The sequence below is a fragment of the Microtus oregoni genome, unplaced genomic scaffold (genome assembly GCF_018167655.1).
Source record: "Microtus oregoni isolate MIOR12 unplaced genomic scaffold, Mior012 000038F_ref0000394, whole genome shotgun sequence".
Lineage (NCBI taxonomy): Eukaryota > Metazoa > Chordata > Mammalia > Rodentia > Cricetidae > Microtus > Microtus oregoni.
In genome coordinates, this window is record NW_024543097.1 from 4715011 (window position 1) to 4787099 (window position 72089).

The following is a 72089-nucleotide window of genomic DNA, read 5'->3' on the forward strand; positions in this document are numbered from 1 at the left end:
CATACTCGGAAACAAAGGAAACCTCCACAGATACAAAAAAATATCAGTGTCCACCTGTGTCTTATCAGATCATCACGGATTAAAATTAGAAGGCAACAACCACGCTGCCCCCAAAAAACCGACAAACTCATGGAAACTGAACAGTCAACTACTGAACCACACCTGGGTCAAGGAAGAAATCAAGAAAGAAATTAAAGTCTTCCTTGAATTTAATGAAAATAAAGGGACAACATACTCAAACCTATGGGACACAATGAAAGCAGTGCTAAGAGGAAAGTTCATAGCACTAAGTGCCCACTTAAAGAAAACGGAGAATGCATACATTGGGGAATTAACAACACACCTGAAAGCTCTAGAAAAAAAAGAAGGAGACGCGCCCAGGAGAAGTAGAAGACTGGAAATAATAAAACTGAGGGCTGAAATCAACAAAATAGAAACACAGAAAACAGTCCAAAGAATCAATGAAACAAAAAGCTGGTTCTTGGAGAAAATCAACAAGATCGACAAACCCCTATCCAAACTAATTAAACGACAGAGAGAGAACACGCAAATAAATAAGATCAGAAATGAAAAGGGGGACATAACCACAGACACAGAGGAAATTCAGAGAATCATTAGATCTTACTACAAAAGCCTGTATGCCACAAAACTGGAAAATACAAAAGAAATGGACATTTTTTAAAATAAGTACCACATACCAAAGCTAAACCAAGACCAGGTGAATGATCTAAATAGACCGGTTTCTCGCGAAGAATTAGAAATGGTTATCAAAAATCTCCCTTCGAAAAAAAGCCCAGGACCAGATGGTTTCAATGCAGAATTCTACCAGAACTTCCAAGAAGAACTAATACCTATACTCCTTAATGTATTTCACAATATAGAATCAGAAGAGTCATTGCCAAATTCCTTTTATGAAGCTACAGTTACCCTGATACCAAAACCACAAAAAGACCCAACCAAGAAAGAGAATTACAGACCGATCTCACTCATGAACATCGACGCAAAAAATTTCAATAAAATACTGGCAAACCGAATCCAAGAACACATAAGAAAAATTATCCATTATGATCAAGTAGGCTTCATCCCAGAGATGCAGGGCTGGTTCAACATACGCAAATCTATCAATGTAATCCACCATATAAATAAACTGAAAGAAAAAAACCATATGATCATTTCACTAGATGCTGAAAAAGCATTCGACAAAATTCAACACCCCTTTATGATAAAGGTCTTGGAGAGAATAGGGATACAAGGGTCCTACCTAAATATAATAAAAGCTATTTACAGCAAGCCAACAGCTAACATTAAATTAAACGGAGAAAAACTCAAAGCCATCCCACTTAAATCAGGAACACGACAAGGATGTCCACTCTCTCCATACCTCTTCAATATAGTGCTTGAAATTCTAGCAATAGCAATAAGACAACATAAGGAGATCAAGGGGATTTGTATTGGAAAGGAAGAAGTTAAGCTTTCGTTATTTGCAGATGATATGATAGTGTACATAAGCGACCCCAAAAATTCTACCAAAGAACTCCTACAGCTGATAAACAGCTTTAGTAATGTGGCAGGATACAAGATCAACTCCAAAAAATCAGTTGCCTTCCTATACACGAAGGATAAGGAAGCAGAGAGGGAAATCAGAGAAGCATCACCTTTCACGATAGCCACAAATAGCATAAAATACCTTGGGGTAACCCTGACCAAGGAAGTGAAAGATCTACTTGACAAGAACTATAAGTCTTTGAAGAAAGAAATTGAAGAAGACACCAGAAAATGGAAAGACCTCCCTTGCTCTTGGATTGGGAGGATCAACATAGTAAAAATGGCAATTCTACCAAAAGCAATCTATAGATTCAATGCAATCCCCATCAAAATCCCATCAAAATTCTTCACAGATCTGGAGAAGACAATAATCAACTTTATATGGAAAAACAAAAAACCCAGGATAGCCAAAACAATCTTATACAATAAAGGATTGTCTGGAGGCATTACCATCCCTGACTTCAAACTCTATTACAGAGCTACAGTATTGAAAACAGCTTGGTATTGGCATAAAAACAGAGAAGTCGACCAATGGAATCGAATAGAAGACCCTGACATTAACCCACAAACCTATGAACACCTGATCTTCGATAAAGGAGCTAAAAGTATACAATGGAAAAAAGAGAGCATCTTCAACAAATGGTGCTGGCAAAACTGGATGTCAATCTGTAGAAGAATGAAAATAGATCCATATCTATCACCATGCACAAAACTCAAATCCAAATGGATTAAAGACCTCAATATCAGTCCGAACACACTGAACCTGATAGAAGAGAAAGTGGGAAGTACTCTACAGCACATGGGCACAGGAGACCACTTCCTATGTATAACCCCAGCAGCACAGACACTAAGGGCATCATTGAATAAATGGGACTCCCTGAGGCTGAGAAGCTTCTGTAAAGCAAAGGACACTGTCACTAAGACAAAAAGACAACCCACTGACTGGGAGAAGATCTTCACCAACCCTGCTACTGACAAAGGTTTGATCTCCAAAATATATAAAGAACTCAAGAAACTAGACCGTAAAAGGCTAATCAACCCAATTATAAAGTGGGGCACTGATCTGAACAGAGAATTCTCAACAGAAGAACTTCAAATGGCCAAAAGACACTTAAGGTCATGCTCAACTTCCTTAGCGATCAGGGAAATGCAAATCAAGACAACTTTAAGATACCACCTTACACCTGTCAGAATGGCGAAAATAAAAAACACCAATGATAGCCTTTGCTGGAGAGGTTGTGGAGAAAGGGGTACACTCACCCATTGCTGGTGGGAATGCAAACTTGTGCAACCACTCTGGAAAGCAGTGTTTCGGTTTCTCAGGAAATTCGGGATCAACCTACCCCTGGATCCAGCAATACCACTCTTGGGAATAACCCAAGAGAGGCCCTATCATACAACAAAAGTATATGCTCAACTATGTTCATGGCAGCATTGTTTGTAATAGCCAGAACCTGGAAACAACCTAGATGCCCTTCAACGGAAGAATGGATGAAGAAAGTATGGAATATATACATATTAGAGTATTACTCAGCAGTAAAAAACAAGGACTTCTTGAATTTTGCATACAAATGGATGGAAATAGAAAACACTATCCTGAGTGAGGTAAGCCAGACCCAAAAAGAGGAACATGGGATGTACTCACTCATATTTGGTTTCTAGCCATAAATAAAGGACATTGAGCTTATAATTCATGCTCCTAGAGAAGCTAAATAAGAAGGTGAATCCAAAGACAAACACATAGGCATCCTCAGGAATATTAACCTGCATCAGGCGATGAAAGGAGACAGAGACAGAGACCCACACGGGAGCACCGGACAGAAATCTCAAGGTCCAAATCAGGAGCAGAAGGAGACGGAGCACGAGCAAGGAACTCAGGACCACGAGGGGTGCACCCACACACTAAGACAATGGGGATGTTCTATTGGGATCTCACCATGGCCAGCTGGCCTAGGCCTGAAAAAACATGGGATAAATCCGGACTAGCTGAACATAGCGGACAATGAGGAATACTGAGAATTCAAGAACAATTGCAGTGGGTTTTTGATCCTACTGCACGTACTGGCTTTGTGGGAGCCTAGGCAGTTTGGATGCTCACCTTATGAGACCTGGATAGAGGTGGGCAGTCCTTGGGCTTCCCACAGGTCAGGGAACCCTGATTGCTCTTCGAGCAGATGAGGGAGGGGGAATTGATCGGGGGAGGGGGAGGGAAATGGGAAGCGGTTGTGGGGACGAGGCAGAAATCCTTAATAAATAAATAAATTTAAAAAAAAAACAAAACAAAACAAAAAAAAAATCTCAAACTCAAACTATAATTATTCACAGCTTAATTGAATTTGCAGAATTTCTGATCTGGTATTTACATGTAACCATCAGACTTGAATATCTTGGATCCGCTATTAAAATTTAAATTCAGCACAAAGATTTTTTTTAGTTGTTTAAATAGATTGACAAAAGACTATTGACAAAGGCAAATTGCTTTAGGATTTATGAACATGGCAATCCAACTGAAATCTAAAATGTGACACATAAATATCTCCTTGGGAAACGCACATAAGATCATACTGTTTTTAACATGAACAAGAAATATTAACTTCTAGCTTGTTATGCTTTACTTAAATCTATGACAGGCAACTAAAAAATATAAAATTGGGCACATTGGTATATTATTAGTATTTTGATAAATAAATCATCTCTGAAGACCAGAAGCAAAACTAAGCCAGTAGAGGTCAGGCAATGGTGACACACACCTTTAATCCCAGGATTTTGAAGACAGAGTTAGATGTTGCCCAGCATTGGTAGAGGTAACAGTTTTCTGGTGGTGTGGCTACTTTGCTCTTTTTGGTTTCATGTTGAACCCAATATCTGACTTTGGGTGTTTATATTCCTGCTACAACCAACATCATCTTAACAGCACACTGGGTAAAAGTACTGTGGTATAGGTATAGAACAAATGACTCTGTGACAAGCATCCGAAATGAACTATGACATTGAAATGCATAGGTCTGTTCAATAAACACATACACCATCCTTATATAAGCACACACAAACATCATTATAGCATACACACACACACACACACACACACACACACTTTATCACTTTCTGTATATGAAGAGAAAGAAATTAATAGTTCTCCTACTCATAAAAGTGATTGTATGTATCAAACTCACATAGAGAATTTCAAAAATGTTGGGATATATTAATTAATAAAATACCATTTTTCCCAAATCATAAAGTGAGATATTAGGAGCTATTCAAAAGCTAAATTATAAGTTCAGGGTTATATATCTTGCTACAAAAACAAGCGGGACACCTAACTTCTGTCTGGTAATTATTTTCCCTATTTCAAACAAATGGATGATTTAAAACACTAAATGATGTGGTATTCCCCTCTGTATACTGTGAATATGTTTTATTGCTATTGATTAATAAATCAGCTGCTTTTAGCAGATGGCTTAATGGAGTAATGTCAGGCAAAAAAATCTGAATGGAGACACAGAGAGAGAATAGGCAGAGTCAAGGAGATGCCAGGTAGCTGCCTAATGAAAAAGACACCTTGCTGGAACACACCAAAATCTTGCAGGTAAACCATGAGCCTCATGGTAAAATATAAAATAATATAAATGGGTTAATTTAAGAAGTAAGCATTAGTTAATAAGAAGCCTGAGTTAATGGACTGATCAGTGTGTTAATTAATACATTATCTGTGTAATTATTTCAGGTATGGGTGGCCAGAAATGAACAAGTAACCTCTGTCTACAAAATGGTGCTAACATGGGCAGCTACATCCACAATAAACCTGAGAGAGCTTCAAAAGTAATTCTAGACACAGGAAAAAATAGAGTTTAGTGTTGCTTCTTGGTAGCTGCAATTTCTTTGTCCAGATGGTTTCTGTATGCTGGTGGTGAGCAGGAGTGCTGCACTTCCTTTAAGAGAGGTCTTCCTGACTCAACAGTGGCAAGGAAGACTGCATGGCTTCTTCAGGAGCCAGCTTCCTTGTTTGCCAGCACTAACAGCTTTGGAAGGTCTGGCTACAGAGCATTTAAATGGGGTCTGGTCAGCTGGGAACAAACAAGCAGCCTCTGTCTACAACTAACAGGAATTGACTCCTAGATATTAAACATTGGAAAATTGTTCTGTGTTTCTATTTTCTGTGGCTGCTTTCATGCCCCTGTGTGAAGATCCAATGGACTCTTTCCAACAGTAGTAGAAAGCTCCCAGTGCATTTGAGGTTGTCCACATCTTTAAACTTGAACTTAACATTTATACTTCAGTTGATATTATCCGCATGTCTGAAATAGTAAATAGACTAGGTGAATATACTGGTGTGTTTCTTAAAGTCTTAGCAGTAGGGATACAAACTCTTTATGACCACCTTTACCGTTTTGTTCATTACACCTTTATTAAAGGTTATGGATATGTTTTTCTATGTGTTATGACACTGTATAAAAGAGACAGACAAGAAGAAAGGAAGGAAGAAAGAAAGGAAGGAAGGAAGGAAGGAAGGGAGAGAGGGAGGGAGGGAGGGGTAGGGAGGGAGGAAAGAAGGAAGAACGAAATTGAGAGAGAAAGAAAGAGAGAGGGGGGAGTTTTTTTTATTATTCCAGATTGAACAGACAAGGGTTTGGAGTCGTTTCAAATCATGTTTTAAAAAATATTTAGTGCCTCATGCTGCTTTAAACCACTGCCTCAGAAAAATGAAAACACACATAGGTTTCCAAGACACCCAAAGGCCTAAAGCTCAGAAGTCTTGATCTAAAGGAAGTTCATGGAAATAAAACAGGGAAACCTATTCCTTAGCATATAGTCATTCTAGGATATGAGGAAAGGTCGTGTCAGTATCCTTCTCCAGCCCTGGATAAGGAACACCTATTCCCTAGCAAGTGGTCATTCTTCTCAGAGATGAGGGAGGTTTCTCTGTCAACATCTTGGCCCTGGCTAAGAATTCTGTTTTCTCAGATGAAACATGTTTCCACATTCCATTCCAATATACTAAGTTAGTGAGCTCAAACCCCACAACTTTTATCCTTCTGTCTCCCAAAAGTAGATTCTAGCCTTAGGGCTAAGCTCCTTATATTCTCTAGTAGAGGTCATTCTTCCTCTTTGGCTCTGCTCTTATTTATTTAATGAATCTGCTTGACTAAGTCTTGTTTTAGAAAAGAAATCCTGAAGTACTAGTGTCCCAAACCTGCTTTCCTTCAGTCCCTAGAACATTTCAGATGTTTTCATTACCACTAGGAAAAAGTAAAATATGTTTAAACATTTGTGATTGTGTCTCCTTTGAAGCTAAGTAAAAATGAGCGAGTTGTTAGTGGCCATGTATACTGACTGCTCTGCTCCAATGTCTGCATATCATACTGGAACTCCTCATTCTGAGACAACCCAATATTTGCATTCTTCCCCATAGAGATGGCCACACAGAAGTGTTTCCAGTTTCCAGGGGAAGCCACTCTGTATTGTGACCAGATGAAACCATTCCTTACTTTTCTAGAAAGTCTATGAGCAGGCAGAATAAAGGCGACAGCTCACACAGGGTACTGCCAGATGCTCTTGTTTATTCCAGAGTGTACAGGGATCTTTGTTGGCTGAAGTTCAATGGCTTTTTAAAAGATTTTTCCAAAGGTCTCAACTGTTTTGATTAAAATATGCTCGTGTATACAGCCCAATAAGGAAAAACATACTTTGCCCACTAGACCTTGCTTTATTTTTCTTAGTTTATATTCTACCCTTGAAAGATAGAAGATTCTTTAAAGCTGAAATACGCATCATATAGAAATGCAGAACTACTGACTACATGCTTTCTTTAGAAAAGTTGAAAATTGCTGCTGCATGCTTTCCTTCTTTTAATATTCTTCATTTTTCTAACTGGAATGACAATTTGATAGAAGTGTAAGGTACACATAAACACACACACACTCATTTAAACAATATTCATGGCCCTATACATACACATATACATACCTACAAATATCTATAGACTCACACATGTACATAATTGCCAAGATTCCTCATTTTATTACAAACTAAAACTACACTAAGAGTAGAAGACTGGGAATCACACCCATTATAGTTTCCATTCAATTGATTGTTGTATTTGCTTAAGTGTAAAGGATTTGAGTTCTAACATCTGATACTCCATAATATTAACTTGAAATATTACTTAACCTCTCTACATCTCAAGTTAGTCATACTTAAAAGCCTTTGTAATAACAATTCCTATTGAACCAAATCCCATGGAGGGCTAAAGAGATTTTTATGAAACATATTTGGAAATTCCCTTGGCACTTAGATGCCCATTAAACATTAGTTCCAAGATGCTCATCATCATCTTAGCAATCAGTGAATCTCCATTTTTTACATTTAAAAATGTGTTATTTCTTCTTTGGCAACATTACTTTCATGTAAACTGTTCAAAAATATTCTGAGTAGTAAAGATGATAGGAACGTTGAGGTAATTTTATTTAACCTAGGCCCTTATGAATAAAGCACAGAAGAAAATATTTTGTTGGAGAGTGATGGGGGAGTGTCATATATCAATCTGTTGATTTCATTGGTTAAGCAATAAAGAAACTGCTAGGTCCATTTGATAGGACCACCCTTAGGTGGATGGAGTAAACAGAATGGAAGGCTGGGAGAGAGAAGCTGAGTCAGAGAGTCACCATGATTCTCCCACTCCAGGCAGATGCAGATTAAGATCATTCCTGGTAAGCCAGCTCGTGGGCTACAGCAGATTATTAGAAATGGGCTAGTCCAGGTGCGAGAGCTAGCCTAGAAGACATGGACACACATACCAAATAAATTTCTATTTAGCTAGCCTAAATAGAAATGGGCCAAGCGGAAACTGTATTAAAAGAATACAGTTTCCATGTAATTATGTCAGGTAAAGCTAGCCATGGGGGTGGCCGGGTGCCGGGGACGCAGTCCCGCCACTCCTATTTCAACAGGAGAGATTTCCAAAGAAATTGAAACCACTTTTTTCTTACTGTGTGTGTGTCTGTGCATGAGCATGTGTGTGTGTGTGTGTTTATTGTGTAAGCATATGTGTGTGTGTGTGAGTGAGTGTTACGTTTACCCACTCATATAAACAACAACATTATTGGTGACTTTCTGAATATATATATATATATATATATATATGTACAATATATCATTATAGCACTATGCATTCAAAAATAGAAAATTATTTTAAAAGAAATACTAAAATCAATTAATAAAAATGATAAGGCTTTTTGTCAAAGCCTATCAATTTTATTGTAAAAACTTTTTTTCAGATGACTATTCTTTCAGTTTTGCAGAAGTTAGCTTCATACATCGTTAGATATAAAATTACACTGCCAGACAAACTGTATTTATAAATTCTTAAGGTTTGAGATTTAAACACTAGGTGACATGTTCAGAAAAGATCAATATCATTTGTAAAGTTAGTTTAAAATTTGGGTTCTAATAGTTATATTAGTGATATCTGGATTTTTCGTAAATTGGGTATCATGTGAAAGTGAGTCAGACTTTTCTGAATATTTGTGAGAATCCAGAATGTTCAAAATGGATAAAATATGACAGCTAAAATTGCACATGGCTTTCAAATTAAAGTTGAAGAGTGTGTGAAGTCAACTTTGGCTCTTTATGCACAAATAACTTTGACTAGGAGAGCAATAGCATTCCTTGGAAGAATGACCTTAAAAGAAGAGGAGAAACAGATGCCTACAGATCTCAGTTGCTAGAGCAGTAGCTGTGGACGCTCCCACAACTGTAGACAGCACCCATGTTTGTCTTTGCCCTTGCCATATAGCAGTTCCTCCTGCATCACTTGCCTTCTCCCTTTTTTTTTCTCTATTGTTAAAAATGTTAAGGCTTTATTCCCTTCAACTCTGGCCAGCTGGGAAGCAAAATGAGGTGTTTTTTTTTTTCCAGCCTCACTTATTCTTGATTTTTCCAAAATGCCTTTTCATTGCATTACAAATTGACTTCATATGACCTTGTATATAATTAAGAGGATACCGTTTGTGGAGATTGCACCATTAGAGGAATTTAAAAATTCATATTCTTCCTGTTCTTCTTCATTTTACAACTGGCGATTTAAAGTTAAGAATAAAGAGAGACTTAACTTTTGGGGGGTCTGAATATTCACCAGTACCCACCCACCCATCCACCCCCCCCCACACACAGACATGTACAGAAATATATATTACATACACATATATATTGGTTGTTTTATATATACAGTGGGAACACTTCGAAAAATATCAACATCATTTATCGGGGTAGCTTTCTGATTATAAATCACAGTTAGCCATAAAAAGTATATTCATATTCTGAATAACAGTTTATGGCATCTGTACTCTATCCAATATAAAGGTGTAAAGTAAAGGATTTATACATTATTTGAGGAAATGAAGATCACCCTCACCTAAGGAAGTAATATGTAATACTGCACTTATACGTATGATTTTGCTTCTCTTGAAAGCATCAAAATGAGCCTAGCATCAGTAGGTTGATGGACCTTATTGAAAAGCTCCAGAGAGGCACCCATGACTGTTTGGCCATCACAACAAGTCTCCCAGGATCACTTGCAGAGCAGACAGGGAATTCTTGCTATAGTAATAGAACTGTCCATTTTCTGTACAAAATTATGAAAGTATTAATCCCACAAAGGAAATTTTTAACAAAGAGCTAATACTTTGAAACTGGAAAGCTGTTCATTATTTACTAAAATAAGGAATTGAAATTATACCAACAACAACAAAATCTTTGTTTTCTAAGAATATTTGAGACCCATGTATTAAAAAGTTTTTGAGTGATACAGCTTTCTCTGAACTTGAGTCTGATCATTTATCTTATAGGGCCATAATTTCAGATGTACAGCCTTTCCCTCTCATATGCTGTCTTGGTCGAGTTCTCAGTAGTTTTCTTTGAAAATAATAGCTAATTTTTAAAAATAACAGGCTGGAGCTTAACAATTCTATTGTTTGGGGAGTCAGGAAGATAGTGACATTGCTTTATAGAAAAGAACACATAACAAGAAAATATCCTGGATGACACACACAAAGCACTTATGCCAACTTCAGTTGCCTATGGTTCAAAAATGAATCCTTTCCTTCATAATTGAGTACATGATTGTCAAGGTATTTATTTGATAGATGGAGGGGGATACTTAAAATATTCTGCAAAAGACACTGAAAGCCTTGAATATCCCAATCTTTTCTAAATGGGCTGTCTGAAATGCTTCCATGTTTTCCATGAAAAACATCGTGAATGGATATTTTGTAGAAAATCAAAATAGCCCATTGAAGATGTGGATGGAAGTAGATATACACGTTCCTAGTTTTTCCAGTCACCATAAAATATCTTAACCATTGTGTATGAGGGTAAGTTAAATAACTCATATTTAGATGCCTAAGTCCTTGAGTAATTACATGATTTGGAAATGGAAATGGAACTCATGTGAAAGTGAGAATCTTGTCTATATGTTCCCATATTCTTACAGGGTGGTAGCATAGCCCATCATTGTAAATATGAACATCTAACGCCTCAGTTGATTGAGACAATGTTATGTCAGATGCTAGTGCACATCCAGCAGTATGTCTGGAAATCTTTCTTGCATATGAAAAGCTGCTATGATATTTTAAAATTAAAGCATATTTTCTACATTTCTCTTAATAAAGGAAAAATATGACTTTAAATCAAGGTTCATAATTCTGTCATTTTGTTTCTCCCAGATAATGTCCATTAGATATCAGCTTAGATTTGATTTATCTCAAATCAAAGAAAACTGAGTCAGAACTTTCTGTATCCAATTTTCCATGTATTTAAAATTAATTTAAAAAGTTAAGTTCAATGTGGGTTTAAAATAATATGTAGAAATTGGTACATATGCATAAGTACTCTTAGAACACATCATGAAAGAAAATGATGCTATATATTGTTGACACTGCCAACAATGGTTCTGGATAATAATTAAAAAAATAAACTGATAACTATATGCTTTTCCTTTGGTTCACCTTCTTACTTAGCTTCTTTGGGATCACCAAGTGTAGACTCCGTGACCCTTGTTTATGGCTAGAAACCAATTATGAGTGAGTACATCCCATGTTCATCTTTTTGGCTCTGGGATACCTCACTCAGGATAGTGTTTTCTATTTCCATCCATTTGCATGCAAAATTCGAGAAGTCATTGTTTTTTACCGCAGCATAGTACTCTAATGTGTATATATTCCACACTTTCTTCATCCATTCTTCCATTGAAGGGCATCTAGGTTGTTTCCAGGTTCTGGCTATTACAAATAATACTGCTATGAACATAGTTGAACAAATGCTCTTGTCATGTGATAGGGCATCTCTTGGGTATATTCCCAGGAGTGGTATTGCTGGGTGCAGGGGTAAGTTGATCCCGAATTTCCTGAGAAACCGAAACACCGATTTCCAAAGTGGTTGCACAAGATTGCATTCCCACCAGCCTCTCCAGCAAAGGCTATCGTGACAAGGGTCACGGAGTCTACACTTGGTGATCCCAAAGAAGCTAAGTAAGAAGGTGAACCAAAGGAAAAGCCTATAGTTATCAGTTTGTTTTTTTAATTATTATCCAGAACCATTGTTGGCAGTGTCAACAATATATAGCATCATCCCTTCCTCCACAGCCTCTCCAGCAAAGGCTATCATTGGAGTTTTTTATTTTAGCCATTCTGACAGGTGTAAGATGATATCTCAAAGTTGTTTTGATTTGCATTTCCCTGATTGCTAAGGAGGTTGAGCATGACCTTAAGTGTCTTTTGGCCATTTGAACTTCCTCTGCTGAGAATTCTCTGTTCAGTTCAGTGCCCCATTTTTTAATTGGGTTAATTAGCATTTTAAAGTCTAGTTTCCTGAGTTCTCTATATATTTTGGAGATCAGACCTTTGTCTGTTGCAAAGGAAAAGCATATAGTTGTCCTCTTGGCTATGGGAAGTAGACAAAATTGCCGGGGAGAAAATTGAGATCTTGGGGGTGGGGTGGGATGGGGGTAAGGGGAGATGGGGAAAGAGGGGGGAGAGAGGGAGAATGGGGGGGAGCTTGGGAAAGGGGGAGGATTGGGATGAAGGAAGGTTGGATGGGGGAGCACGGAAGCACGGTTCTTAGTTAAGGGAGCCACCTTAGGGTTGGCAAGAGACTTGAACCTAGAGTGGCTCCCAGATACCCAAGCCAAGGTCCCCAGTTAGTTCCTTGGGCAGCTGAGGATGGGGAACCTGAAATGACCCTATCCTAGAGCAATACTGACAAATATCTTGCATATCATCATAGAACCTTCATCTGGTGATGGATGGAGACAGAGACAGAGACCCACACTGGAGCACTGGACTGAGCTCCCAAGGTCCGGATGAGGAGCAGAAGGAGGGAGAACATGAGCAAAGAAGTTGGGACCACGAGGGGACCACCCACCCACTGAGACAGTGGAGCTGATCTATTGGGAGCTCACCAAGGCCAGCTGGACTGTGACTGAAAAAGCATGGGATAAAACTGGACTCTCTGAGCATGGCCAACAATGAGGGCTGATGAGAACCCAAGGACAATGGCACGGGGTTTTGAACCTACGTAATGTGCTGGCTTTGTGGGAGCCTAGCCAGTTTGGATGTTCACCTTCCTAGAAATGCACGGAGGGGGGAGGACCTAGGACTTACCACAGGGCAGGGAAATCTGACTGCTCTTTGGGCTGGAGAGGGAGGGGGAGAGGAGTGGGGGGAGGGGGAGAAGGGTGGGAGGAGGGGGAGGGAAATGGGAGGCTGGGAGGAGGAGGAAATTTGTTTTTTTTTTTTCTCTTTTCTCAATTAAAAAAAAAAGGAGTTAAAGCCAAAAAAATAAATAAATAAATAAACTGATAAACTTTATTATTTTATGTCCACTGGAGATGCAGAAAACAAATAATCCAATCATTTTTAAGTGTGTTTTTATTTTTATTCTATTTATTTAAAATGTGCAGGTAAAGTTTAACAAAAACATGTTTTTGGAGTTTTTATCTTAAAATATTTAGATTGTTTTGATTAAATGAATAGCTCCACGCTCATGCCCATGATGGTGGCCCTGGTAGAACTTAACAGGCCATACAGCAACAACAAAAAATGATAGGGAAGGGGAATTTTTTAACAAGAAAGGGTGGAGGTGGGTGGATAGTAGGATAGCAACTATGATTAGCATATTACACTTGTATATGAAATTGATATATAAAATAAATTATTTAAAAAATAAAAATTCTATTCAAATGCTAAGGAAAACAGACTCCATTGCCTCACCAAATTGATAAACTCACAGAAAACAATGGCTTTGGACAGTGCCTACTTATGATAGGATATTAAATATTATCCCTCAAGCCTGCTGTTCATTATGTTACTAAGTTCAATTCTCTATGTTGTCTTTATTCTCTTATTCCATATTGTGACAAAATAGGGTTACTCTTTGCCAGGTTCTAATGCAATGCAAACAGGGGAAAGGGTACCTGCTGGGCACGTTGCAGTGGGGATAGGTATGCCAACTAAACAGGCAACCCATCCACAACTTCCAGGTATCCTTGCAAGCTTAGGAATCCAAGATGGTGGATGAAACTTGGGAAGAAACAACTAGCTCTGTAAAAGCTGTAGAAGGGTAGCAAGGTCATCCCAGGAAAGCAAAGGAGAGGTTACAGCATCTAAACCATAGCCTCCCTTTGAATCAGTTCCCATAAACTGTCATTCATGAACAAATGATAAAATATGGTTCTGAAGTCTGGATACAGGCACTTTTGTAGGCTAAGCATGTTTTCTACTATTGAGCTATGCCATATCCACTCATGATATTCTTAAACAGCGTTCTGGCAGTATCTAGTAAATAAAATGAAAGAAGAAGACAACAAAAGCAGAACTGAGGAATTTTCAAGTCAGGACAGAATGTTGTCTAGGAAGGAAATGTGAAATGAATTGGATAGGACAAGTACCAGTAGATATTGATTAAAATGGTCATTAATTTTTTAAAGAGTGTATTGTAATCTTGACTAATGGCTAGACTGTTGACTGGAAAAGAATAAAACGTATCAAAGCAGACAAGCTACTATCGTTTCACAGAAACAGAAAAGACCAGAAAAGGGCAAACCAGAAAGAGAAAAGCCTATAACAGTTTTCCATCTCACACATGACAAATCCGACAGAATGAACAGACATGCCTCAGATTAGGGATCTAGAGTCTTTCCTTCATGCCAGCAGGAAACTACTTCATTCACAATAGCTTGTGAATAAATTAATGTAAAAAACAGCTTGGTATGTATATGTATACATAATCTTGATATTGAACCCCAAGTTCTAAATCTACAATGATAGACAAAAATCCCAATCTTCAGTCCTCAACTTTGGCCAAACTTTCAAAGTTCAGAACCTTTGAAACCTAACAATTTCTAATGTTTTTCTTTCTCATATAACTTTAGAAAAAAAATTAATTTTATTGTAGTAATTGTACATATTTGTGAGTAAGTTCTTGACATTTTGGCATATGTATACAATGTGAAATGATCAAATCTGTATAGTTAACAACTTAATTATTAATCCTCTCTTGACAGCTAGACTCTTTCAAAGGTATTTCACAGGTCATTATCATTATTTACTAACTACTTGGGTTTTACTCACAATTGTGGTAATAAATATAGTGGCTTCTGTATAAGTAGGGCTGTTTCTTTTTTTCAGGTAAACGGATATTTGCAATTAAAGTGGTGAAGTGAGGAATTTGTGTAGTCAGGGAGTGCAGTTGGCTTATAGGCCCCATACTTGTTATTTTGAATCACTATAACTAAAATATTTGACAAGAGCAACTAAGTTTTCCTCTGGATCATGGTTTCAAGACTTCAATTCGTTATGGCAGGAAAGAAATGGCAGCATGATTGACTTGGTCCTTCATGGAAGGAGCTTGCATCTGTGAACTTCTCACATCACATGAAGGAAGAGACAGAAGCCTCAGGCTGGAAACCGGGATAGTTATGATTTTCAAATTCTCTCTCCTACTGACTTCCTTCACCAGCAAGGCTTAATTAACCCTTAAAGGCTCCATACATTTCCAAGTAGCTAGCTTTAAAAAAATCACAAAAAGCTTGAGAGAGATATGAGTATTTATATGAAGAAGAGTCTTCAAGAACAATTGTTTCTTCTAAAGCACGTCTTCCCCATTCCTCTGTTCAACATTTACCTAATGCCAAGAATACTGTATGGGGTGCTCCACCAAAAACTGAAAACACAAATAGACCAGAGGAATCATGACCACCAAATAATTAGTGTTCTAGTAGAAAAGAAACACAATATGCATTGTAGCTGTGATCAAGGAACTTTATGAGAGTGGTATAAAGGGTTTGATGGAAAGAAAAGATAAAAGTTAATTTGTATTTTGATAGTCATAGTAAGGCATCAAAGACTGAAACCTCCCTGAGAAAGTAGCCTTTTTCTTAGAAGAACTTTCTTAGAAGTAACCTTGATAAACAAATAAATTCAACAAAAGAAAATAACCCTACAGAATTTATTTTAGGCTAATAAACACACACACACACACACACACAAGTGTGCATATATGTGCTCATCTGCATATGTGTAGCTGGGGGTACTGTGTGTATGTGTGCAATATCCAGGTCTGGAGAGCAAAATACTGCAGATGAGAGAAACTAGAAGGGACTCTCAGGACAGAATTTACCTGTTAAATCCCATAATAAAGTTCTCATCTTAAATGCTAGGGTAGAAATCAAAGGATTTTGTTTTTAGGAAGAGCTTTATTTTTTCCTTTTATTTATTCTTCTCTCATACAACACAGCCTCCTCTCCCTCCACTCCTCCCAACCCATTTCAACCTTGTTTCCCTCCATTCCTCCCTCGTTCCCTGCCTACTGTCTCCCTGAGGACCACTCCTCCTCTGTTTCCCTTCAGAAAAGAGTGGGCCTCCCAGTCATATCAACAAAACACTGCATAACAAAATGCAGTAAGACTAGGCACAAATCCTTATATCAAGGCTAAGAAGGCAACCCAGTGTGAGGAAAAGGGTCCAAAGAGCAGGCAAAAGAGTCAGAGACATCCCCACTTCCACTGTTATGAGTACCATAAAAACCTCACGTTAAACGACTACAGCATGTATGAAAAAGACCTGGTACAGACTTATGCAGGCTGTGTGATTGCCTCCTGTCTCTGTGAGCCCCTATCGCCTGGTGTCCTAAACCCCTCTGAATAATCCTTCCTCCTTCCCTTCTGTGGAGTTCCCAAAGCTCCACCTAATATTTGGCTGTGTATGTCTGCCTCTCGGATGACAATATGACTAGGCATTGTTTCTATGAGAATAGCAGAATATCATTAGGAATTATTTCTTTTCTTTTCTTGGAATTCAGGTTTGGTTTTATCTTAAGCCTCTGAGTTATCCAGCTTCAACATCTGGCTTCGGTCTCAAGTTAAATCAGTCACTGGGAGGTCACTCCCATAATCTCCGAGCCACCACAGGCCCACCACATCTTGCATCCAGGACAGGTGTGGATATCTTGGCTGGGTTAGTATCCCAATTCCACTTCTGGAAGCCTAGCCTGGTTACAGAGGATGGCCAGTTCAGGCTCTGTATCCAAAAGCGGGAGCCTTAAAAGTTGACTTGCATCTCTGTGTAGAGTGATGGAAGTTTGGTTGAAGATTGTGAGGTGGGCCCTAGGCATTGTCTGGGTGATATAGTTAGTCATATATTCTGGGGTAAGGGTCTTTATTAAAGCAATAGGAGAGCTGATAAGATGGTTCAATTGATGTGTTTGCTCTGCAACCATAAGAACCTATGTTCAGAATCCCAATACCCACATCAAAAGCTGGGTGAGATGGTTCAAAGCTGAGAAATGTGGAAGAGAGGATACCTGGGGCTTACTGGAAAATTGTCATAGCAAATCAATGGGCATCAGGTTCAGTGAGAGATCTTGCTTTAGAAAAGAAGGTGGAGGGATGGAAAGATGCCTCACAGTTAAGAAGTGGGACTGCTTTTGCTGAGGACCAGAGTTAGTTTCCAACTCCTATATCGGGTGACTCACAATTGACTGCAACTCCAGTTGCAGGGAAATGCTACATATCTGGCCTCTGCAGGCATCTGCACATACCCTACCTCCCTAGTGAATATAAATAAATAACACACACACACACACACACACACACAGAGAGAGAGAGAGAGAGAGAGAGAGAGAGAGAAAGACAGAACACATGCACATATGCACACATGACATAAAAACAGATATAATACATACATAACACTCCCACACAAAAACAAAAAGAAAGAACCAGGTGCTGCCTACAAATCATGACATTTTCAATGACTGTGCTCTAGGATTGTCAACAAGTGACCTGCTTAATAAAAAAATACAAATGAGTCTCTAGCTCTTCTCTTATACGTTATATATTTTCTGAGACTAATATTTGTAGTTCTTGATAACAGAATTCTTTTTTCCCCCAGTGAACTTTATTCAGTTCCCACTTTAATTCATTCAGGAATGTAACAAAGCACCCTACACTGTGTAACTTATAAATTAAACAAATTGGCTCCTCACACCCCCAGTGCATAGCTGGTCATGACTATGACATTTGACCTCTAGTGGTGGAGTTAGTCATGACTATGACATTTGACCCCTAGTGGCATAGCTGGTCATGACTATGACATTTGACCTCCAGTGGCAGAGCTGGTCATGACTATGACATTTGACCTCTAGTGGTGGAGCTAGTCATGACTATGACATTTGACCTCCAGTGGCATAGCTGGTCATGACTATGACATTTGACCTCCAGTGGCAGAGCTAGTGTTATCACTACCACATTTGTAGATTTTGTATCTAGTGGGGATTGAGCTCGGCTTCTGGAATGACCTATTAAGCTCTGTCCTGATGCTGCAAAAGATGCAGAGGATGAAGTAATGGAACTGATTTAAATTCCATTCCTGAGGATGGTGCTTTCATAGATTTTCATAGACAGCTCCAAGAAACTCTATCCTCATCTCAGGATAGAGTTTCAACCTCTGACCTTTAGACAGCTTTATATATTCCAATCCTGGTAGTCCCACCCAGGAGATCCAAGACTATCTCAATTGTAGACCTTTCCTTATGTCTGTGAAGTCTTCTTACCATTTAAAGTTACAAACTGGTACTCTATACTACTGAGGTGTGGAAATCTTTGGAGGTTCATTATTTTTACTACTGCATTTAACACCTATGAATTATTAGCAGTCTCCACCTCAACTTTGACATTATTCAGTAGCTGGGTGGTGTCAGCCTTTAATCCCAGCACTTGGGAGGCAGAGTCATGCAGATCTCTGTGTGCTCTAGACCAGCCTCGTATACTGAGCCAGTTCCAGGACAGGCGGTGCTACACAGAGAAACTCTGTCTTCAAGACAAAAGAAAGAAAGAAAGAAAGAAAGAGAAAAGAAAAGAAAAGAAAAAGAAGAAGAAAAAGAGGAAGAGAGAGAGAGAGAGACAGAATTTGATTCAGTGCTCTTGTCTACATAGACAAGAAGGACAGCCAGGCGGTGGTGGCACACACCTTTAATCCCAGCACTCGGGAGGCAGAAGCAGGCAGATATCTGTGAGTTCGAGGTCAGCCTGGTCTACAAGAGCTAGTTCCAGGACAGGAACCAAAAAGCTTCTGAGAAACCCTGTCGAGTTGCTGAGGAATCTCATCTGGATGGGTGAGTGTGTGCTATCCAGGGGCAGATTGTTCTGGAAGAGAGCACAAACCCCCCTTCCCCAGCTCCTTCTGCAGGGCTGTCTTTCTTTTGCACGACCCAACCCCCCCCCGGCGGCACCCCTCCTCAACCCTGCCCTGCTGTATGCTCGGACCAGTGCTCAAGAACAGTTTTAAGCTCCTACACTAAGGCTACCCACCCAGAGTGGTGAGTGCCTGCCTACTGGGCAGGCCTCAGGGTCCCCTGTAAGGGAGCCCGAGCACCTTCAGCTAGTGCATGCGAAAGGCTTCCTGTGCTCTTCTGGATAACCGCCCTCCCCCCCCTTGCTCCGTTCATCCTTTTGTCCCCGGATCATTGGGCTACTGGGCGACCCTGTTTAGTTGCTGAGAAATCCCATCTGGACGGGTGAGTGTGTGCTATCCAGGGGCGGATTGTCCCGGAAGAGAGCACAACCCCCCTCCCCCAGCTCCTTCCGCAGGGCTGTCTTTATTACACACGACCCCCCCCCCCCCAAGTCTTCGTTTTCTGCAAGATCCTTTGCTCAGGAACAGTTATATGCTCCTACACTAAGGCTACCCACCCAGAGCGGTGAGACCCTACCTAAGGGGCAGGCCTCAAGGACCCCTGGTAAGGGGGCACATGCACCTTCAGCCTGTGTGGCAGGGTGTCCTGTGTTCTACTCGTCCCCACCATGCCCCCCAAGCTCCCCCTTTTGTCCTCGGGTCATTGGACTACCAGGCGTCCATGTTTTGGTGTTGAGGAGTTCACCTGAACGGGGACGCTTCCTGCTTCTACACTGAAAAGATACACCCAGAGAGTCAATCACAGCAAAGACTGGACCAAGACACCAGGCCTCTCCTGGTTCCATTTGAAGGAAGAGATGGGAAGGTGCCAATGCAAGAATTCCTCCAACAACCTGAAAGGCAACATGACACCACCAGAATCCAGGGATCCCGAAATAAGAAGAATTGTACACCCTACTCCAGAAGAATTAGAAGAAATCAACTCAAAAGTGAACTATATGAAAATAATAGAGGACCTTAAAAAGGAGGTGAAAAACTGCCATAAACAATTAGAGATTACAAACAAAAAGGTAGAGGAAATGAATAAATCGCTCAAAGACACGCTAGAAAACCATGAGAAACAAGAAAAAGCAATCAAACAGGTTAGGGAAGCCGTTCAAGACTTGAAGAATGAAATGGAAGCAATGAAGAAAACACAAACCGAAGGAAGGATGGAGATGGAAAATCTGGGTAAACGAACAGGAACTACAGAGACAAGTACTAACCACAGATTACAAGAGATAGAAGAAAGAATGTCAGACACTGAAGATACCATAGAGAAAATAAACACACCGATCAATAAAAAAAGCAAAACCAACAAATTCTCATCACAAAACATTCAGGAAATCTGGGACACAATAAAAAGACCAAACCAAAGAATAATTGGGACAGAAGAAGGAGAAGAAGTACAGCTCAATGGTCCAGAAAATATATTTAATAATATTATAGAAGAAAACTTTCCCAGCCTAAAGAAAGATATTCCTTTGAAGGTTCAAGAAGCATACAGAACACCAAATAGACTGGACCAAAAAAAAAAAAAAAAAAAAAAAAAAAAAACCACATCTCCTCGCCATATAATAATCAAAACACAAAACATACAGAATAAAGAAAGAATATTAAGAGCTGCAAAGGAAAAGTGTCAAGTTACTTACAAAGGTAAACCTATCAGACTTACACCTGACTTCTCTATGGAAACCATGAAAGCCAGAAGATCCTGGGTAGATGTACTTCAGAAACTAAGAGACCATGGATGCAAGCCCAGACTACTATACCCAGCCAAGCTTTTGTTCACTATAAATGGAGAAAACAAAATCTTCCAGGATAAAAGCAAATTTAAACAATACGTAGCCACAAATCCAGCCTTACAGAAAGTAATAGAAGGAAAATCACAAACCAAGGAGTCCAACAATGACCACAATAACTCAAACATCTAGAGACCCTTCACCAGCACAACTCAAAGAAGGGAAACACACAAACTCTACTACTAAAAAAGTGACCGGAGTTAACAACCACTGGTTATTAATATCACTTAATGTCAATGGATTCAACTCACATATAAAAAGGCACAGGCTAAGAGATTGGATAAGAAAACAGGATCCAACATTCTGCTGTTTACAAGAAACACACCTCAACCAAAAAGACAGGCACCTACTCAGAGTAAAGGGCTGGGAAAAGGCTTATCAAGCAAATGGACCCAAGAAACAAGCAGGTGCGGCCATACTAATTTCTAACAAACTGGACTTCAAACTTAAATCAATCAGAAAAGATAGAGAGGTACATTTTATACTCATAACAGGAACAATTCATCAGGATGAAGTCTCAATCCTGAATATCTATGCCCCTAATATAAAAGCACCCACGTACGTAAAAGGAACATTACTAAAACTCAAGGCTGCCATCAAACGGCACACACTAATAGTAAGAGACTTCAACACTCCTCTCTCACTAATGGACAGGTCAATCAGACAGAAACCTAACAGAGAAATAAGAGTATTAATGGAGATAATGAATCAAATGGACTTAAAAACATCTATAGAACATTCCACCCAAATAGGAAAGAATATACCTTCTTCTCTGCAGCTCATGGAACCTTCTCAAAAATTGATCACATATTCGGTAACAAAGCAAACTTCCACAGTTACAAAGAAATATTCGTAACCTCCTGCATCTTATCAGACCACCATGGATTAAAGTTAGAATTCAACAACAATGCAACCCCCTGAAAGCCTACAAACTCATGGAAACTGAACAGTCAACTTCTGAACCACACCTGGATCAAGGAAGAAATAAAGAAAGAAATCAAAGTCTTCCTTGAAGTCAATGAAAATAAAGAAACAACCTATTCAAACTTATGGGACACTATGAAAGCAGTCCTGAGAGGAAAGTTCATAGAACTATGTGCCCACTTAAAGAAAACAGAGAAAGCACACATTGGAGACTTAACAGTCCACCTGAAAGCTCTAGAAAAAAAAGAAGCAGACTCACCTAGGAGGAGTAGAAAACTGGAAATAATCAAACTGAGGACTGAAATCAACAAAATAGAAACACAGAAAACAATCCAAAGAATCAATGAAACAAAAAGCTGGTTCCTAGAGAAAATCAACAAAATTGATAAACCCCTATTCAAACTAATCAAACGGCAGAGAGAGAATATGCAAATTAATAAGATCAGAAATGAAAAGGGGGACATAACCACAGACACAGAGGAAATTCAAAGAATCATTAGATCTTACTACAAAAGCCTGTATGCCACAAAACTGGAAAATGTAAAAGAAATGGACACGTTTTTAGATAAATACCATATAACAAAGTTAAACCAGGACCAGGTGAACAATCTAAATAGACCTGTTTGTCGTGAAGAATTAGAAGCTGTCATCAAAAACCTCCCTACCAAAAAAAGCCCAGGACCAGATGGTTTCAATTCGGAATTCTATCAGAACTTCCAAGAAGAGCTTATACCTATACTCCTCAATGTGTTTCACAATATAGAAACAGAAGAGTCATCGCCAAATTCCTTTTAAGAAGCTACAGTCACTCTTATACCAATACCACACAAAGACTCAACCAAGAAAGAGAATTACAGGCCAATGTCACTCATGAACATCGACGCAAAAATACTCAACCAAATGCTGGCAAACCGTATCCAAGAACACATTAGAAAAATTATCCATTATGATCAAGTAGGCTTCATCCCAGAGATGCAGGGCTGGTTCAACATACGAAAATCTATCAATGTAATCCAGCATATAAATAAACTGAAAGAAAAAAACCATATGATCATTTCATTAGATGCTGAAAAAGCTTTTGACAAAATTCAACATTCCTTTATGATAAAAGTCTTGGAGAGATTAGGGATACAAGGGTCATACCTAACTATAATAAAAGCTATATACAGCAAACCGACAGCTAACATCAAACAAAACGGAGAGAAACTCAAAGCCATCCCACTAAAATCAGGAACACGGCAAGGCTGTCCACTCTCTCCATACCTCTTCAATATAGTGCTTGAAGTTTTAGCAATAGCAATAAGACAACATAAGGGCATCAAGGGGATTCGAATTGGGAAGGAAGAGGTTAAACTTTCATTATTTGCAGATGATATGATAGTGTACATAAGCGACCCCAAAAACTCCACCAAAGAACTCCTACAGCTGATAAACACCTTTAGTATTGGCGCAGGATACAAGATCAACTCCAAAAAATCAGTCGCCCTCTTATACACAAAGGATATGGAAGCAGAGAGGGAAATCAGAGAAGCATCACTTTTCACGATAGCCACAAATAGCATAAAATATCTTGGGGTAACTCTAACCAAGGAAGTGAAAGATCTATTTGACAAGAACTTTAAGGAATTGAAGAAAGAAATTGAAGAGGATACCAGAAAGTGGAAAGATCTCCCTTGCTCTTGGATTGGGAGGATCAACATAGTAAAAATGGCAATTCTACCAAAGGCAATTTATAGATTCAATGCAATCCCCATCAAGGTCCCATCAAAATTCTTCACAGATCTTGAGAGGACAATAATCAACTTTATATGGAAAAACAAAAAACCCAGGATAGCCAAAACAGTCTTATATAATAAAGGAACTTCTGGAGGCATTACCATCCCTGGCTTCAAACACTATTACAGAGCTACAGTATTGAAAACAGCTTGGTATTGGTATAAAAACAGAGAAGTCGACCAATGGAATCATATAGAAGACCCAGATTCTAACCCACAAACCTATGAACACCTCATTTTTGATAAAGGAGCTAAAAGTATACAATGGAAGAAAGAATGCATCTTCAACAAATGGTGCTGGCACAACTGGATGTCAACCTGTAAAAGAATGAAAATTAACCCGTATCTATCACCATGCACAAAACTCAAGTCCAAATGGATCAAAGACCTCAATATCAGTCTGAGCACACTGAACCTGATAGAAGAGAAATTGGGAGGTACCCTACAACAGATGGGCACAGGAGATTGCTTCCTATGTATAACCCCAGAAGCACAGACATTAAGGGCAACATTGAATAAATGGGACCTAATTAAACTGAGAAGCTTCTGTAAATCAAAGGACACTGTCACTAAGACAAAAAGGCAACCTACTGACTGGGAGAAGAGCTTCACCAACCCTGCCACAGACAAAGGTCTGATCACCAAATATATAAAGAACTCAAGAAATTAGACTTTAAAATACTAATTAACCCAATTAAAAAATGGGGCACTGATTTGAACAGAGAATTCTCAACAGAAGAAGTTCAAATGGCCAAAGACACTTAAGGTCATGCTCAACCTCCTTAGCGATCAGGGAAATGCAAATCAAAACAACTTTGAGATATCATCTTACACCTGTCAGATTGGCTAAAATCAAAAACACCAATGATAGCCTCTGCTGGAGAGGTTGTGGAGGAAGGGGTTTCCTCATCCATTGCTGGTGGGAATGCAAACTTGTGCAACCACTTTGGAAAGCAGTGTTTCGGTTTCTCAGGAAATTCGGGATCAACCTACCCCTGGACCCAGCAATACCACTCTTGGGAATATACCCAAGTGATGCCCAATCATATGACAAGGGCATTTGTTCAACTATGTTCATAGCAGTATTATTTGTAATAGCCAGAACCTGGAAACAACCTAGATGTCCTTCAATGAAAGAATGGATGAAGAAAGTGTGGAATATATACACATTAGTGTACTACTCAGCGGTAAAAAACAATGACTTCTCAAATTTTTCATGCAAATGGATGGAAATAGAAAATACTATCTTGAGTGAGGTAACCCAGACCCAAAAAGATGAACATAGGATGTACTCACTCATAATTGGTTTCTTGCCATAAATAAAGGTCAGTGAGTCTATAATTTGATATCCTAAAGAAGCTAAATAAGAAGGTGAACCCAAGGAAAAACATATAGCTATCCTCCTGGGTATGGGAAGTATACAAGATTGCCAGGCAAAAAATCGGGATCTTAAGGGTGGATTGGGAGGGGGGTAAGGGGAGATGGGGAGGGAAAAGTGAGAAGGGTAGGATGGGGAGAACTTGGGGCAACGGGATGATTGGGATAAAGGAAGGTTGGATAGGGGAGCAGGGAAGCACATATCTTAATTAAGGGAGCCATCTTAGGGTTGGGAAGAGACTTGGACCTAGAGGGGCTTCCAGGTGCCCAAGGTGAGGTCCACAGTTAGTTCATGGGGCAGCTGAAGATAGGGAACCTGAAATGTTCCTATCCCATAGCCATACTGATGAATATTTTGCATATCACCATAGAACCTTCATCTGGCGATGGATGGAGATAGAGACAGAGACCCACACTGGAGCACTGGACTGAGCTCCCAAAGTCCCAATGAGGAACAGAAGGAGAGAAGATGATCAAGGAAGTCAGGACCAAGAGGGGTGCAACCACCCACTGAGACAGTGGGGCTGATCTATTGTGAGCTCACCAAGGCCAGCTGGAATGTGATTGAAAAGCAGGGGATAAAATCGGACTCTCTGAATATGGCGAACAATGAGGGCTGATGAGAAGCCATTGACAATGGTACTGGGTTTTGATCCCACTACATGTTCTGGCTTTGTGGGAGCCTAGCCAGTTTGGATGTTCACCTTCCTAGACCAGGACGGAGCGGGGAGGACTTTGGACTTTCCACAGGGCAGGGAACCCTGACTGCTCTTCAGACTTGAGAGGGAGGGGCAGAGGAGTGGGGGGAGGGGGAGAGGAGTGGAGGGACAGGGAGAGGAGTGGGTGGAGGGGGGGGAGTGGGAGGCTGGGAGGAGGCGGAAATTTTTTTTTTTATCAATAAAAAAAAACACTCAAAAAAAAAAAAAAGAATCCTTGTCTCGAAAAATAAAAAAAAAAAAGAAGGAGAACCTACTGGTATTACTTCTACCTTTCCTTAGTCATAGGATTTTCTCCCTCATTGCTTTAGCACAGAAAAAAAAAAGGGAAAAACTGTTTTGGCATATAGCCTCCTTTAAAGATACCTAAAAATTAAGTTACTATGCCAGAATATGTTTTACGTGAAAAGATCTCTAATAGATAAGCAAAACACTGAAGTTAAGACACTTCAGTCATTGAGTATGATTTGACTATTTAGTAAGTAATAATAAACCATAATAATTTTTTCTTATTTAAAAACAGTTTTTAAAAGCAAATAATGGCATCAGCAGCTAATCCTTTCATGAATACTTGGGCGTATCTATGATCTCTGGCTTTTCTGCACCTCCTACATAGTGTAACAGAATGACTGAAAAATAAAGGTTTTCCAATTGTGAAAAACCCAGAATGAGCAGAAACACGGTGCTTAGTTCACCCACACTCAATTCTAAACTTTCAGGACCTTTCTCTGCCTTTTTTTATTTAGTCCTTTTTGGGAGAAAAGGTTCTTAATTATGCTATCTGATTCTGCTCCTTTTACTCCTGACACATAATCAGAAAAGATTATTTGGACTATCTTAACCATGAAAGCAAAACAACACTATCCGCAATCCCCTAAGATCTTCTCATTCCTACTGAAGAAAAATATCAGATTTGGGTCTTAGCCTTTGGAAGTCATTTCTCTCCCTAAGCTCATGTTTATCTGAAAATAAATCTATTTTGGCCATGTTGGCTGTGATAAATATGGAACAGGCTGTAGGTGATGTCGCCTGGCCAGTGCTCAGTGCGACTTAGGCTGGCCTCTGAATCTTCTCCTTTGCTGGATCAGGAACTCAAATCTTTAGGGCTTTCTTAGGGAGGGTGTAATTTTGTATATTTCTCCCCTTATAGAATGATTTTTTTTCCTCCTTCTTTCATCTTCTAGAGAGAGATGAAGCTAGGTTTGTCATTTCTGTACCCTTGGATATAAACTTTGGACTGATACCCTGTTCTTCCTCTCTCACCTGGGCTTCTCTTCTCTACATCTGCACAAACAGACTTCAAAGGACAGGCAACCAATTTTCCTACTGCTGCTGCCAGTGTTGGAATACAATGAATACTAAAACTAAGAGATTGTATCTGCTTAAGGGTTTGAAAGGGTTTGTTTTCCCTAGCAAATCATAGGTGGTGATAACTGCTTTCTTTTCCACACAAATTTTGACACATGTAGGAATATAAATGTGCAGATACACTTAATAAAATTTTGTAAATGATAATGCAGGATTGGAAAGAATTTATGTACTGCATGGGCAAGTCTGTGAATGAAATAACCCTCGAGTTGACCAAAATCAAAACCCAGCAACTCGTTGCTTTAAATTTGGAATTAGACATCAGTCATTTCAACCTGATAACTTTGACTTTAACCATTCTTTACAAGGAATAACTATCCCTGCGACTCTAAGTTGATTATGGAAACTTTTTCTTCTTCTACAGTTATGGCATGAAAATAAAATTATAAACATTTCTGTGATCTAGCACGTCTTCTCATATCTGATAACCATAGGAATTCCTTCCACCCTTCCCTATGACTGCATCCTTTTCATTATTTCTGTCTTAGAGTTTGAACAAAAGGTATTGCACAAATGTGTATGTACATGTACACACACTTAACTCTAAGCTATTGTTAGACTAAATTATTAACTACGTGAACTTAGTTGACTACTAAGATAAAGAACATGTAATAGCGCTTATCAGAAAGAAATGTAGGTCTCTGTTAGTGGTTGTTTTAAATTAAGGCAATGCATAGCTAGTTTGGTAGCTAAAACTTGCGGGGAGTTAAATTCTTTCTTGTTCTGTTACATTAAACATGTAAGTTCCATTTTGGTGTTCAAATGTCTTCTCTAGTGGACAGAAGAGAACAGGGGAATGCACAGAAATTACCCTACAAACAAGTGACTAGGAAGTTGTTTATATTGCTTCCTTTTTACTCCCAACTGACCACATCTACCTGCGAAAGAGAGTGGAAATACTGGTCTGCAACATGAGTCCTGTTAAAATTAGACTTTCTGTTAATAAAGGAGATCAAGAAAAATGAACATTGTTATTCAGTCGTAGACCCTACATACACACTATCATTGCCTAAACATGCTTTCAAGTTATTGTATGTGGAGACCCAGGGATAGGAGAATAACTACAGTGTTTCTATCATTGCCTAGGGTAGCTTTCAAAAACACTCCCTTCTTTCTTACTTTTCTCCCTCCCTTCTCCTTCGCTCCCTTCATCTCACTTCTTATATTTAACTTATATTTTAGTAACTTCTATATATTGATTACTGTGCTACACACTGGAAATCAATGTTGACAAAGTTGTTTTATCTCATGGGGATGAAAGCAAAAAATCTGCATAATTTGGCCCCATTTTGTCAATATTCTACAATAAGGCAGGACAAAGAGTGTGTAGGATATTCATAAAACATCACTAACAGGTCACATTTGAATTTGATTGAGATAGAGAAGGAGTTGCTGATTGGACCTGGAACTGTTTGGTTTTTACTCTTCTGTGATCTAGCTCTATCGGTAAACATTAACAGCCAGATCAGTGAAAGCTGGAATTGAAGACCTCAATCCTATTCACTGGATTCACAGTCAGCCTCTTTCTAAGCACAAATTACAACTTTATTTACTCAAAAAGGCAAGTATCAAGTGACTTGCTATGATAAAGATACATGAGCAGAATAGAGAAGCATCACCTGTAGTGGACCCACGGAGCACTTGCTCTGTCTTTGCAGCCTTGATAGTTAACACAAACTTTGCTGAGCTCTCAAATGCAGGTCAGCTACCCTGCAGAGCTGCCCATACCTAAAGCATATCTCCAGAGAAATAAATTCTTACGGCTTTAAGGCACAGAGATTTGTGGGCAAAAGCATTCCACTTCCTGTCACTCATACATCAGAAAAACAATTTTTCCAGCTGCCCACTTTTCTCCCATTCTCTGTCTTTATGTTTTTGCTCTTTTCTTTAACAACGGGGCAATGTTACTAAAACAGGATTAGAAATAGAACACAAGAATGATCTAAATGGTCCTCAGTGAGACTCTTAATTATGTTTAAGTATCAAAATTATATTACACAGAAGGTACATTTATTATTGTTTGTACATCTCAGAGGGTTCATTTTAAATTGGTAGAGCTGTAGTGATTCTTCTAAAATATCAGAAAGATTTTGTCTATCCAATAAAAATGGAGTACAATGTAAGCACTCAAAATGCAATATTGCTTCAAAACTGAGAGATCAAAAGAGATGCAGACTTGATAAGATAGGCATTCCATATTTATATAGTTTGACAATTATATATTGTTATGTCATTACATAATAAAATCTGTTAAAGGAGCTAATGTTGTTGGTATTATCACCCTGAAAGAGTTTCTATTTACCTACATAGACCTTAAGGAATCAACAAAGTGAATTTGTATAATCTTTAGCCTGGCAGGAAGGACAGCAGTGGGAGCATATGGTTTTGGAAGTGAATCCAAGAAACTGACTCTGTCTGGTAATGACACTGAGGAACCTGCTGGGATGTCTGAATTTCTTGTCTCTAGTGAATAAGGCCTGGGATCTGACATCAGAGGTCAAGAGGATAGAGAAACAGAAGGGAAGAAAAATGCTAAAGAAGACCCGAGAAGTCCATTGCTGAGTCTGACAATGTCATGGGGTTGCTTGGTGGTACTTAATAATCCAAGGTTCCTTAAGAGAAAGAACAATGTTGTCTCACAGTTTCTTATAGTACTGAAAATGCAATACTTATATATGTTTTACATTTAAAAAGTATATTTTCTTGTATGTTAATATCATATATATTTTTTTCCATTCAAAAATTTCCACTTCCTCCCTTCCTCCCATTCCCTTTCCACTCCCCCACTCACCCTCCTCCCTTCCCCTCCAGTCTTAAGAGATGGCAGGATATCCTGCCCTGTGGGAAGTCCAAGGCCCTCCCCACTCCATCCAGGCCTAGGAAGGTGTGCATCCAAATAGACTAATGTCCTAAAAGCCAGTACATGCAGTAGAAACAAGTCCTGGTGTCATTATCAATGGCTTCTCAGTCAGCCCCCATTGTCAGCCACATTCAGAGAGTCCTGTTTGATCATATGCTCTTTCACACCGAGTCCAACTGGATTTGTTGAACTCCCATTAGATCAGGCACACTGTCTCAGTGGGTGGACCAACCCCTTGTGGTCCTGGCTTTCTGGCTCATCTTCTCCCTCCTTTTGCTCTTCAACTGAATCTTGAGAACTCAGTGTGATGGTTTCTCAGGAAACTGGGAGTCAACCTACCTGAAGTTCCAGCAATACCACTCTTGAAAATATAACCAAGAGATGTCTAATCATGCTATAAAAAGCATTTGTTCAACTATGTTCATAGCAGCACTATTTGTAATAGCCAGAACCTGGAAACAACCAAGATGCCCCTCAATGGAAGAATGGATAAAGAAAGTGTGGAATATATATACATTAGAGTACTACTCAGCGGTAAAAAACAATGACATCTTGAATTTTGCATGCAAATGGATGGAAATAGAAAACACTATCCTGAGTGAGATAACCCAGACCCAAAAAGATGAATATGGTATGTACTCACTCATTAGTGGACTCTAGCCATAAACAAAAAACATTGAGCCTATAGTTCACAAGCCTAGGGAAACCAAATAATAAGGTGAACCCAAAGAAAAACATATATAGATCCTCCTGGAAATTGGAAGCAGACAAGATCACCAGGCAAAAGTTGGAGGCACAGGAGTAGGGATGGGGGTGGGGTTGTGGGAAGGGGAGAGGGGGAGAGAAAAGGGAGAATGGAAGGATTGGGGAGAGCTTTGGGGAGTGGGAGGGTTGAGATGGAGGAAAGGCAGATATAGGAGCAGGGGAGAAGATATCCTCATTAAGGGAACCATTTTAGGGTTGGCAAGAGACTTGGCTCTAGAAGGGTTCCCAGGTGTCCAATGAGATGTCCCCTGCTAGGTCCTTGGGCAGCAGAAGAGAGGGTGCCTTAATTGGCCTTGTCCCAAAGTCACACTGATGAATATCTCGAATATCACCATAGAACCTTCGTCTGGTGATGGATGGAAATAGAGACAGAGACCCACATCAGAGCAATGGACCAAGCTCCCAAGGTATGTTAGTATCTTTACCCAACCAATCACAATGGAAACTAATAAAAAAAAAAAAAGTCTGACTTCAACTATCAGCAAACTCTTTTAGAACTGTATAGGTAAAGAGATATTCCTGCTTCTATTTTATTTTGTGTCTGAGTGCTTTGCCTGTATGTATGTCTGTGAATCACATGCATGTCTGATGCTTGGGAAGTTACAAGAGGGCTCCATATAGCCAGAACTGGAGTTGCAGGCAGTTGCGAACTGTCACGTGAGTTCTGGGAACTGAACTCGGGTCCTCTGGAAAAGTAGTCAGTGCTCTTAAGCACAGTCATTGCTTCAGTCCTTAACCTTTCCTTAATATAAAGCATATTTACAAATATTATACCTTTATTATGATTTTGTGCCGGTTGGTTACAAGGATATTTGCCTCCGAAAAACTAATATATATGTATATATATATATATATATATATATATATATATATACATTTATATGCATACATGTGTATGACTATCACTGTTATTAATCATACTATTTTAAATATTTTAACGAACAGTACAACATAATGAACTATAAAATATAGTAATGAAGGAACATAATATATGCCAAATTCAAGCTAGCTCTTGGTGGAGGAGTGAAGTTGATAATGATGAGGTTGATACTGGAAAAAAGAACATCTTAGTTTAAGTTTTATAAAATTTTATTCCTTAAGCTAGACCGAGGTTGGGTACATGGATTTGCAATAATATCCTTTATACCATTTACGTACTTAAAATCATTTACAGTCATTTTAAAAACTCCAATAACTTATCTCTTATTCTCTTTCCATTTTTTTCAAATCTAAAGGAATTTATTTTGAAAATATTGAGATAGAGAATCATTTTTTAGATAATTTGCGGCCATCTTTCCATTTTGCTTTTGTGATTGTATCTATTTGTTTCTTAATGCTTTCAGTTGCTTCTGGATTCATCAAATAAATTTCAGTACAAGTACATTAATATGATTTTATTGCTAACTCTGAAGAAAATTATTTTATTTTCTTATAGTAAAACAGAGATCCTCTAGGGTGAATTTGATAACATAGATAAGACTGTGTACTTAGTTTATGTGGATGTTTTGGATGTTTTGGAGGAAATTAGTGATTGCAGATTTGAGGGCACAAATGTCTAAATAGCTGCAGTAACTTTCTTTGCCATTATAGATAAAGACTGATATGACCAGTTCAGAGAACGTGGTGTCCATTTCCATTTCACTGTTATCATCACGGAATCTCCCTCATCAGCTGAGAAGACATATAATAGGCTATGTTTTTTGATGGCAGAGATTACCCCTGTTGAATTTGTCCTGTGGGCTGAGATAAGTGGGTCATGCTTTGAATATTTATGAAAACTGTGTGCAGATATGGGAAACTTAAGGGTATTTTCTTGTATCAAATTGTGATTTATAATATCTTGTTGTCAATATGGAGAAATGACCTGTTATCTCGATCTGACACTGTTTGTTTCTCAGTGCAACTCCAACTTGCTCTGCTTATCCATTTTTCACCCTCACTGTGCACACCTCTCCAGTTTGAAAGGAGGGAGGGCATGTCTGAGAGTCACAGGTCATGTCAGATGTCGGGCCATCTTCTTGACTCATCTGGGAGCAAAGCATGCACATTAGCATCGTGACCTTTGAAAAGCCAAACAGAGAAGGTGATATGAGGGTCACTTCTTAAGCCCAGATAATGAACTGATTATCCCCCCAAAGCCTGGTGGTCTGAATAACAATGAAGAGAGGAAAGTTCACAGTAAATCCTGAGGGGAAAAATAAATCCCTGAAGTGGCATTTTTAATAAACCAATTGTATATTACAATCAGTATTTTAATTTTGTTACTGGGCTACCCAATGCCAAGAGATCAAATTGTTCCCATAAAGAGTACCAGTGTATTTAAACTTAAATTATCTCACTGTTCTTGAACTGTTGTCCCATCTCTCTTCTCTCTCTTTCCCTTCTCTCTCTCTCTCTCTCTCTCTCTCTCTCTCTTTCTCTTTCTCTCTCTCAGAGGCTATTAAGATATGACAAAGATTTTCCAGATTACTTATAGGATAAAACTTTGCACATATATTCAGTTAAGCTCCATTTATTCTCTAGGGTTAACTGGCATGTAAATATAAAAATATAAGGATATTGTTATTATTATTTTCCACCCACGTAATTTCAGTGCAAGCCTCTGGTATCGTTTTAGATTGCTTTTATCTTAACTGGTTACAATGGCAATGAAATGTCGTTTGTAAAATCTCATCACATTAATACTCTGTCTCAGAACAAATTCAAAATAAGGAGAAATGGGCTACCCTGGGAGTTTTAGGTTCTGCTGGCACACTCAAATTTTAAGCTCATCTGTGCCTCCATGGCTGTTGAAGGGTTGAAGTTAATCTGAACTAGAGACACTGGCCTATGACAGAACAGCTTTTTACATGTTTACCTGCGTGAAAGAGATGTTCCGTGACTGACGAAATAATTGGTGCATATTGACAACATAACTGACTATTTTCTATATATTTTCTTAGCAAGTATATGCTAATTTTTCCAGTGACTCTTTCAAGTATTGATCAGTTTGGTAAATTACATGATCAGCGAGTGATTCACGTAATTGATATTGGTGTTGCAAATCCTATTCTTTGAATATAACTTACTATGACACTTGTGATTTCCTGGTATTATATTTGTTTTATAGTAAAATAAAGAGGATAATAAAATGACAGTAGTTTTACCATGGTGATAAAATGGACTAGTTCTCCTTGTAAAGCTATACTAGTCTATAATGTGTATTTTATCTTAATCTTTTCAGATGTTCGTGGAATTCTCTCACTGTACCTTGGTTATGTTTCCAACTGCTATGTTAAAATGACCTAAAGAGAGCAACGTAGGGGTCAAAGCATTTATTTTAGCTTACAGATTGATGCTGTTATCCATTATGTCAGGGAACTATGAGGTGATGGGTCGCATTTCATGCACGCACAGGAAGCAGTACATGGCAAATGTTTATGCTTAATCAGCTTGCATCTTTTTATTCTATCTGGGATTCCAGCCTTGAGAATGATGTCACCCACAGTGGAGTAAAGTGTCTTCTCACTCCGATTTGAACAACCAAGGTAATCCCTCCCGGACATGCCCAAAGGCTTGTCTCTTTGGAGCTGACAATATAATTATCACATTGTGTTCTTCCTGTTGTGCATTCCAATTTGGATTCTTTCTGGTGATGTCATTTTTGAACAGATAGTGTCCATCCACATATAAGTTAATAACCTTTTCAAATATTTTTCTACTTTGTATAATGCATTGAAATTCAAGAAATGTAGGTTAAAAATTACAGTTTGCCTTCAATTATTATTTTCTGTTATCCAAACCAGATATTTTTCTCACATGATATATCTTTTTTTTTTTTTTTTTGGTTTCCCCTCTCTCTACTCCTACCGTTCCTCCCCACCCTCCCATTTGGATTCACTTCCTTGCTATCTCTCCTTAGAAAACAAACAGGCTTCTAAGGGATATTATAATACAAAACAAAAAACTAATACATCAGAATAATACAAAAATAAACACACACACACACACAAGAAAATAAACAGTAGGAAAAAAAAGAGCCCAAGGAAAGATGTAAAAAACAGATATAGATGTAGAGGCCCACTCTTTCACACATTCAGGAATTCCATAAAAACTCCAAACTGGAAGCAATAATGTATACACAAAGGATCTGTAGGATAAAGAGAGAAGTAAAAAAGATTAAGGAACCTCCAAAGATGCTGTTGTGTTTGTTTTCTGTTGGCAGTCTATTACTGGACATGCAACCTGCCCTTAAGAGTAGTTTGTTTCCCCAGTGAGATTACCAGGTAGAAAACTAAATTTTCATTTGTAAGTAATAAGCCTTGCAAGTTTTAATAAAGATCTTAACCTGTACCAAATGACTTTATTACCAGTATACTATACTGGTCCCTAAAAGGAGTCAAAGCATCTCCTTCCATTCTCTTTCATGCAAATTGAATCAATACTCACTTAATAAATTGGGTAGAAAATTGCTTTTCCTCCCCTACTCCTTTCCTCAGGACCCAACGAGTCACCTAGTACTCTCTCTTCAGTGAAGATACATTTTCTGATGCTGCTCTCATCTCTGCATTACAATAACCAGTACATTAATTTTCTCCCTGACTACATTCTAATCAGGTAGTCCTTTTAATATATCCTGAACTCTGTGCTCAGAATTGATTTTTCTGTGTATTTCAAATCACCATTTTCTGAGTAAATCCAACTGGTTATTTTTGCTGGATCCTTGCTCCATAAGAACAATTTTAAGATCCACAGCATGTTGTGACCATTCCATCCGTGCTTGTCAGACTCCCTTCCTGTGAATTTTCCCTTCATTGTGCCATTATCTGCAGTGTCCCTGTCATAAAGAGTACCTTCCCCATTTTTCCTCTGGTAAAGAATACCTTCTCACAAATTTTCTTCCAGACTGATTCCAAGGAAAAATTAACTGTTCTTTTATGAATGTCCCTATTTTCTCTGGGAGATTGTTTATGCAGCAATAATGGTCATCATTCCAAATTTCCAATTAAACAGTTTTAACAATATTCCACTAACAGTGGCCACGTCAGAAGAGCAGCAGGTGGCAACTGAAGTTCATCAAGTCGGCCCAACAGAAGGCAGTTCTCTGATAGGTGGATCTCATTTAGCCTAGGCCACGGGACTCCAGACTCCAGAATGTCTTTTGTTTCTGCTGTGCCTTTACATGCTTGTTACTACAATATTCCTCTGAGTAGATATGGGGAGATCTCCACTGCCTGTAACGTAGTGTGTTTATCTCTTGGAACTATCCTGTTCTATTGGGCCTTTTAATCTAAGGATTGTCAAAAAGACTACCCCTCCCTAAGTTGTACTGTCTAAATTGATAATAATAATGATAGCCTATACTGAGTTTTAATGAATTAAAACAAATAAAAGGATACATTTCACAGCCAGGACTTGTTAGTTTCACCCAAGGAGCTGTATAGGTTGTAGTTCAACTTATGATTAACAATTGAGTTCCAGTATTCCAGCTAGTTTAAATTCTTTTACCTTAATGTTGGGAAATGTAGTCACAGGTTTGGAGTATATCAAACAAAGATTTGAAATAACAAAATTCAACTAAGATGATTTGTGAAGTAGCTTTGAGGTAAAAAAAAAATCCATAAGACAATCTAAAGTTTTAAAATGGCACATGTTGAATGTTGTGCTTGTTAAAGTCAGGGAACAAGGACAAAGCAGCCTAATTATCATAGGCCGAAGTATCTTTCTTGCTAGAGTTGATTGATGACCAAAGGTGATGACTAGTTCTGAAAGACCAGAATAAATCCAGATGCCCTAGCAGGAAGAGTAGAGCCAAAAATCTAGGTTGGCTGGTTCAGTGACTTTGTTCCAGGAACTGGCTGACCACAAAGTTAGATTATAATTCTTCAAGAACAATATTAAGAAATGGGGAGTTACCCCCTTGTGATTATCACTGGTATTTTTGAAATCTTCCAACGATGCACTCCCTACCCTCTTTGGGTTTTGGGTTGTGGTTTCTTCTCTTAAATATCGCTTCTCCCAGCTACTCGGGGCTGAATTCCTCTACCCCTGGGTAGGATATAAGTCTTAGCCCCAGCATGCTGGTTCCTGTCAATAAACCTCGTGTGACTACAGCAAGGATGGTCTCTCGTGAGTACTTGCGGGGTCATGTTATCCCGAGACTTGAGTGAGAGTCTCCCAACTCCAGGAGTCTTTGAGTTCCTTATACCTATTTCTGTTATCAATCTCCTGATATAAAAATACCTATTAATGAATGGATAGGTACTCTCAAGTACATATTTAATATTTATTTTATTTATTATATATACAATATTCTGTCTGTGTGTATGCCTGCAGGCCAGAAGAGGGCACCAGACCCCATTACAGATGGCTGTGAGCCACCATGTGGTTGCTGGGAATTGAACTCGGGACCTTTCTATTTAAAGTAGAACTGACCGACTAATTCTTTTTCATTTAGGAAAGGTCAGGCTTCTGATATCTTTAGGATTCCTTATAAGATTATCTTTCAAGATAAGTAATAAATTAGTTGGTCCTTTTTTTTGTAACTGCAAAATGCAATGTTCCAGCAAAAGATTTGACAAGAATACCTATCTTGCCCATACAGTTAATCAATAGCAAGTTGCTTGGGTATGAATGTAAGCGAGTTCATTGGATATTTTTTTTTTTACCTGTAGTACATAAAATGTTTAATCAAGTAAGAGTAAGGAAAACATGCTATTTTTTACTGCTCGTTTTGTGTTCATTGTAATCATTCACTTGAAAAACAGAACATAACCACATAGTAATTCTTATAACACCTGAAAAAAATCCGGGGGTATATAAGCTGTAGAGGAAAAGTATACAGTAGAAAAAACACAGAAAGAACAGAGAGAGAATGGAGAATAAAGAAGGAAGTCTTCAAGAGAACATGTATCTTTTTCCTACACCCCTCAGACTGAAAAGTCTTAGCTTACACAGATTCTGTGGATTCCTTTCCAGGCCCTATGCTGCTAGAGACTGGTCGTCCAAACACAGCATTCCACAAATTGCAATCATGTATTTCACTATCTCTTAATTAAATCATTCATTGTTCTTCTATTATAATTCATTTTTGGATTTGTGGGTTATGTAGAAATTTGGATATATATTACTTACTTGCTAAATGTTTCAAATTCCAGTTTTAGAAATAACTTCTAGCTTAGTTTCCTGACCAGAAAGTGTACTCTGAATTATTTTAGCCTTTAGCAACATCAAGTATATTTTCTTTAAATTCTGTGTTAAGTTGCGGAGAACGTTCATGTCTGTCAAGTTAAAGGTAACATTGAAGGCATTCCATTAGCTCAGTTTAATTGGTTGTGTTTCTTATGTCTTCTGATCCTACTGCTCGTGTCATAGCTATGGGAAGATATTTACTAAAGTAACATGCTATGTTCATTTATTTGCCAAACTATCTCATTTATTGCTATATAGTTTATATGTTTAAATTATATATTAAATGGAAAAGTTAGAAATGTTTTTTATCTGAAAATGCACTTGTTGCTACATTAGTACAGAGAAACCAGAAATCTTTTGATTTTTCTTTACAATCTGTATTTTTTCTATTATTTTACATTGGAAATTTTGGGTTTATTTTTATTAATGCATAGAAGTTGCATGTAGTTCCATCTCTGTCCTCAACGTAGCCTGACAACCTGTGTATTTTAATCTGAATATTTATACTGCTTATAATTATTATAACTATGGCTATATAATGTTTATATGTACAGTCTGGATTATTTTTCTGTACTTTTGAGCCTTCTTTTGGATTACTGTAGTTTAATTGTCTTCTTGATTAATTTGTTGGGTTTATGCCTTCTGTCCTAGTCACCATTTCGTTGCTGTGGAGAGATACCATGACTAATGCAACTCTTATGAAAGAAAACATTTAAATGGGGACATGCTTACAGTTTCAGAGGTTTTATCTGTAATCATCATGGCGGAGAGCATGGTGTCACACAAGGCACTGGAGTAGAAGCTGAGTGCTACATTCTTATCCACAGGCCAAGAGGATGGAAAGAATTCCAAAAGAATGGAAGCCCTGAGCTGGGCATGCACTTTTTTGTTTGTTTGTTTGTTTTTATTTATTTATTTATTAAAGATTTCTGCCTCCTCCCCGCCACTGCCTCCCATTTCCCTCCCCCTCCCCCGATCAAGTCCCCCTCCCTCATCAAAAGGAGACAGAGACAGAGACCCACATTGGAGCACCAGACAGAAATCTCAAGGTCCAAATCAGGAGCAGAAGGAGAGGGAGCACAAGCAAGGAACTCAGGACCGTGAGGGGTACACCCACACACTGAGACAAGGGGGATGTTCTCTCGGGAACTCACCAAGGCCAGCTGGCCTGAGTCTGAAAAAGCATGGGATAAAACCGGACTTGCTGAACATAGCAGACAATGAAAAATACTGAGAACTCAAGAACAATGGCAGTGGGTTTTTGATCCTACTGCACGTACTGGCTTTGGGGGAGCCTAGGCAGTTTGGATGCTCACCTTACAAGACCTGGATGGAAGTGGGTGGTCCTTGGACTTCCCACAGGTCAGAGAACCCTGATTGCTCTTCGCGCTGATGAGGGAGGGGGACTTGATCGAATTGTTTGTAATAGCCAGAACCTGGAAACAACCTAGATGCCCTTCAATGGAAGAATGGATGAAGAAAGTATGGGCATGCACTTTTGAAAGCATCAATGCCACTCCCAGTGACTCACTTCCTTCAACAGGTCCCAACCCTTCTAATCTTATCAAAGAGTTCTATCTTTGGTGACCAAGCATTAAAATATGTGAGACTATAAGAACATTCATATTAAAATCACCACAGTTAGTGAGTATCTGGATCTCTATTTGCTATTACCTCAGTTTGGCAGGTTTGGAAGCATCTGGTTTATACTTGAAGGTTAGTTGGGGATCCTATAGTGCTGACTGAGGTATCAGAAGTGACTGTAGCTCAGTTAGGGCAGGTTCAGCTTCTAAATACAGAAACAAATGAGCAAGAAGGCTTTAACTGAAGTTCTTCAGAAGTCCAGGTTAGAGTTCCCAAAAGAAATAAAAGTTAGTTATTAACAGGGTACTTAGATCTTCAGCATAGGTCTTCAGCTGACTGCTAAAGTCCCATTGGGTAGGGGCAAGTGAAGGCTTCCTTAGAATGTGCCGTATGGTCTCTACATTCAGGTTCTCAGAAGATGAAGCCTTAGGATATAGGGAATGGGGCTTTGGTAGAGATGTGAGGTTTCAAAGGATAGGAATCTAGGGAGTTAAACGAATGAGGCAAGTGAAATCTGTGGCATGTACACAAGGCTCAATATGCCAGTCCTTAAAAGGCAAAGGCTTGAGTCATGAGGTAGGGTAGTGTTACTTGTGGAATATGTACATGGTTTGACTCAGTATGAATGTCCTTGGCAGCAGGTTATCATTGTGGAGGAATCTTATACAAATGTTAAGTATTATTTCTAACTTTTATAGAAAGGAATGCCTTAAAAGGTTTGTATTTATTCAATTCTTGATTCTGTATAGGAAGTCCTCATTTCCCTGGTCTCCAATTGTACTTTATAACCCATCATTACTCATGCGAGCAATGCTCTCAAAGGAACCTGTACAAAACACTCATCACTGTTGCCTTCAGGTTGCCTTTCTTGAGTTTGTCCCATATTATTAAAGCATCAGTTGTATGCTTAAGAGAATATTCGGGACATCTGATGTAATATTTCTAAGTACCATTATAATTAAAGATTTTATAGGACATCTGTTTTATTAAGTGTTATAAGAATGTATGTTACAACAATGCATTCTTTGAAATAATTTATTCCTGGCATTTAATATTTACATTTTTATTTTCTGTTTTCAGAACTATCTCTTTTAGTTTATTACAACAAATTTCCTAAGGGCAGAACTGATAAAATTCATCAGTTTATTCAGAATGTAGCAGGTTTCTTATTCATACACAGAAAAAATGTAATAAATGATTTTTGGGTGAATTTCTCCTCTCTTTAAATGCATCTCATGCTAATGTATTAAATTATAATATTAAAAATAAGAGTCACCATCATTGTGAAGATCCATCAATATTTTTATATTACTAAAAATTTTAAGATAACCAGCATATACTTACTTGATATAGTCACCTTTTAATAATATCAATTATATATATATATATATATATATATATTATGTTGGATCAGTGGGTTATTATAACAGAATATGTGAGTATTGGTATATGACAATATCAAATAAAACTGGTGATATAAATGTAATCCTTAACCTACCTCAGTTATTTTAATAAACTTCGAAGGAAACATTCATTAGTTTATCATTTGCTCAAATTCCTTGAAACAATATAAAAGAACAAAGGGTCTAAAGTGATGAGCTGGAGTGGTACAAAGAATACATCTCCCACAGGGCAGTACTAAATTCTGGTAATGTCCGCAGTCTCTTAGTGAATGGAAGCAAATAGCATGTGACTATTGAAAGAGAGAATTTTCTTGTTAACTCTGATACATTTTGGTAGTCTGAACTGCTTCCCACATCACCAACTGAGAATAAAAATTACTAGGAAAGAGTCAACTCTTCTCTTCCACTGTAGCTTCCAATCTGTACATTACTTTGAGGACTGAAAATATTGTTGCCTGCAGTGCTAGTTCCTTAAGTAAAAAGAAAGCCAGTTGAAGTGATGCAGGAAGGTCCTCAAGTTATGTTACCATCTGCGGCAGCTTGTGTTTATATTCCTACCTGGAAATCTCAGAATGGATGATGAAAGAGCACTAAGAACCATCTTATAGTGTTCCAAGCCTAGAAGTGTAGTAGTGTGGACATTGTAGTAGGAGAGACATCTGTTTGCTCATATTTTAAGTCAAGATGCATTGGAATTACCTATATTGTGTTCTTCACTCTATCCCATCCGGGATGAGAACATGTTTCTTACTTGAAAGACCTGGTCACCAGCAAAGCTTTGTGTGTGAAAATTAAATATACATATAGTTATAACAGAAGGAGTGGATCAAATATTCTATGTAAGATCTTTTCAGTGACATATTCAGACTTGGCTTTCATGAAAAGTTAATTATTAACCAGGACTGCAATATCTTTTGAAAGGTTATCACATTTCCTCTATGGAAGACCAAGTGTTTCTAAAGGGACAGTGTACTGATGTGCAGCTAATAAGTAATTCTTGCTACTAGGAGTGTATTGGTAGTTTTTCTGTTACTGTGAATTTAGTTAAGATAGGCCTTTATCCTTATGAAGAATAGAGAATGAAGCTAAGACATTTGAAAAACTAAGTGTATGTGTAATTGACAAATTCATTAAAAACTGCCTTTGAAAATAAACTTTGCTTAAAAAATTGTTTGACAGATATTTCCATAACACAATGTTCCATTTTTGATGGTTGCCTAAATAAGCAAAAATAAGATGTCTACTGTTCCACACTCACTATAAAGAGTAGGGTATAGCAGTGTACAAATACAATTCTTCAAATTTAGCAGAAGTATGCACTATTTCAATTTAATTAGCATGGCAATTATTAGTACAGGATTCTCTTAAAGAAAATATTTCAAAGACACAGGTATTATCTACTTAAATGTAATATCTTAAATGCAGAAAGACAAAATTGTGTGCAAGATCATAAAGCAGATATATGCCCTGTTGCTCTACCTCTTTTGTACTTGTGATGTGTGTGTTCAATTTGCAGACGATTGCATAGGTGCCTGCATAGCACATGCACATACGGAGGCAGAGGAGGACTTCTACTGTCTTGTATCTTTCTTTGCTTCTTGCTTTGAGACAGGTTCTTTCATTGAACTAGAAGCTTGCTATTTTGGCAAATCTGGCTTCACAGCAAGCTTTTGAAATCAGTATTAGGGTTACAGGCATACACAGTCATTTCTCATTTTATGTCAGTGCTCAATGTTAGGTATTTTCTCTTAGATGAACCTCTCTGCTGATGTAAATAATTCCAATCAGACTGAACCAAACTGAATTAAAGACACCCATGTTTAATGCTATACTCCTGGTTGGCTCAGGGAAAACATGGAGAGGGAAAGAGAGAGAGAGAGAGAGAGAGAGAGAGAGAGAGAGAGAGAGAGAGGAGACCATGCAAAACCTGGAGATTACATGTTTATTCTCTGGGGAGCAGTTTAAATAACCTGTGGGAGTGGTCTTGACTTTCCCTGGGAAGGGGTCATTGTATGGTGGGCTTTCTCAGAGGTGAAGTTTGGACTGGGGCAACTCCCAGAAGAGGGGGCTTATGCCAGGAGCTGGGGTGAAGTCCCCCAGCTAATCAATCTGAACTTTTTGTACAAAGGGGTGTTAGGGAGCTGAAGTGATGCTTTCAACCAAACATTCCAGGATTTTTGGATAAAGGAGTGCCAGCAAAGTGAGGTGAAGCCCCTTAACCAAGCATTTTAGACTCCTTGGATAAAGGGGTGCCAGCTCAAGTCTGGCTGCTTCCTGCGAGCATGGGGCAACATGGGAGAGGGGAGAGCTGGGAGTTGTTGGGCTCATGCTCAGCAAGAGGGGTGGCTGGAGCAGCATCCGGTTTTCTGTCATCCAAGAGACCTCAGGCACCTATTCCTTGAGGGAGATGATGTAGAATAAGGCCACTAGTTAGTTCCTGGTCTCTTAGCCCTGAAATAATCACACAGAAACTGTATTATTTAAATCACTGCTTGGATCTTTAGCTCTAACTTCTTATTGGCTAATTCTTACATTTTAATTTAACCCATTTATAGTAACCTATATATCTCCATGTCGCTGTGGCTTACCAGCAAGATTCCAACTGGAGTATGTCTCTGGTGGGGCTACATGGCTTTTCTCTGAATCTGCCCTTCTTTATCCCAGCATTCTATTTAGTTTTCCCTGCCTAGCTCTGTTTCCCTATATCTTTGCTGTAGGCCCAAAGCAGTTCCTTTATTTATCAATGGTAGTCACAGCATATCGAGGGGAATCCCATATCAAGATGAGAAGGCAAGTGGCTAGGAGAAAAATATATTTTTATTGGTCCTATGAATGGGACTAGCCATGGGAAAAGTCATTAACTGCTAGAAAGAATGGGACAGAGAAATTCCCTGGTTGTGCAGGTGACGCTTGGCTTATAAGTGGGACACAAAAGCAAATAAAACCAGATTTTAGTTGGTAGGTGTCCTTGATCCAGGAGAATTGGGTTGGTACTAATGGTGAAGTCCCAGGAGCTGGTGTAGGTTTGGCATTGTTTGGAGAGCACTTTATAAGTTGGTCTTGGCCCAGCTAACAGAAATAATCTGTAAAATATGCTTGAAAATATGTTGGGTTAAAATAAGCTCTGGAGACTGTTATTTTTTTTTTTACCAGACCTTATTGTTGATACAGCAGCAGAACCTTTTTTCAGGAAACTGTATGTGTCTATAAACTGGAACAGATTTATATCTTGGTGTCTGTCATACCTTTAGGTTAAAAGGTATGAACATTTCAGAAGACAATTAAAGGGAATTGGAAACTCTGAACCTCTGAAGATACACCTGAAACCTATTATTCCTGGACTATGAAGCCTGTTGAAAAGACAGACCTGTCTGCATTTTAGCAGGAAACTTAACAAATGAAGTAATGAGCTACCAATTCCTTAAGTCATCAAATGCCATTAGACAGATCTAAGAGGAATAAATGAGTAGAAAGGAGACAACTTTTTTTTTTAATCTACGCAGGCAATCCCAAGTCTCTCCTTAGTCCTTCGAGAACACCAACCTAGAAGCAATGCTTGTCATTAGTTGCAGAGTACAAGAGACGCAAAGATTTTTCCTGTGGAGGAAAGATTTAGTCTACCTCTCTTGGCAGGATGAGAAGATCAATTGTCCAGGTGGCATCCAGGAATCTGAAGAGGTAGAAGGCCACTTTTTGCTGTGTGGGTAACTTTGCCATACCCAAATGCAAGCCTCAAGGCAGAAAATCTTTTGCAACCACAAATCTTCTTGGAGGAGCTATAGGATGCTGCAAGAGCTGGCATGTCTCTGTATTAGAAGCTCTTTTGTTAAATGCTATACTCTTAGATCTGTAAAGGCACTTGAGAATTGGGTACCATTATCTGTTATATTTAAACAAGACATAAAAACTAAATTTAGACATGTATTTTATCCAATTAGTTACAGCTTACCAATGATAGTAAATTTAAGAAGAGTTAAAGGAATATTTCAAGAAGTCAAAGAATACTAGCACATGTGGGTATTCTTATTCAAGATGGTGGTGGGGTCAAAATGGAGGTTACCCACATGTTTGTATTTTCCAGAGCTGTTGTAATCTGTAGCTATATGTTTTACAGATCTTAAAACATACACATATACACTCAGAGAAATAAAACAAGCATACTGTAAAATCAAACAGACATACTCACAGAAAACATAAAGCAAGCATACTGTGAAAATGCACCCACATACTCACATAGACATAAAGCTAGATAGCAAACGTTGCGAAAGGGATCAAAAACAAAAAAGAAACACCTATAGAGTTTTAGAAAGGACAGGAAAGAGGGATCCAGATCCATTGTAGAGAACAAACAGCTAGAGAAGTAGGGAGGGGAGTGGGGAATGGGAGTAGGAGCAGGACCACAGCATCTAGAAACCATGGGCTTTTGGAGCCTTGTTTGTTTTTATATTAGGCTTAGGTAGCCCCAATTTAAAAGAATTTTTTTTAATAAAAGGCAGCCCAAGGGCATTTGAGGATCCATCTTTGAATCACAAGAGCCCATTTAAAAGCCCATGTCAAATCTTGGGACTCAAGACTGTTGCAATGCACACACAGGGACAGGGCTCTTGAGTCAAAAACAGGGGAGTTATGAGAAATGAGTGACAGACATCTCTATCCACTCAGTCCCATATCAGCAAGGCCTGGCTCGTCACTTGAATCACACATTTGGCATGATTGCAACTTCCATGGAAAGCCCAAAAATTGACAAAAATAAGCACAAATGGGTCCCTGAACCGTAGAGGCATATGAACTGCAAAGGGGAACTCACTGAGATAAAGCTGATCTTAGCCTGGCAGAGAGCTCATTTGAGAAGGGCATTTTTCAACACAAGACCCTGAACCCATGGGGAAAACAGGCTCCTCCTGGTGGAACCTCCAAATGTTAGGTATTTTCTCTTAGATTAGCCTCTCTGCCAATGCCAAAAATTCCAATCAGATCCTCAAACTGAATTAAAGATGACCATGTTTAATGCAAAACTCCCAGGTAGCCCTGGGAAAACATGCAGACAGAAAGAGAGAGAAGGACAGATCACCTGAAGCCCAAAGACCATGTGTTTATTTTCTGGGGGTAATATAAACAGCCTGTAGGAGTGGTCTTGACCTTCCCTGGAGAGGGGTTACCCTTTGGCAGGCTTCCTTTACCCTCTCTGGGGTGGGGGTCACTATTTGCCTGGCTTTCTTGAAGGTAGCATATGTACTGAGGCAACTCCCAGGGGAGGGGGCCAAGAGCTCTGGTGAAGCCCCCAGCCAAACAATCTGGACTTTTTGTACAAAGGGATGTTAGGGAGCTGAGGTGATGCTTTTGACAAACACTCAACTCTCATGCTTGTTTAGAAAACACTCTTATCCAGGAAACCATTTCTTCACCTTCTACTCTAATATTTTTTTACTTTTAGTAATATGCCAACTTGGCGATAGAGTATCACCTTGTTAAGGTGTTCTCCTTAACATTCTGCTCTATGCTCTGCCCTCTGTAAGCTAGATACTAATAGGAGTCCTTCCCTCTTTGCAATAAACAAATGGCCTCCAGATATTCTGAAATATCTCTGGTGTGAGATTATTCATGTCTGACAACTATTATGTTGCTTTACCAGTCTCCTCCCCTTCATCAATTCATAATCTTCAAAAAATAATTTTATCAATTCCTTCAGTATCCCTTCAGAGGTTCTTAATGAGAGCTTCTCTTGTTATAAATGCTTTTATATGAAAGACAGTATTCTTATCCTCACTTAGGGACAATTAAAAGTGGGGTAGGGAAATTATAACTTTTTATACTCATTAAGCATTTGTATTGATTTCAACTCATTTGCTAAGTCCATTAAATACATAAATGTGCATTCACCATTTTATATGCATATAAATAGAACAAGAAGCCAGAAGTGATACTTGAACTGAAAAGATTTGTCTATATTTACTTTTACACATCTTGCCTCATCCTCCAGTAATGGTATCAATTTATGTTTAACCTACAGCTTACAATCACTAAAAGTGTTATTCATGTGTTAGTGGAATTGGTTGTGTTCTTGCGTGATTTTGTTGCTTTCTGCTTTGCTTTGTTTGATTTGTGAAGACAATACCAGGAAAATTGAGCCATAGTATTGCCAATCTCACATTGTAGTTTCTTTTATAAAAGGTAAAGGTTTCCTGAGGTGATTTGAAAAACAAAATAATTTCAGAGAGAGGGAAGACAGTGGTATGTTGGAAGAGATAAGGTCACTGGCCTCTGGAGGTGCTGATAAAACACTATTAAGCTGTTTATCCAATGAGAACGGGCTATAGTGCAATGGTCCAGTGTATACTACAAGGAAAGTTCAAGCAGAAAATCTCAATCATAAACCTACTAAGCATTTCATCTTCCTTAGTGAACCTTGGGGTGGATAAACGCTGCAAAGAAGGAAAAGTAAACCTGAAACATGATTTGAAGGATAAACAGAGCAAGATTTGTGGAACCTGTGAGTCTCAGAGAAAATTTGGTCAATGGCAAGCTTCTTCTACATGAAAGAGAGAAATTTTTTTGAGGAAGGATCTTGCCTTCTGGCCCAAACTAGCCTTGAACACAGGATCCTGTTGCTTCAGCCTCCCAAGTCCTGGGGTCACAGGCTTTTATGACCAGGCAAATGATTTCATTAATGGCACTGACAAGCAATACTTGCTCTCATTCTGTGAGGATTTGTTCACTGAACAGTTCTTCATAGAAATGCTTTTCCGATTTTTGTTTAGTGAAAGAATTATTAAATAGTAGTATCAGTTTGAACAACTTACCCTTTCTTCTCATCATAAATTGTGATTCTTTCCCCCCAACATTAAACAAAGAAAAGTTAACAGAAGAACAAATTCTAATTCATTTTTTTCAGAACTATACATCAGAATATAGTTACATAATGTTCATTATTCTATGCTACTTTGTTTATTGGATGAAAGCTATTCACCTTGTATTACAATTATAGTATGATTGTTATGAATGCTTGGAGAGGTTTGTAATACTACAATTAGTGAAACTCAGTACTGGAGTATTTATTTTCCTGACTGTGAAATTGAATGTAATTATTTATAAATGATTATATTCTTTCAAATACCTTCTCCCAGCCAAGACAATATTAAAGTGATCATATCATCACAATGATGGCATACAAGAAGCTCTAAAACCATGAACAGGACTGAGTGCATTTTATGTCTATCAGTCTGAAACTACTTAGAAGGTTCTGAGATTTATGCATACTTTAGGTATTATAAATTTTTATCAAGTTTGGCCTTTAAGTTAAAGTTTTTATTCATGTTATGTGAGATTTTTATATATCTTATCTTGCTTGAAACCACCTTATCACGTGAACCTTAATTGTCAAAGACCAGGTGCTTTGATAATCCCATGTGCTGCAAGCAATCATTGTGAGCTTAGTCCAAGACCAGCTTCACTGGTAATCATCAGCTAAATGACATCATGGGTATGGGGGTGGTTGGGTAAAATACACAGCAATATAGGATTCTCTTTTTCCATATATCCTTAATGATCATTTTTAGAAAGTATCTACAAATCAATTTCCTCTTGGGTAATAATGTTGAATGTCTTCCCCTCCCTAGAGGGACAAAAGGGGAAACTAAGCTAACTTGAGACATGTAAAAGTGTTCTTTATTTAAGAAATAGAAAGTTTCTTCGATAATTTTGCTTTGTGCATCCTGGTGTACTCTATGAGGTCTTGTGCACCTTACAACATAGGACATACCCTAGCTTGGAAGATAGAGTACTTCCCTAGGTAAGGTTTGCATTTAATGCCTATTGTTGACCAGGTGTGGAGAACTAGCCTAATAGTTAGCTTTCTAGCAATGCAGAGTACATTAGATTTTGTACAATCAAAGGTTGGGGAAGCACATGTCTTTAATCATGGGGAAAGAATTCTTCCATATGTCTAAGTGTTACAGAGGGAGGGTCTAGGAATTCAATACTCTCAACTACTTCAATCTAGTTTCTGCTATGTCATGACCATGGACTATAATCTTTTCCAATCATTAAGTTTTTCTAAGGTTGTATACATACCCTTTAGGAATAATTAATATACCATGGACTTTTATGGTTCTTATCAAATGTATCTATTACTTGAAATTAGAGCTGTCTGAGTTCTATATCATAAATACCTTTTATGACTGCAGTTTCCTCCAATGTTATCAGAGTCCTGAAATGTTGTACTTTTGATGTATTTTCTTATACTGATGTACTTCCTATTAAGTATAAGTGAAAGATTTCTCAATGGCATTGCTTGTCAGGGCCCTTTACCACAGTGGTGTGTGACCATATTTTCCAGTCAGTTGGTGGTTTGAGTTTAAACTTTTAGGATTGTTCTTGGTGACAGTGGTCAAAAGTGTAAGTGAGTCTGAAGTTTTTAAATCAATAGGTGACTGGAAGAGCATTCTTAGTAACATTTGTAAGGAAACAAGGAAAACAAAAGAGGCAAAACTAAATTATTAGTGTTAACAAAGAGCCCAGTTTTTCACAATTAGACCCTGAGAACTGGGACAGACAGTCTTTTTTTTTCTTCTTTTCTCCTCCCTATCCTCTTCAGTCTTTTCTCTACTCCATATAGATTTTTAAAGTCTAAGATTCAGTTGTTGCTCTATCACTAAAGAACTGATTATCCACATTAAATAATGTCTCAGAATCTAAATTTTATTGTTACTGTTTGTAAACAAGTGACAGTATCTTTTATAGGATAATATCAGAAATTGGTGAGATAATATCAAATCTGTTTCTACAGTAAGATCTACACACTTAGCAATTAATCTTAAAAACACTGATTTCTTTTTACCCTTCCTTATTTTCTTCCTATTTCTTAATTTTAGATACCATTTTCAAATTTTCAATAGTGCCCAGGCTTTTTTGTTTCACTTGATCTCAGCTAAAAGGTTGAAAAGGGATATTTTTTTCTGCCACTGTTGAAAATCACATTGTATTGGAAGCAATCAAGTTCTGTTTCTCTTATTAGTAGTACCAATGATTTAAATAAATCTCTCTAAAGAACACTAGGGAAGAGATGAAGCTGTGGAGCACTGGATTAAAGGAGTGCTTATATCATCTAGAGGGGAGACAATGAGGTGAGCACTGTAACTTTTAAGGGAAAAACCAAGACTCTCAATTACACACCAAAAGTATGGCAAACTACTCTATAGAACGACTACTGAGTTTCTGTTCAGCACATATCACTTGCGTATTATTTCTGGACCTATTTAACTATGGTGATTTTATTTTGTGCTATTTGATGAAGCTGCCTTACAATCACTTTTTTCCCCAATATTTACACCACAACACCCAACATTTAGCCCAGTAGAGAAAGAAACAGTGTTTTTTTTTCTCCTAATGTGATTTGTTGAGGGATGACCCATGGCAAGACCAACCTGAGCTTTCTCCAAGACTTACTGTGCTGAAAGAGAAAATGCCTTTCATTCTTTGACTCACAAAACAATGAAAATATGGATGGGACTGTCAACGTTCAAGCTTTCCAAGAATAAGACCTACACAGAGCAGACATCTGTTCTGAGGCAGAACAAAGATCCCAAAAGCAGTGCTTAAAATCCAGCTGGGTCTAAATCCACCTCAGTTTTTTACCCTGCCAATATCACGAGCTAATCCTTCTTCTTTAAAAAGAATTTTTCTTTGGTTTGTTATTTTCATCAAAACGATCACAATGAAACTTACATAAAATCATTGTTTGAATACTTTAAAGTGTTCATTGCTAAGAGTTTAATTTACGACCATAAATGTTCACTATAGTAGACTCAGTGCCTAAATTTTCATATAGCATATGAACAAGCATTAGTGGAATTTTATAGCTTACAAGCATAAAAAACACTCAATTGTGTAATTTAGTAACATTTAAGGTGAAGAAAAACGTGTGTGTGCATGTATGTTCATGTTCACCTGAGCAATTAGATGTATGTGTGTGTGTGTGTGTGTGTGTGTGTGTGTGTGTGTTTGTTAGTAGGGGAAAACTACAATGAAGTATCACTACTGTTTCTCTTTAAAACTTTCTATTTTCTGTTTACTGATATAATTTTAATTTTTAACTTTAAATAATGATAAATATTTGAACATGACTATTTCTGGGTTTACTTTATCAATGCCTTTGAAATAAATAGTAATATATCAAATCTTCAATTGCCACACTTTATCAAGAATCATTGTTTTTAATATCTTTCCAGAATTATGCAACAAACTTAAGTTAAAATAATTTTTGTTCTTTAATTCTTGAAAAGTAGACATCTGCTGTAGGACAATGGTCTTGTATCCTGTAAAGATTTGTTACTTGTATTTTAATAAAACACTAATTGGCCAGTAGCCAATCAGGAAGCATAGGCAGGGTGACCAGGTAGGAAGTAGAGGTGGGGTGATGAGAACAGGAGAATTCTAGGAAGAAGAAAGATTTAGTCTGCAGTCATAACCCAAACACAGAGGAAGCAAGATGAAAATGCCTCATTGATAAAAGCTACTAAGACAAGAATTATGGGTTAGTGTAAGTCGTAAGAGTTAATAAGAAGCCTGAACTAATAGGCCAATCAGTTTATAATTAATGTAAGCCTCTGTGTGTTTCTTTGGGACAGAATGACTGCGGGACCAAGTGGGACAGAAACCTCTATCAACAGAAGTCATCAAATGCACATGCCCAAGAGAATAGGCGAAAAACATTGGGTATCATTCTAGGAACAATATCAAGTCCTTGAGAGTTGAAAACAAAATTAACTGTAGAATATCTTAATATAGAGAAAGGTTAGTGTTTTCTGGTAAGTATGCTGTTCTATAGTTGTAGAGTCAATATTTTTCTTACTCAAAGAAATTTTTAGTTGATTTATAGAATTTCATAGTATTGATTAGAAACATAATTACCTCAGAAGCAACTAAATATTTTTCCTTCCTTTATATCATTTGTAAATTTAATGCCTGCATATAATATATGTAGATAAAATCTACCTCTTTTGTTCCCCCACCAATTCCTTCCCTTTCCACCCACTACCTTCCCCCTCCCAGTACCATGTTCTCTTATTTTCAAACTTGCTGAGTCAACTTACTGCTACCTGTATGGGTAGAGGCCATCCACCCAAGCATGGGTAGCCTCTCAGGGGCCTCATCCCTAGCACAACTAATATTCCCCTAGCATCCATCAGTTTCCAACAGGTCCCTAGTAGTACTGGAACTCCTGCTTATGTGGCTCCTCCCTTGTAAATGCTGGGATTTTGGTTGGATTGATTTTATAAACGTAGTCAAAATCTCAGTGAGCTTGTCTATGTAATTATGCTTTTGTGTCTGGCAAATATCACTTTGCTTCAGAAGCCCACTAGCTCTGGCTTTTAGAGTAATTCTGTCCTCTTCCATGATCCTTGGCCTTGGGTAGATGTGGTACAGTACATCTGTTGCATTCAAGCTGTGCATTCCATCGTCTCATTCTCTGCATGTTGGCCAGTTGTGCTTCTCTAAATTAATCACCAGCTTGTGTAAAAAGTTTTCTCATGAGGGTCCCGAGTCACATTAATCTATGGATATAAATACAAGCGCTTAAGGAGAATTAGTCACTGTCTACTTAAGAGAACAGTAGTAGTCTCTTTTCCAAGGACCATAACTTAGTCAGTCACATGGTTTTGTTTGTTTGTTTTGTTTTGTTTTGTTTTTGTTTTTTGCTTGGTCCTAGTTAATGGTACCAGACATGTCTTTCATCTCACTTTTCTCCCTCAATAACATGGATTGTAGCCTCTGGAACTATGAAAGCTATCCAGCAGGAGGGAAGTTTCCATGTTAGTACCAGCTTGTTTTCTCTGTAACCTATAACTCCAATATATGGTGTTTTCATAGACTGGGTCATCAAGTCCTGTGCAGGTATTTAACAGCAATACAATAGAAGGAGCTATGGGACCCCACTGACTAACAACTCAAACATCGATATCCCAAACTTTGTGCTGAGAATTTTGTTAGTGTCTGAGGGAAGCATGCTCCCCCATAAATATATACATTCCTTAATATACATAAACATAGTAAGAGCTACTTCATGGGGGAGGCTCCTTCTATAGTTATATACATTTTAGGAAACATCTGTGGTAATGGGCATTCATGTGTCATTTTTAAGATCTTCAGATTTAGTTATTTCTTACCACACTCTCTGCTCTACCTTCCCCTCCCACCCCACTTAATTTTTCCTTTACCATTCTTCTCCCTCCCCACTTTTGCAACCATGTATATTTAAAGACTAAAAAAAAAATCTATAAACATTTGAACATGAATACCACTTTAAAACTGTTGAATATACTTACTCTAAAACAACTTTTCTTTTAATTAATTACTTAGGAAGAGAGATGGATGCTGTTCAGCTTATCCTGAATACTTTTGGGGGAACCTAAAGTTGTAATCAGAACTTCAGCACTGAAAACTGGTGGGCGACCTGCACACTACATATTCGTGATGACTCGCACCACCGGTGCAGGCAGCACCTTTTGGGTTCCTTTTGGTCTTTTTCTGTTCTCCTTTTTATTTGGTCCCCCAAGAGGATTCTTATTTCTAAATAATGTCAGATAGTTAATGTAGGAGTGCAACAAACTTTTAGATCCATCTTATATCTTCTTGTTAATTAATTCTTTGACACTGGTACTTCCTGAATTTCCTAAGGAGAAACTGTAAGAGCTGTTTGAGTGCTAAGGCATCCTACATGGAGATGGTATCAGTCTAATTGTTTAGTAATCACTCAAAGCTTAGTCCTCTGTCCCTCATAGAATCTGTGCTCATATTGGATTCTAATGAAAGCTAAATCACTTGCCATCCTTTGATAATAAATGAATTGGATTTCTATCTTATTCATACATATCAAATGTGCTCGTATAATTTATTTATAGTTCATATTGAATGGGTTTACTTACAGAGACTGAGAAATAAGATTCCAACAAAGAAATAACATGATTCTTTTTTAAATATAAGAAGAAACAACTGTAGATAAAAACAATGAATTCTTCAAAAAGCTAGCAAAAAAATAAATAAGAAGGATTTTGGAGCCTGAGGAAATGGCTCAGTGAGTAAAGTGAGTATCTGCATTTTGACCTGTAGCAAGGATAAATTCACCCTGAGATGATTTCAGTGATTTACAAATAGCTGATTATTAGGAGTATAAGTTCATTGCTAGTTTACCCCTCTAACGATCTTCCCCCACCCACATGCCTTATATAGTGTGTCCTCCTTAGCCTTCTGTTCCTATCTAGAATTGGGAGCCATGCTTGATTTACATCAAGTGCGTTTCTTCAATATGTGAGTCACTCATTGTTTTCCTTTCTCTTTAATGGTTCCTCTGATGGCCAATGTCAGCACCTGACTTGTCAGTCTAGTCCTGCCATCAATGTCTCTACTTACTCTAGTCGTATACCATTGAGTCATTGGTCATGATATCCTTATTTAAGATGACTTCAGGACCTAAGAATGGCCAATCTTGAAGGCAGTTTAACAGTTTCTAGACACAATAAAAGCACAAATATTTGAATCATGACTAAGTCAGAGACATTAGTTCACATTATCAAGGTAAATGTGACTTTAAAAAAAGAACAAGAACAAATCAGCATTCCTGCCACAGACTATATCCTATGCATTTTGAAGTGCAGTACCGTGTTCATGTTTAACTATAATTACTAAATGCTATAAAATGTTCATTATGCAGTGTTAGAAACTTTTCATTTAAATTTTGGTTTTGCTCAAAATGTCACTGGTTGTAAAACTCTCATTCGGATATTGCAAGCAAAGACTTTCAACATTTGCCTTTGTTACTTTCTTTTCCTCATTGGGAATTAGAAGTTGAGTATGTTTGTTAAATAAAGGTCATATAGGGAGGTGGCTGCTTTTGGAAAATGCCCACTGCACAGGTCTGGGGATCTGAATTGAAATTCTCTGAAACCACATAAAAATCAAGCAGAGATGTGTCCCCTACCCTGGAGTGAGCAAGAGACAGGGAAATCCCTGAAAATCATTGGCTGGTTATCGTGGCCCAACCCATGAGCAAGATTCATTGGGAGACTGACTCAAAACTAAAGGCAGAGTGAATATACCAACATATTCTTGTGATTTACACAGGAACACACACACATGTGCATGTATACCCATATGTATAGACATCTACACTAAAGAGGACATATACCAAACATGCACGCACACACACACACACACACACACACGAGGAGAGAGAGAGAGAGAGAGAGAGAGAGAGAGAGAGAGAGAGAGATCATCCCCATAAGGACTATATCATGTGATTGTGAGAGCAGATGCACACATCCTGCTCAGTGACCTGCCCAGTTCCCATGTATCGAGTATTCTAAACTGAGAAAGGCTTTCTTTGAATAATTCTGTGATTTATGGTGGAGTTACAACCCATTCCTGATACTAATATTGAAGAAATTCAGTCTCTGTACCTTCTTGGTTGCTAACTTCCTGAGAGAGAGAAAAAGAGAGATTTCATGGTACATGACCTATCTCACCCTCACAAAGACTCATTCCAAAAGGAAAATATGTCAAAGGACTTTCATTGCAGCTATCTTTGTAGCGTCAGAGATCCTGATTGAGGTCCCTTTGCAAGCATCTGTATGCTTAAGAAGAAATTGAGATTCAAGGCAAATTATGTATATACGTCGGTGTCTGTGGAGTAGGTAGAAGGTACAGGCGTGCTGGTGTGTGGAGAGACTGGAGGAGGGCATCAGATAGCCTAGAGCTGGTTTGCAGGTGGTTGGGAGCTGAACTCAGAATCTCTGCAAGAGCAACAAATGCTCTTAACCACTGACCCATCTTTCCACCTTAGAAAGGGGGATTCTGATAGAGACATTGATGTTGCACGGATAGTTTCGATGCTAGAGCACTCACTCGCTAACTGCCACTTCCAAGAACTGCTAGAAATAAAGGATGCCTGGCTAATACACTATTTCACATGAGATTTGTAATGTTAGTGACTCTACAATGTGATATGCAGTCTGAGTAGCTTATGATAGCAACCATCTCCGACGAGATCATGCTCCGAGGGAATGACTCTCAATGTCTAATCACAGAGGAAGAAACAGACAGCGGACAAGCATAATAGCAATTTATACGCTCCTGATGTCAGTGATATCTGTCAAGGTAACGAGCACCTATCATAACTCTATATTCTTCCTCCTGGGCATGCAAATCATTTTCTCAAGGAGGCCCATCAGTGTACACTCTATGAAAAAAGGGGAGTCATAGCCTTTTTTCATAGCCCTGTGACACAGCTTTGAACTGTCTTTTATTTGGGCTTTCAGCTCAATGTGTAGTTATTATAACCACAGAGATCCATATACGCATTTGACTGGTTGATTTTAGAGTTTCCTATAATTTGCATTTCTATTTTATTGTCCGATCAAAACAAATTGTGTACAGTTGGTAACACTGGCCTTCAGGCCATGAAAAGGAGGAAAATCCCTTGTTGATTTATTTGGTGTCGAGTGTGCATATTTTAAATTTTAATAAAAATGTCACATTGCTAATATTTTAGAATTCTTTATAACTAGGGTCAGGATATTACAAGTTTTGTTTTTTCTTATACATTAGGGTTTAGCCATTTGCCACCCAAACCATTTGCTCTTCACCAATGTCAGTAGAACTATATTGATTACTCTTATCCATTTATCCAAATTCTGACAAAATATAAGATATATATTGGGTTAGAGTTAAGGTTAGGAATGGAATACAGGGCTTCATTAAAACTAGACTATCATATTAGCCATGAATTATACTTGTCATTAAAAGATATAAATCTTCATGAGATAAAAGCATTGTCCCCATTTGCCTATGTTATTCTGTAAACTTCAGAAAATTACTAATATCAGAAACAACTAAAAATAGGAATTACCCTCCTTTAGTAGGAATAAAACATTCTTGAGCCAAACGCTATTCTTATAAGGTCACAAATAGGAAAGAGCATTAAAGACTCAGATGAATCTGAGCATGGTGACACACACCTGTAATCTTGGCACTTTAGAGACAGAGACAGGAGGATTGTCACAAGTTTAATGTCATACTGAACTACATAGTGAGTTCAGAGCAGCCAGGGGTATATATTGAGACCCTGCCTAAAAAAACCCACTAACATTGACAATAGCAATAGGAAATTCAAATCAGCATTTTAAAAGAGAGTTGGGAATTGATATGTTACACTGGAAAAAAAAAAACTGACAGCTTGGGAGGCTGAAGTCACATGAAAACATTTAATTTCAATGCACTTTTTACATTGTCATTTTATTACTATCACCTAGTTCTGGATTATCATTTACTTTATGTTGATATATTGCCATGAGGAAATTCTTCCCTGGGAGAGCTATGCCAGTGCCCAGACTCTGTGGTTAGTTACTCTCCTGATACCTGTCTAGGCTGTGGAAATAGAGAATACATCAAAGAAGTTGACCATCACCAAAACATTAAGCCACATTAAATTACCTTGAAGGCCAAGGTTTAGGTGTTGCTTTGGGGGACATTATCTTTCAGACCCCAAACTGCTTAAGATGGTAGCTTAATTCAATTACCAAAAAACCAAAAAGCTGATTATGTACCATTGCCACATATGCAGCAATAGCTGCTTTTCTCCTCAGGAGAACAAAGGGGACACTTCGCAGACTACAGAGAAAATCACAGAAAGGTTAAAAGGATTACCTAAAGCTCTTCTATTCAGCCCGTGCCCCTCCTAATGCTCATCCAATATGGAAATGAGGGAATATGTTTTTCTAATTAATTATCAGAGGACTCACATGTTTCTCAGGATTAAAGCTACTTGATTTAACATTTTATCTGAATTAAAAAAAAATCAAGCAACACTCGGAAAATGAAGAAAAATATTGCATGTAATTTTATTTATACCTAAATATTTTAGACATCATATTTTATTTACTTATCCTTTTAAAATAGATTTTATACTTTTTCTGTATTTATATGAATGAGTCATTCATATTATATATAACTTTAAAAATACATAATATATTATAAAACATGAATATTTCAATATATTCAAAATATATATTTTATAATATATAAAATATAAAACGTATAAATACTTTAAAAAATGTTTTAAAAGTTTTAGCACATTTTAATGTAATCACCAAATTTTGAATCATGTCTAGTAATATGTCATAGCATTGTATGAAGAAATATATTCAATAACTATCATAAACTCATATAGTCTATTTTTATTTAAACTATTATAATTATAGAAGTCTTAATTGTGCATACTTTTATATTTATAATGAATTCCTCATTGTTTCTTCAGGTTAAAAAACTTCTTGGAAGTTATTTCCTGAGTCAAGAGGTCTATGAATAGGAAGGTTCTTAATTTAAATTAGGTTGATCTCCAAAAGATGCTACTAATTTCTACTCTAGAAAAAGTTCAAACACACACACATACACAAACACATTCACACACACATATTCCATTGCAAAGTCACACAAAGACAGATAGTCAGACACACACGGAGAAACAAACAAGTACAAGCATATACACAGACAGATTCAGACAAGTAGACACACAGAAACACACATAGGCACATACACACAGATATACACAGACACACAAACACATATAGATATAGACATAGATATAGATATAGACAGACTCACAAATACACACAGTCATACACACACAGACAGACACACACACATAGACATGCACACATAAAGATACATACATGCATTGTTACACACAGAGACATACATGCATCGTTACACACAGAGACATACATACATCATTACACACAGAGACATACATGCATCGTTACACACAGAGACATACATGCATCATTACACACAGAGACGTACATGCATCATTACACACAGAGACGTACACACAAAGACACTCATAGGCACACACATGCATACGTTCACACATAAGTTAAAGAAGACATGCATTCATTCAAACCAGGCATGCAAATCATAGTTAAATTTTATTTTAATAGCTCTTTCCAATCACACCACAGTTAGCAATTTTTAAGTTTGTGCTTTTATGATTCAGTCAGAGACAGCAAATCTTGGTTCTAGTATCTGATTTTCAACCCTTTTCAGGCTGTGCTATCCTGGGAGAGCAAAGTTGTGCTGAGGTTTGTTTTGTCTTGCTACTTTTGTCTAGGTAGCTGAAGTGGTCCGATCTTTTTTTTTTTTTTTAAATAAATGAGCTATCCCTTAGGATTCTTTTAAGAAAATGCAACAAAACAATTTAGATTCTTTGTGCTACTCCAAAGAAAACATATAAATTGCTTTATTTATGGCCTCTTTTACTTTTGAAAATATTTTGACAAATAGGATCCTAATGGGAAGTACCAAGGCATAGTCAGAACAGATAAATTTAAGGTTGATCTTTGAATGAGGACAAAGAACACTTGGAGGACACCCTCACAGGGCTAGTTTAATTTCTACCTTACATAATTGCAAAGTGGTCCATGACTGAAACTGGAGGTTTTCTCAGGGAACGACAGAAGCGCCTGATAATTATTTCTGACCCTGGCAGTAGGGGTGCTACTATCGTGACCACTAATAGAGCTGATGTGCATGACTAATTGGTGTGATTTTTCTGTAATAAATTGACCTTTAAAAGGGGTGGAGTTTCTCCCTTCCTTCCCTACTCCTTCTCTTTGTCTCAACCACCAACACCTGTAAGCACTCTGTACCCAGAATCCTGCTGATCATGCCAGACTGGAAGTTAGATGCCAGGGTATTCCGGCACACTTTACCTGGCAGCTCACTCCCCATGCTAACCTGAAAATCAGGCTATCACCATAGCGTTTGATTGCTCTCCAGAAATTGATAGTAAGGTCCTATTGCTGAAGACAATACCTACATCATATATTTAATATAGAGATGTCAAACTGATGCCTACTTAGAGCCTTCATCCCTGAAGAATAGGGCTCGTGGTGCTAGAAGGTATTCTGCAGGATACCAATGGAGAAAGATAAACAACAAACCAGTTACAAACCCTTCCATCTACAATAGTAACCTGGTTGGAAGATGTGCTGGTGCAATAGTGGCATACATCTTATGGAGGTAACTAACCAGTGGAGTTAAGGCCACTCCATGAGATGTAACCCATCTCTGATACTGCTCAGGTGGCCAAGAACCTGAGACTAAATAGGCTTGGGACCTAGGAGAATATTCAGCTACTACTATGCCAAAGCAGCGGTTATCATAACCCCTTTTTTCTTTTGGGGGTCAAACAACCTTTTCACGGGGCTAGCTAAGACCATCAGAAAACACAGATTTTAACTTATAATTCATAACAATAGCATAATTACAGTGATGAAGAAGCAAGGAAGATAATTTTCGGTTTGCGAGTCACCACTTGAGGAACTATATTAAAGGGTAGTGGGATTAGGACGATTGAGAACCACTGTGCTAAAGAAATGTGGAGTCAGGCATCTCCTAATGTCTACCACACACATAACCCACCCATCACAAGAGATGCTTCCTTCTGTAGTAGATAGCGAGAAATACAGAGACCCACACTTGGAGAATCTGTGGAGTGAAAGGTCTTTTAACGCTCAGTCCTCAATAGGATTTCTGTACTGAACCCCTCCCTCGGGGCTCAGGGAGTCCTGAGGAAGAGGAGGCAGAAAGATTATAAGAGCTAGAAGGGATGGAGGAAACAAAAGAAATAAGACCTTCTGAACGCAACAGGATGACAAACATTTGAACCCACAAAGATTGCGGCAGTAGACATGGACCTAAGGGTCTATGCATACTACCCATGGAGTCTAAGTCAGATGGGATCCCAGAACTAAAAAGGGAAGTGACACATGCCTGCATTCCTAACCCAGAAACAATCTGCAATTTATAACTCCTTACAGTGGAAAACTTGATTTTTTTCTTCAGCAGAGTCTCTCTTAAGTGCAGGCCCCATGCCCAGCAATAGATTGCCAACAGAAAACGAACTCAATGGCTTTTGTGTTGTTTCTTTGTATCATAATTCTTTTGCAAAGTGTTTCTTTTTCTTTCATCCTTTCTTTTTTCTTTTCTTCTCCTCCTCCCCTTTTACTCCTTCTGCTCTTCCTCCTGCTTCTTCTTCTTACCATATTGATCTTCTGTATATGATTTATGGTTTCTGGTTTTTTGTTTTAGTGGGAATTCTGTGTGTGTGATTGTGTGTCTCTGTTTCTATATAAATTTCTTGTGCTTTTTCTTTGGCTCTTTTTTTTATTTTGTCCTATTCCAGTTTTTTTTGTTTTTATTTTAAATTACTATTACTTTTGTTGTTGTTGTTAGTTAGTTAGATGCCAGTTTATTTTCTAAATAGTGAGAGGAAGAAAGGTTGTAAATTTGAATGGTAAGGGTGATGGGGAGAATCTGGAAGAATTCATGGAAGGGAACTCCCAAGCAGAATATATGAGAAAATATATTTTTGACAAAGATCAAGTATATCTAAAATACACACACATCAAAAACCTGAGAGCATAAACTTGTAGGCTATACGATGGAGGAAAACAACACAGAAACTTCTATACGTTCTTTCCCAACCAACATCTGCTTCTTTGTCAGATATTCAAAAGAACCATTTTAGATTCCAGCACCCAGTTTGCAAATATTTCATATCCCAAGAGATGGGCCACTCATCTAAAGATAGGACTTGGTGTATTTATTGATCATTGCTTTGTATAGCCATGCTTCCTTTCACTTTCAATTCAGTGTCGAATTCCTTTTTTAACTAATTTTTATTGAGCTCTACATTTTTCTCTGCTCCCTTCCCTGCTTCTCCCCTCCCTTCAACCCTCTCCCATGGTCCCTATGCTCTTAATTTACTCAGGAGATCTCGTCTTTTTCTACTCCCCACATAGATTAGATCTATGCATGTCTTTCTTAGGGTCCTCATTGTTGTCTAGGTTCTCTGGGATTGCGATTTGTGGGCTGGTTTTCTTTGCTTTATTTTTAAAAACCACTTATGAGTGAGTACATGTGATAGTTGCCTTTCTAGGTCTGGGTTCTTTCTTCAACAGCAGGTTCAGATCTGAATGTAAACACTACCCAATAATATAATCACTATTTTTGCTTTTTGTTATTTTAATTATTGCTACTAATAATAACATTAAGAGAAAGGTAGCATTATCCATCCTTAATAATAATTAAAAAATAGAGATGGGGCTGCTAAATGTTTGCTTTGAAAACATTTCCAGCAAATAGTAGGCATGAGATTACAGTGTTTCAGTACATTTTCTAAATTCTGACCCCTTTACTGCTACAGTAATCAATATATAGAACTGATACAAAAGTGGTTTCAGGAGCTCACAGCATATAAGTCTTCTGGAAATTCTTTAAATGAAAATTCATGATAAGCCCAAAACCCGAGAGAGTTTGCACATTACTGGAACATGTTAGTTCAACAGGTTTTCCAGTGGAGGGTTCCCATTTAAAATCATTGGCAAGCATCCAGATCTGAACTTCTCAGTTATAATTGAAATCGCTTTCTTGATTCTTCCCGAAGTCACTTGGATTTCATCTCCTTCCTTTTCCTTCTCCCTCCATCTCCTCCTTCTCTCTCCTCTGTCTCCTCTTTTTTTTCTGTTATGACTTCTATTACTGTCATTTTAACCTTATAACTATAAAAAGGTGCATTATATAAACATCAACTAAAAATAAGGGAACCCTATTACATAGCAATTTTCTCCAGGAAGGAACTCGGAGGCTCATGGGGCTCTGTTAGGAAACAGATAACCATTTCTGTTTAGAGCTATAACTGACAAGATTCTAGGGGCCCTGTCCCAAAGTGAAAAAAAGGGTAAGCAGTGAGGGGGGGGGCAGAGACTGCGATGAGATGCCCTGAAGAGTCTCTTAGCATAACAGCTCTCTCTGAGCAGCACAGCTTCCATAAGCCACTGTGATGTGGCAGTCTTCCCCTTAGAAGTGCATTTACTCAGTTGGACTTTACTTTGGTTTGCCAAAGGTTCCCTGTCTAAGGTCAGTAAATGTTCTGTTTCCCCAGAGAAAGCCTCTCACGGCAACATACACCCACATTTATAAAGCCCTTGCCACTATTCTGCTTTCATTTGGTAAATATGCATTCAGATCTTTAAAAAATGCAATAGAATTATGTTAAAATGCTTGAGTATTTGTAAGAATGGAATGTTAGAATCATGCTGTTGTTCAGGCCACAAAACCTGCACCAGCCTTCCCCTCTCACACATGCACACCAGCACCAAGACATTGTGTGTGAGTCCCTTCTTAACAGATTCCCACATGACAGGATCTTCCACCACCATCAAAGGAGGTGTTGGTGGCCAATGTCCCGCTCCCTTCCTACATCCTGTCTGGAAGTCAGAGAACCTGGCTACTGGCTTATTCTTTGAAACTCCCCTATCTTCAGAAAGGAGTAAGAGATGCTCACTTCTACCACATGGGCTCTGATCCCTCTCTTCAGAAAACTGTCATGATGTCTGTGTGTCTTATGCTGGGTCTAAACCCTCATCAAAGTCCCCACCAGGTTATTGTCTGTCTGTCTTTCTGTCTATGGCATTGATAAGTCTTCTAATAAACTGTTCCCCAACTAACTGTTTCAACATCCCTCTTGAACTTTCCTGAGACCTTTTAATTTTGAATGTAGAATTGTCCTAATGAAATAATGAAAATAATTTAAATTTCATTAAATAATAACTATTGAAACTATTCATAGAAAAATGACATGAAATACCCCAAGACTTAAAATCCACTCAAATAGGATTTGTGGTTACCATGCAACTCAAGTGAAAAACCAGCAGTGTGTTTTGTCAGAACCCAAGGAAAAGTTTTAAAGTTTTAAAAAATAGTATAAATTACTTTTTTTAAGGAGATTAAAAAAAGATGACCATGAAGAAGACACACATTGTCTCTTTGCTCCTGTAGAGTTTGAGCCTGATCATAAATCTATGGTTTTTAATAAATATACCCACTGAGCCTCAGAACACAGCTGTGTCAATAGTGTTCTCAATTCACAAGTAAGTGGAGTCAGAAAGAGATGGCCAAAAATATGGCTATTCACTAAGGATACTGGGTGAATTCTTTACCCATTAGGAAAAAATAAAAATTGAAACTGTACTCTACACATACTGTAAGTAAAATGAATTCAAAGTAGATCACATATAAATCTGTAAACAAGCTTTATTTTTGAAGGAAATAAAGCTTACCTTTATAAGTTTTGAATAGGAACATATTTCTTTTATCAGGTAAAATTAAGCATAAAGAAATAGATTTGATTGCATTCAAGTTAAGAATTTGAACTGAAGACGAATTGAATCATCAGAGCTTTGCTTTAAAAACATGATGCGGTATGGTCTCCACCACTGGAAAGGACAGGGCAAGAGTGTCCTGAGGAGGTAGACAAGAAGATGGTAAGTTACCACCCCAGGGGTGGAGGGTTTTCTCTAGAATGGGGAAAGCCAGATGACTTGATAAGGTCATAAGCTAAAATGCAGCTGATGCCAACACTAATTCTTTCAGTAGTGAGAGAAAAGGCATGGAGGCACTTGCTTATAGACCAGGAAGAGGCAGAGGGGTAGGAGTCAGACTAGTGCTCTCTCCTCTCAGACAGCTGACAGAAAACATCTGATAGTCCCTGCTTGGAGGTGTTGGCTTTACTAAAATGAAGCATGCTAATTGGATCTCCAACCCTGGCAATGGTGGCCCTGCACTTTGTATGCTAGTAACTTGTACAACTAGCCAATGAAAGTAGAGATGACTGAAGATTTTCTTCAGTCTTCAAACCAAATACAGTGTTTCTTAAGTACTTTTATTTGTTTGTTTTTATTTTTTGTCTGTCTTCTTTATTTTTGCTGCGAGTTAAAGTGATCAACAGCAATGTTGCTAACAGGACTGTAGAGATGAATAATCAGAATGCACAGGATCAGTTAATACATGACTAGGAAATAAAAAATAATAAATAAAAAATATTACTATTGCTGTTTATTATACTCAGGTTACTTTCTCATTTAATATTCTTGTATCAAGATTGTCTAGTGCTTAGTAACAAATAAACATAAAACAGATTACTTTAATTTCAACTTGTTTTAAATTTATATTATGCAATAGATTTAAATATGTGTCCTAATTAGCTTTAATTGTCAACTTGACACAGCTTGACAGGAGGAATGCTGTGGTTGAGGAATTACCGGAATCACATAGGCCTCCTGATCACATCTGTGGGGAAATATGCTGATTATTAATTGATGCAAGCAAGAGAGGCCATCCCACTGTGGGTGTCACAATCCCTTAGCAGGTATTCCTAGGCTGTAGAATGAAACTGGCAGATTATGAGCCTAAGCATACACCAGAGAAGGAGCTAGTAAACAGCATTCCTATAAAGATCCTTTCTCTAGTTTCCCACTTTAAGAACAGAAATCAGAGAAAATGTGCTAAATTAGCTTAAAAATTAAACCAATAAACTTTAAAAACATTTGTAGACCCCTTAGATATATTATGTAAATTGTGAGATAATTAATATTTTACAGGAAAATCCTATATATTTTAGGCTTGTGGGCATGCTGTGCTACTTTGTTTCTTTATGCCCAGAGTCCAAGCATTGTATTTTGTTAAAGCCTTACTGAGTTCAACATTTCTCCTCTATTCAGATAAGCTAGCCTAGAAACACATCCCTGGAGTGGAAAATCCTTTCAATAGTACACCTTTATCAAGGATATGTCTAGAGTGGCTACTGAATTTATTACACACCACCACAATGAGGTAAAAAAAAAAAAGTCCCAATCTGAATTTAGGCTCTGAATGCACCGAGAATTAACTATTATATTAATAATATTTATAAAATAATCAGTCACGTCTAATGTGGGATATAGTCTTTGTTTTTTCATGATTTATATCCTGGTTGCATTTAAGTAAAGTCGTTAACTTGGGATAATATTTATAAAATAATCAGTCACGTCTAATGTGGGATATAGTCTTTGTTTTTTCATGATTTATATCCTGGTTGGATTTAAGTAAAGTCGTTAACTTGGGAGATTAAAACCATCATGGGTAGTGAACTATGAAATGTGATTCTTATGAAGGCAAGAGCATCAGAAGCTTTATTGTGGTGCAACTGTCTCTCCTTGGAAGTACACTGTAAGATTTCAAGTGAATGAGCCATGTTGATGATAAAGTACAATTATCACCACTGTCTTGTGCTTAGCACACAAATGAAAACAAACAAGAGGTGGCTATTTGTCTGTTATTGCTATTGTTATATTCCAGTAGAGTCTATGGAATCATAGGCATGTTATGTAGGAAATAGTCAGCCATAGCATTTGCTAAGACTATCACTATCTAAACTCTTAGTTTCTCACCACTTAATTTTTCTGCTCATCTTAAAATTTTCAATTGTGTTCATTTTGCTCACTACCCCTTCCTTCTTGTGAGACATTTCTCCATGCTATACCCATTGATAACGATAATGGAAATATTTATATGGCTTATTTCTGGGACAGACTTGAACTTAGACATATTAAAGCATCTTATTTAATTCCCTCCAAAAAATGGTAAATTATAATTTACTAATGTCCTATTTTACAGATGAGGAAACAAGGTTAAAATACGTGTATCATGTGAAAATGAACAAGATCACATGGCCGCTGTGTGTGTAGATGGCACAAGCATAATTTTTATTTACTTTCACTTAATGGATTTTAATGAAAATTTAATCTCATTTAACTGCCCAGTGATCGTTCTTCAGTAGCTCATGTTCGTGTTGTGTCACAGACAATCGTGTTTCTCGTTCCTTCCCAAGACTGTTTAAAACAACTGACAGCCATTTCATTTCTTATTTGCATAGTCTTGAATATATCTCTAAAATAAAGAAACTTTCATAAACGTAACAACAATATCTTCACCTAAGTTAGGATTTTATAATTTTTTCTCAGACTTCCAGCAGAATTTACGTCTCCATGCTTGCCACCCAAAAAAGCTGTCCCCAAACTGGAAGTGAAAGTAGAAGCATTTTCATCACAATTCTGGAGGCAGCTATTATTGAAAGTAATGGATTTGGCACCTATGATGATTCCTGAGGCTGAATCTGGACTCAGCAAGAAAGAGTGCCATGATTGATTAGCTATGTCTGCCATTAGCTCAAAACTGGGGACAGATCCTGCTAGATACTTGCTGACAACAGCTTAGAAGTTTTCCTTGTTCGTGTGAGCCTTCTTAAATGACTGAATAAGTTTTCTTTAAACCTGCTTTTATGCCTTACATCCTAGTTATACTGGGCATGCATGTGTTTCAGTTATAAATACTTTAATATTTTATCAGCATAGTTGCACAAAGTTTTCTGTATTTATAGAATTTTTAAAATTCTTTACATTTGCATAGTGGTTTGAGAAATTTCCAAACAATACTTCTGTTAATGTTAACTTTATAATCCTAATTTGTAAATGTTCATCATTCTTCCTTCTTGGCAAACAGTTTATTACATCAATTGATGCTTGCTCTAGTTTTGAAAACATTCTTTGAGAATGTCATACACACACATACATATATCCAGATATCAAAACCCCAGTCTATTTCTCCCTCGGGCTCCCCAAAACAACCCCCTCCTTATTTTCTGTTATCTTTAATACACATGTATGTTCCACTGATCCAATTTGTGGTGCATGGATATGCATCAGTGTGGGGCCATCCACTGAAACATGAGCAACCAACAAGGGCCATAACCTAAAAATAAAAAGAACTACTCTTTCTCTAGTAGCCATCGGCTTCCAAAAGTTCCTCAGCTAGGACTTGAGGACAACATGAGCCCCTCATCTCTCCATGTCAGAATTTTGGTTGACTTAATCTTATAGAAGTCTTGTGCAGGTAACCAAAGCTGCTAATAATATGAGTCCTGTCATTTTCTGAAGACAGCCTTACACAGCCCTCCTTCCTATTCTTCAGTTCTTCTGTTCTTTCCACTCTGTCTTCTGCAATGTGCCCTGAGCAATGCAGTGAGGGGGGCTTGGTGGAGAGCACAGCTCATTTAAGGCTGTGTGTTCACATTCATCAAGTTTTCCAGTTATGAATCTCCACAATAGCCACTACACACTGCACAAAGAAGCATATCTGACCAAGACTGAAAGTAGCTCAGATCTATAGGTATAAACAAATATTTAGAAGGCAGATTGACAACAAACTGATTTATCAAAGTAGCAAAAATAGACTGCTACCTGGAGCTTGTCACCTCCCCAACCATAGGTGGAAGACAAAGTTCATAGTACCTGGCATGAGTCCTCCTCAGTGGAGCTGGACTCAAATCCAACAGAAAACAGTTGTTTATCTCATCATAATCATGCCACTGCTCTGCCATTTTGACTTGCATGTCAGTATTGTGGCATACAGGGTACAGAACTGGGTAAGACCACAGATGCGATGACATTTGCCCTAGAGTCTGCATAGCACTTTTTAGAGGGAGAGTTCCCTCATCGTTCTATATTGATTCCAGGTCTCATAATTACAGGATGTTAAATCTGCATCAGTAAATCCTTATCATAAAGTTATGGTGAGCAATCAAGAACAATGGCAATGGCATGTATTGTTTTGCCGACCTTCCTAATTGATAACTGGTAGAAAACTATTCCATGTCTGACACTGTTATTTTTTGTTGAATAGTCTATTTCTTTAGAGAGCATAATTAACCACACATGCAGTTCCTCTATTCAAGTTCCATATGTATAATACTACATATATATTATTATTATATTAAATCACTCACTACCCCCTAACCCTTACCCAATCCCTGCTTAAACTGTTGACCCAAATATTACCCTCTTCTTTCTTATTACATCTTTTTACTATCCCTTTCAGTTATATTTTAATTGAGTTTCAAGGCTGTAGGTTTCCATGTTTTTTTTTATTTAGTACCTCCTTGCAATTTAGTTAAGATTCGTATATGAATACATACTTTTCTAAACTAGGTGGGAACTACCTCACTGCCAGTGCTGCACAGGGGTCTGAATGTGTGGGTTTTCTTTCCATGTTGTTGAAGAAATGCGATTGCAAAAGAAAAGCACTGAAAGAATAAGGAAAGCATCAATTTTGAGACAATGCATTCAACTGCACTGTGAAGTCTGAAAAGACAGGGTAGTAAAGAAGGGAAAGATTTAGGGAGGAATTCTAGGCTATCAATTATTTGGGTTGGAATTTTCCTTTGTCTTGAAATGGCAGACATACCCCAGGGGTCATGTTCAATCACCCCAAGAACACTCCAGCTGGAGTTCATTGGCAAGATGACTAATAGACAATTAGGGCACAATGGAGGCCATTTATTTTCCAAACATGTCTCTAATTTGCCAGTCAGTCGAAGCTTTGGAGCAATGAACTCGCTGTTTAGTGGGTGTTTCTGGTAGCTGGGCTGAGCATCTGAATGTGCACACTCCATGATAATGCTTCAGACATCAGAAACAGAATATGGGGACAGCTAGGTATTTTTAACAGACTTAATTTTAAATGTACTAGAACAAAAATAGCTTCTCAATTAATCCATTTCAAATGCTGCTAAGAAATTATCATAAATGAATGTCACTCTTTGTAAGGTTTTGGTTGCCATTCCATTTTCTAAAAGCATATCCTTTTTTGCTTGAGTTGGGAATTTTTCTAATGTGTGTTGAATAAGATGAAACTAGAATTTAAATATGTATATCTACTAAATCAAAGTTCTGAGAAAAGGAAGGCCATCACATTCAAGAAAACACCATAACCAGAACAATTTTACTGGAATTTGAAGAAACCTTGTCTTTTAATAAGATATTATTGTCTGACTACAAGCCCAAGTCAAGGGATTTTACTCATAATCTGCCACTGGCATTTTAATTATTGGCTTCAAAGGCATAGTCATCATGATAAACCATACCTTGAGTCCTTTGAGCTGAGCAGCAGAATAGAAACCCATAAATACACGGTGTTCATAATGGCTCTGTCTGCACATAAGGGAGTATTGGCTTTGAGATCAATGTGCTTTCTTTTACCACATTCACAAGTCATTTGCCACCACTGGGAAACATTTTACTGAAGATGATCAATATTTCTATGCAACATAAGAGACACCGAGTTTAATGCAGGAAAAGGAAATAATATTGAGACAGCAATGTTCTTAAGAGAAATCTTGTGCCCATCTCAATGGATGTTGTGAAATGTATTAAAGCATTTTCCTAAGTATGGTAAGATAGAGCCCAGTAGAGAATATTACTCATAAAAGAATTCTGAGAATGCTCTCTTCAGTTCCTGCATGTATCAAGATACTTTTCCTATGATCTAGAGTGAACACAATTTTCACTGTAATCATATCATGGCAGATATAATTGTTTTATCAAATAAAAGGAATTTCTCTTAGAAAAGTTTAACATTTTATGTATATCTTAGTTGTGCAGACAGTCAAATTATCAAATCTCAGAAATACGTTATTATCTTTTCATTTGGTAAGTTTAATTCCTTTATCTAAAAAATTATGTAATTTATCTCTTTTTTATTCAGCATTAAATTGAATTCAGTAGAATATAGAAATATCTATTTTTTATCCATTAACAAAAATAGATGAAAATGAGTTTCCTCATCTTAAAATTCAATCCTAGAACTATTATTATATTATATTATATTACATGATCACTAACCAAGTACAGCACAAATCAGCCCAGTGGTTCCTGTAATTAACAAGTTTTATCTTCATTTTATTGCTGCAAAATGTTTATAGACAGTGTTTATTTTTTAACACGAAAGAATATTTTGGAAAAATATGTGTCTTTGAATTTTAAAACAAGAAACAATTCTAAATCACATCAAGGAAAATAAAAACATGAAGTTACAAGTGGCTTTTAACTTTCAGAGTCAGTTAAGTTTGGTTCTGTTTAATTCAGCAGTAACTATGCATCACCAACATTATGGGCCTTGCTTACCAGGTGTTTCCATGGAAAGAGAGTTATCAATGTCACTTTCTTCATGAGATGATTCAGAAAGATGTGAATGCTGAGATCTCATACTAATGCTATTTATTCTTGGGCTTTCTCTCCTAGTGATTACCTTATCTTAAAAAAGAAAAAAAGAACAACAACAATGCTCAAAGACTAAAAATAACTTCTGCAAACGCATGGAGCTGGAAATGGCACCATAAATGTAAACCCAAACCATAACCCAGCTCTTAAAGCTGTGAAATTTCACACATATCCGTGTTTTTTCTCACTCTAAACAGTCCTGCTGTATTCATACCCGCATGCCCCAGAGACGCTGCCTTGTGGTTAAGATTTCAGCCCAAATGATGGCAAAGTAGACAGGCTCAAAATGCCCAAAGGAATTATAAGAAACAGGGACAGGAGAAAAAATATGAAGCAAATTCTATAAAAAACAATCCCTGAGCTTATCAAAGTGGAGCTGCCCAGTTCTTCCCTTGGCTTTATTTTTTGTTTTTAAAATGATTTTTCTGTGATTCCTAACTCTGGCTTGCCCCATCCTATTACTTCTACATTTCAGTTTGAAAGGAGAAATTACTATCAGAGAAGCACCAGGGATAAACAAGGTTGAGACTGAGGTAGTGTTACCACCACCAAAGCTTTCACGATTTCTTTCTTTCTAAGAGCGTTTTTTTTTTTTTTTGGTTTTGTTTTGTTTTTTCTGGTTTTTTTTTTTTTTTTTCTATCCTGCATCAGGAATCAGGAGAGCAAGCGAAATAACAACCAATAAACAAAATCTCCTTTCATTAGTCTTGGGGTCAGATGGGGAAAGGCTTTACTTTTAGTTCTTCACAATTTTTGAATCTTTATGCTTTGTGAAAATTAAACATGGGGGCTGGAGAGATGGCTCAGTGGTTAAGAGCATTGCCTGCTCTTTTTTTTTTTAATTTATTTATTTATTAAGGATTTCTGCCTCGTCCCCACAACCGCTTCCCATTTCCCTCCCCCTCCCCCGATCAAGTCCCCCCCCCCTCATCTGCTCGAAGAGCAATCAGGGTTCCCTGACCTGTGGGAAGCCCAAGGACTGCCCACCTCTATCCAGGTCTCCTAAGGTGAGCATCCAAACTGCCTAGGCTCCCACAAAGCCAGTACGTGCAGTAGGATCAAAAACCCACTGCAATTGTTCTTGAATTCTCAG